General features: G+C 49.7%; 1 protein-coding gene across 1 annotated transcript; it reads right to left on the bottom strand.

Moving 5' to 3' along the window:
• Positions 1–16,409: 16,409 nt before the first annotated feature.
• LOC142258081 (uncharacterized) lies at positions 16,410–44,601 on the bottom strand. The gene is made up of 3 exons (XM_075330541.1): positions 44,534–44,601; positions 36,917–37,074; positions 16,410–29,577 (listed from the first exon to the last, which is right to left on the bottom strand). Exons 2-3 carry the CDS (start codon positions 37,052–37,054, stop codon positions 19,537–19,539), a joined length of 10,179 nt encoding a protein of 3,392 aa, XP_075186656.1. The 5' UTR covers positions 37,055–37,074; positions 44,534–44,601; the 3' UTR covers positions 16,410–19,536.
• Positions 44,602–71,763: the final 27,162 nt, after the last annotated feature.

Here is a 71,763-nt window from a genome sequence, read left to right on the forward strand (position 1 = left end):
TCAGTCATCAGGCCTTGTCCACAGGTTATTTAGTTCATGCAGCATTTGCTTGGACCTGTCCCGCCCACAGCCATGACTCATGAGTCATGGGTGCGGGATTGAAATAGACCAGGTGAGTGCTGCTAAGAGCAGTTCTACTATTCATATGTGAGGCCGTATGGCACATTTTATAAAAATATTTTAGTGTAGGACTGCCTCAAATGAGATTTGCCGTGACGTGGTGAGGCAGCTCAAGAAATTGCAATTTTTTGCAATCTAGTTTCCCCCTGGGGTGGACATCCCTTTGAGGAGAGCTTTCATCTCTTCTACATGCCTTTTCCCCTCTCTTTCACTTACTAACTCTTTTGCAGTAATCTTGTTGCTGGGTGCTGACTGAGAGGAACCCATCTTACAGGCGTGTAAAACCTAAGGCCAAGCGCGCCTCTTTTTGCAATCGCCATTGCCCCTTTTTCCTTCGACATGGGAAACCATCTACATTCACTGCATTATACAATTGTCCGGATTCATGAAACCAAAAAGGGTGTTTCTGCACACAAAAATTTCATCCAATAACCATCATGTTTTTAGAAAAAATATCAAATTTTATTCCATCATAATTGAAGTATAACATTATATTACTTTATTAATTGCTGGTATACACAGAGTTAAAAAACCCTACCCCATAAAAACAACCAATGAAAACAACTGGTGCATTGTGGAACAGGACATAATATCAAAAAATTCATGCATCATGCACTCAACCACAAACCCACATGGTCAGGTGAGGCTATACGGGCATGAATGTTTAATCTAAACACTTTTGCTTCTGGAAAAGTAGCAGAGTGTATCATGTATCCAGTATCACGTGTATGCCAGAGTACTGCACTTACCTTCGTGATGCGCGAAACGTGCACAGTGATAGCAAGTTCCACAGCCTGTTTGCCCTGCGGACACTTTATAGAGAGACGAAGCAGTCTCTACAATCAATAATCCTATTTCTCCTATACTGCAGAGCGGAGAGAAAATAGTTTTGCCACCACAACTGGGGCAAAAACCGTTAGATAGGCAGTGGCGGGGATATACCAAAGTCATGAACTGTATTAGAGGTTGGAACCAGAGTGACTGCAACACATTTCAGTACCTCTCCATTTCTGCTATGAGCGATAATTCAACTATCTTATTTCACAACAGGTAATCTCACCCTTCGTGTGTGGTTCATTTGGGAAATGTAGGCTGTGACGCCCCTGGACTATCAGGTCGTCACAGGGTACTGCATAATCTACCCTCCCGTGCAGTATCCACCTCCCTCTTGGTTATGGGTCCCTAACCAAATGGTGTTTCTTACATCAGCTAATCAAATCCTAGATATGTGGCGCCCTGGAAAAGCCAGGGGCCACAGAGCACAACACCCACACACCCCACACTCCCGGTCAGGCACACCGAAGTCAGACACAAACCCTTGTTGCCTTCCTCCAGGGGCTGGTGTACACATCAGGGGGTGGGCCAGGCAGTTTGCCCCGCCCACCGAGGAGTTCACAGTCCTGGAGGCGGGAAAAGTAAAGAGATCAGCTAGGGAAGTGAAAGTGGAAGGAAGGAAAGTGGCAGCTGAGCAGACTAAAGTTGGTCCGGGTGTGTGGCCCGGACGGATCAGCAAGGTTGGCAGATGGTGGTGACCGTCTGCAGGAGTGGCCTATCAGAGCTTACCGTAAAGACCACGGACCGGTACGCAAAGAGAAGCCAGCACCATCTGGCAGGGGCTTACGGACCCCGGCAAGGCTAGGAGTCGCCGTGAATTTGCCGAATTCGTTAGTGAAGGGAACCTCCTGGGTTTCCCAGCAGCCAAGTCCCGACAGAAGGCAACAGTCCAACCAAGAGAGGGAGACACCGCCACCGCCAAGGCAACCATTTCCCAGGGCCAGAGCCTGCGGGCAAAAGGGGCTCCTCCAGCCCATATCCAAGCTGGGGAGCGGGTTACCGGTGGGAACCCATTGGAACCATCTACCGTACATAGGTGCAGGGAAAGGCAGTCACCATCAACCTGCCGGGAGAAACAACACCGCAGCCGTCTGTGGGACCCGTCCATCCAGCCGTGTGTTTTACCGAGAACTGTGTCCTCATCATTGGCTGAGTGAGTACCACCGTGCCGTGCGGCACAGCGCTGCCCCCGCGACCCTGCACCTCACCAGGCCCTGTAACCCGCCTGTCATCCATCCCTACCCCCATCACCGGGCCCCGGGACAACCAACCCCCTACCCACAGAGGGGAGAACTAACAACAAAGCTGCTCCCTGTCACCGCTCCCAGGATCCCCTTCTAGAGCAGCAGTGGTGTCACCAATATCACCACAACCGTGGGTGGCGTCACGGACAATAATCAAATCCCCACCATCAAAATCCCCCTTTTCACTTATGGGCGATGAGCGCCGCTCGAGTCCCCGGGATCCGGCCCACCGCTCGAGCCACCACCGAGCAGCAGCTGCAGCAGCAGCGGCCGGACCCGAGCAGTGGGAGAGCGCAGCGTCCCCTTCTCCGCCCGCGACAACTTGGCGTCACGAACAGGATCCTACCGTTCTACCGACTGGTGGAAGTGCGCCTTGTGTGACCGCCGGAAGTGTCCGGCCGGAAAATTTGTGAAGCCGCCATCTTGGGCGCGAAGAATTCCCGCTCGAGCGTCTCCTCGAGTAGTGGAGGCGCGAAGGCCAAAACCCCGCCCCTGTAGAGGAGGAGCTGAAAAGAGACTAAGGGGGACTGATGGCGTCTGGCCACATGTAGCTTGCAGCTATACGAACAGGGACGCCGGGATCCCACGATCCGCTAACCCCTGCAAAGAATGTCCGCTCCACCCAGCTATGCGGAGGCTACCGAGCCAGTGCCCGGAACAGCAGCATGGCTGAGGGCCCGAACGGCAGGGATCTGCCGACACTACCGGAGGCAGATATGTAGGCTGATGGAGCAGTGGACCGCGGAGGTGGAGGAGGTAGCTGCGGTCGCCCGGGTGTACGGAATGGAAGCAATGATGGAGGAGCTGGTGAGTGACCCACGCCCCTGTGTCCCCGAGGGACCGGCCACTGCGGCTGAGGGACCCGGTCTACCCCTGGCCCCCATGTTGCCCCCGTCTTCCCCGCCCGTGCACCCCGCTGATGCTGGTCCATCTGGCGTACATCCCCTCGTAACAGTAGGTGGAAGAGTGGCGAGCCCGGAGACTGCGGCAGCTGGCGGCAACCCGCCTGGCGTAGGGTCAGATGATAGTGACTCCGGACCCGACACAGAGCCTGTTTCAGAGGAGGATGAAGGAGTCATCGCCCTGGATGGCATGGAGACCACTTACATTCCCCGGAGCGGAAATAGCGGATACTGGGCGGCCCTTCCTCGTCGCGCCTGTTATGCGCTGGAGGGGCTGGTGCCTGTGTTCTTCCACCCAGGGCCGGCGGAGGATGATGAAAGCGAGCAGTGAAGTCGGCGGTCCTCTGCCTAAAGTTGTCCCCCGTTGGGACCACCAGTGTTAAAATGTTTTGAAAATGAATGATAAGTGAAGGATCAACCGAAATGTCATCTGATTTGCTACCTGATTGTCAGCCTGCTTGGAACCGGTCGTTGCCGGCAACTGGTCCCCGTTGGGACCCCCTTTTCAAATAATGTGTAGAAACTACTACGAACAGGCCCGAGAACTAGCAGGGCAACCACAAACTTGTGGTCTGTAAATAAAAATGTGTTGTTGTGGCTTTTACCGTTACCGCCTCCGGAGAGGCAGATTGGAGGAAGGGCCCGCAGTGGAGCAGGCTGGGGCCCAGCCACCACCGGAACCGGTGGCGATCCTCTGGGGGTTTCAGGGGTTCCCCATGGACGTGGGTCCCCTGAAAAGGACGGAACCCGCTCGGGCAACTTGTGCTGGACTGGGGTCAAGGGGTGCTGCCTGTTTGCTTAGGGGCAACATCAGGGCCAGGTTGCTTGGGTGGAAGAGAGCGGAAGCCGTAACCGTAACGTCTAAGTAAGAGTACCTCCCGATGTGGGAAGATGTTATTTTAATTGTAATGTGTTACCGTTTTTCTATTTTTCAGTTGGTGAAAATAAAACCGGTGATGGACGGGCAGCCCGCGGGCGGTCTGCATTTAACTAAGGGGGAATGTGGCACCCTGGACAAGCCAGGGGCCACAAAGCACAAAACCCACACACCCCACACTCCCGGTCAGGCACACCGAAGTCAGACACAAAACCCTTGTTGCCTTCCTCCAGGGGCTGGTGTACACACCAGGGGGTGGGCAAGGTGGTTGGCCCCACCCACCGAGGAGTTCACAGTCCTGGAGGCGGGAAAAGTAGAGAGATCAGCTAGGAAAGTGGAAGGAAGGAAAGTGTCAGCTGAGCAGACTAAAGTTGGTCCGGGTGTGTGGCCCGGACGGATCAGCAAGGTTGGCAGACGGTGGTGACCGTCTGCAGGAGTGGCCTATCGGAGCTTACCGTAAAGACCGTGGACGGGCGGTGGCCCGGCGGTACCGGACCGGTACGCAAAGAGAAGCCAGCACCATCTGGCAGGGGCTTACAGACCCCGGCAAGGCTAGGAGTCGCCGTGAATTTGCCGAATTCGTTAGTGAAGGGAACCTCCTGGGTTTCCCAGCAGCCAAGTCCCGACAGAAGGCAACAGTCCAACAAAGAGAGGGAGACACCGCCACCGCCAAGGCAACCATTTCCCAGGGCCAGAGCCTGCGGGCAAAAGGGGCTCCTCCAGCCCATATCCAAGCTATGGAGCGGGTTACCGGTGGAAACCCATTGGAACCATCTACCCTACATAGGTGCAGGGAAAGGCAGTCACCATCAACCTGCCGGGAGAAACAACACCGCAGCCGTCTGTGGGACCCGTCCATCCAGCCGTGTGTTTTACCGAGAACTGTGTCCTCATCATTGGCTGAGTGAGTACCACCGTGCCGTGCGGCACAGCACTGCCCCCTGCACCTCACCAGGCCCTGTAACCCGCCTGTCATCCATCCCTACCCCCATTACCGGGCCCCGGGACAACCAACCCCCTACCCACGGAGGGGAGAACTAACAACAAAGCTGCTCCCTGTCACCACTTCCGGGATCCCCGTCTAGAGCAGCGGTGGTGTCACCAATATCACCACAACCGTGGGTGGCGTCACGGACAATAATCAAATCCCCACAATCAAAATCCCCCTTTTCACTCACGGGCGAGGAGCGCCGCTCGAGTCCCCGGGATCAGGCTGAGCAGGCAGTATCACACAGTGTACGATCACAGTGTGGAGCCATTTGCTGGTGACCACAAATGTCTGAAGTGTCACCAAGGACAGGTGCATAGTGCTTCCCACATAGCGCTCTGCACTCCCCAGTCCAGCAATGCTCTGCCGCATGCATGCTCACTTGCAATGTTCTGCCACATGCAAGCACACACACAATGCTATGCCACACGCACGCACGCAATGCTCTGCATGCACACCCACAATGCTCTGCATGCACACACGTATGCAATGTTCTGCATGCACGCACGCATGCAATGTTCTGCATGCACGCAATGTTCTGAATGCATGCACGCCCGCAACGGCTGCGGCAAGGACAGTGGGGGGGGAGGGTAGCAGCGGCAGCGCGGGGGTGTCATTGGAGACGGTAGCAGCGGCGGCGGGGGAGGGGCTCCAATACTCACGCAATGCTCTGCATGCATGCCTGCTGTGGCAACGAGAGCGGGGGGGGAGCGGGGGGTGTCATTTGAGACTGTAGCAGCTGCCGGGTGGGGGGAGGGTAGCGGCGGTGGTGCGGAGGGGTGTTATTGGAGACGGTAGCAGTGGCGGCGGGGGGAGAGGCGGCGGCGGGGGGAGGGGCGCTGTTACTCACATAGGCCGAACGGGTGACAGGGGGAAAGTGCAGCACACAGCATACACTGTGAGCTGCACAAATATGGCGCTGATCTCCTCCATCAAGGGGGCTTGTCCAGGTCACAGCAGGGAGCTGTCCTATATTAAGTATAGAGTCGGAGTCCAACTATCAGAGTGAATGCACAGGGGCTGCCATAAAGGAGGTGAGTAATGCGGGCGTCACACGGTACAATCTATCGTGCGATCGCACAAGCGATCGTACCCGCCCCCATCGTTTGTGCGTCATGGGCAAATCGCTGCCCATGTCGCACAAAGTCGTTAAACCGCCGTCACACGCACTTACCTGTTGAGCGACCTCGCTGTGGGCGGCGAACATCCTCTTCCTGAAGGGGGAGGGATGTTCGGCGTCACAGCGACGTCACACAGCCGCCGGCCAATAGAAGCGGAGGGGCGGAGATGAGCGGGACGTAAACATCCCGCCAACCTCCTTCCTTCCGCACAGTCGGCGAGTGCCGCGGGAAGCAGGTAAGCTGTGTTCATCCCGGGGTGTCGCACGGAGCGATGTGTGCTGCCCCGGGTACGATGAACAACCGGCGCCATGAAAAATAAACTATTTTTTAAAAATAAGCGACGTGTACACGACTCACGATTTGTGACCGATTCAGCGTTGCTCGGAGGTGTCACACGAAACGACATCACAAACGATGCCGGATGTGCGTCACAAAAACCGTGACCCCGATTATGCATGGCACGATAGATCGTCTCGTGTGACGCCTGCATAACTGTCATTAGTCACAGCAAATCCAATATGTCCGCCCCCTGTGCTTCAGTAACACTAGAATTAAATAAAAACTAAATAAGCAGTGATTTTAATTTTGTATTAAAAATACTTGATTTCATAATCACTATTATTAATACAAAAATAAAAACCGTGACACCTTCCCTTTAATTGTATGTTAAATATACAAAAGTGTACCCAATAGCTTACTTTTCCTTAAAGGGAACCTGTCACCAGTTTTTGGGCCTATAAGCAGGCGCACTATAATACTTTGAGCTGCCCTGAGCAGGGTAGATCAAAGTGCGCTTGCGCAGGGCCTCAATGCCGGCGCGTGTGTATGACGTAGACGCACCATGCACCGCGGCTCCAGAACAAGGAAGACCAAGATGGCCGAAAGGGGAGGCGCTGGTCCCGAAGAACGGCACCACCATCCAACTGTTGTGCACCGGAGCGACCTTCTAGGTGAGTATTATAAAGTGTTTTTTTATGTTCTACACAGCGGCCTGGGCTCTTATATACAGCATGTTAGAATGCTGTATACTGCATAAGAGCCCACTGGTGGTGGTCGCAGCTTATAGGCCCAAAAACTGGTGACAGGTTCCCTTTAAAGTTCGTACTTTATATTAACCTTTATAATAAAATTACTTAATTGCCCTCTTTAAAGTCTTATCTGAACCTTAGTGTTAAAAATTTGGCAAAACAGAATCCTAGGGTGATATGTAGATGGACCTCAACATTTTCCAGTCTCGATGCAGTTTCATCTCTGCCTAAACCCCTGGAAGGTCCTATAAGTCTGGGGCTCTCCAGTGACCTCCACCAAGAAACCTTTGTACTAATTGTGAATATGTATGCTAATGAAGTCATTAATATTTATATATAGTCCTGCTTTATTACCTCTGGGTGGTGGTCACAAAACCAGTTTGGTAAGAAGTGACTGGACTGGTTTCACACAAACTTGAGCCCTTCATCTTCAGAATTAGGGAAGAATTTCTTCTAGGAGAGTCCCTGCTGAGTGATGGTTGAAGTATTACTAAAAAGAGGCATATCGGATGCCTGTGTCCCCTAGCAGAGACATCCCAGACTTAGGGGTACTTTGCACGCTGCGACATCGCAAGCCGAAGCTGTGATGCCGAGCGCGATAGTCCCCGCCCCCGTCGCAGCTGCGATATCATTGTGATAGCTGCCGTAGCGAACATTATCGCTACGGCAGCTTCACATGGACTCACCCGGCCACCTCCTTCCTTCCGCATATCCTACGGAAGCCGCGGTGACGCCGGTAGGAGATGTTCCTCGCTCCTGCGACTTCACACACAGCGATGTGTGCTGCCACAGGAGCGAGGAACAACATCGGACCGTCGCGTCAGCGTAATTATGGATTACGCCGACGCTGCACCGATGATAAGATTACGACGCTTTTGCGCTCGTTAATCGTATCATCTAGCCTTTACACACTACGATGTCGCATGCGAAGCCGGATGTGCGTCACTTTCAATTTGACCCCACCGACATCGCAGCTGCGATGTCGTAGTGTGCAAAGCCCGCCTTAGAATTGTCATGTCCAACCAATTAGAGAAACAAGATATCTGTTCTGAAGATCAAGAAGGGATCGGTGATTGATGACCCCTCAACAAGTACAAAAATCCCAAGAAGAAAACACACAATAATGCTGGTCCTACAACATTTATGGCCGTACTGTCCCTCCAATCACCTCTGAGCCCATATAGAGGGTGTTGTCATCAATTGATAATAACACGATGTCCTGTGCAAGTCTCATGTGATATCTCTCTCAGATACTGTGGTATTTATGAGTTGCATCTCCTCTCTCCCAAGATCTTAGCACAAATCCTATAAGTGGGGTGTGGACCCTGGAGACGGAACTTCAGCGGCACTACTGCCTTCTGGTGGACAAGAAAGACATTGTTAGATGGGAGGGTCACAAAGTGAATGGATTTTATATATGCTTAAGTCTGCTTTACACGTTGCAATATATCTTACAATGTGTCGGCGGGGTCACGTCGTGACGCACATCCGGCATCGTAAGGTACATTGCAGTGTGTGACAGCTACGTGCGATTGCGATTGAACGGTAAACCGTTCATCGCACGCACGTCGTACATTCCTCATGAATTGTACGTCAGATTGTTCATCGTACCCGGGGTAGCGCACATCGCAGTGTGTGACACCCCGGGAACGATGAACAGATTTTACCTGCGTCCTGCGGCTCCCGGCCAGCAATGCGGAAGGAAGGAGGTGGGTGGGATGTTTACGTCCCGCTCAGCTCCGCCCCTCCGCTTCTATTGGCTGGCTGCCGCATGACGTCGATGTGACGCCGAACATCCCTCCCACTCCAGGAAGTGGACGTTCGCCGCCCACAGCGAGGTCATATTGACGGGTAAGTACGTGTGACGGGGGTTAATCGTATGTGCGGCACGTTCAACAAATTGAACGTGCCGCACATACGATGGGGGCGTTGCAAATCGCATACGATATCGTGTGCGAAATTGCAACGTGTAAAGCAGGCTTTACTCTCAGCAATCTGATATGAAAATCACAGCTGAAACCAGATAAAGTCTTTGTATTGTGTGTCTGTGTGTCCCACAATAAGAATACAGAACAGAAAGAGAAGAAAAGCACTATCTGAGGACTTAAAAAACAAAATTGTTGAGAAATATCAACAACTTCAAGGTTATAAGTCCATCTCTAGAGATCTTGATGTTCCTTTGTCCATGGTTCACAATATAAGAAGCGTACAACCCGTGGCACTGTAGCTAATCTACCTGGACATGGACAGCAGACAAAAAATGATGAAAGTTTGCAGAGGATAGACCGGATGTGGATAGGTAGCTCCAAATAAATTCAAGCTGTCCTGCAGACGCAGGGGGCATCAGTGTCAGCACAAACTAGCCATGCACATCTGAATGAAACGCTATATAGGAGACCCAGTAGGACTCCATTGCTGACACAGAGACATAAAAAGGCCAAAATGTAAGTAACAAAAATCACTCTGTGAAAACGTCTTGTGGACAGATGAGACTTAAATAAAGCTTTTCGATAAAGTGCATCATTCTGCTGTTTACCAAAAACAGAATGTGGCCTACAAAGAAAAGAACACAGGACTTACAGTCAAACATGGTGGAGGTTAGAGATGTTTGGGGTTGTTTGGCTGCCTCTCGCATTGGGTGCCTTGACTGTTTGAAAGACATCATGAAATTTGAAGATTACCAAAGGATTTTGCGTGGCAATATAGTGCCCAGAGTTGGAAAGCTGGGTATAGTCCAGGTCATGGGTCTTCCAGCAGGACAATGACCCCAAACTCTTCAAGAAGCCCCAGAAATGGATGGAAACAAAGCACTGGAGCATTCTGAAGTGGCAGCAATGAGTCCGGATCTAAATCCAATTGACGTCTGTGGAGAGATCTGAAAAATGGGAAGAGTAGAGTAGAGTAGAGTAGAATAGAGTAGAGCAGAGCAGAGCAGACGCTTTCAAAGACCTGGAGACATTTATAAAGAAGAGTCCAACATTCCAGGTGAGAGGAGTAAGCAGGTTGTGGATGGTTATAGTAAGCGAGTGATTATAGATATTTCTTCCAAAGGGCGTGCAACCAAATATGAAGTTGAGGGTGCTATTAATATTGTCCGGACCATTTTTGGAGTTTTGTGTAAAATTATGTCCAATTAGCTTTTTTTTTTCTTTTTCCTTTTTTTTTTAAGGTGTTCCAATACACACAAAGTAAATAAACATGTGTATAACAAAACGTGTAATTGTAATGATTTTCTGGGAGAAATACTTCATTTTCTCGAACAATTTCAAGTGTACCAACACTTCTAGCCATGACCGTATATTTGGTCGCTGCTATACATGTCTGGGCATTGCTGAATATTATATATACATACTATATATATATATGTTACGCCCTGGACTAGCCAGGTAGTCACATACATACCAACATACACACCCCCACCCTAGACAGTTACAACAGTCAACCAAAAACCCTTGTTGCCTCCCTTCAGGGTCTGATGTCCACACCAGGTGGGGCGGAGCCAGGCGGTTGGCCCCACCCACCGAGGAGTTCACAGGCCGGGAGGCGGGAAAAGCAGACAGTCTAGTTCGAGAGGTGAAAGTGAGAGGACAGTAACTGCAAGTGTCTGGGTCGGAGCCCAGGCACTGACAGCAAGGTTGGCAGACGGTGGTGGCCGTCTGCAGGAGGTAGTGGACCTCTGCAGAACCGTAGCACCGGGGTTGGGCGGTTGCCCGCCGGTACCGAACCGGGGAGCGGAGTGAAGCTAAGCACACAGGCAGGGCCATCGGACCCCGACCAGGCTTGGAGCCGCCGACACAAGTCAAATCCGAGTGTGACAGGAACCCCAGGGGTTTCCCAACAACCAAGACCCGACAGAAGGCAACAGTCCACACCGAGAGGATATACAGCCACCGCCACAGGCTAGAGATCCAAGGGCCAGCGCCTGCGCGCAAAACGGGCTCCTACGGCACCTATACGCCAAGGAGCGGACTACCGTAGCAACCACAGGAGTCAGAACATTCTAACAGGTGCAGGGAAAGACAGCCACCATCAGCCGTCCGGGGAGAGCACAACAACACTGCAGCCGGCTGCGGGACCCGTCCATCTGGCCGTTTGGTTTACCAGATACTCTGTCATTGACTGTCTGAGTGAGTACACCAGTGCCATCCGGCACCGCGCCGCTGTCCCTGCAACCCTGCACCCCCAGCCATCCAGCCTCCCCGTTACACCATCGTGCCCCGGGATCAACAACCCCTAACCACGGAGGGGACAACATCCTAGCTGCTCCCTACCATCTCTCCTGGGATCCCCGTCACCAGCAGCGGTGGTGCCATCATCACCACGTCCCGTGGGTGGCATCACAAACTCTCTCCCCAAACAAACCATCCCTTTTCACTCACGCCCGCCCGCGACATATATATATACAGTATATATATATATATATATATATATACTAGCTGTACTACCCGGCTTCGCCCGGGTTAATAACTGCTGTTAACAAAATAGAATGTATTAACAAAAATGTATTCTGCACACAAACACCACAAAACAAATAGATAGAAATGTAATTATAATGTCTGTCTCCCCCTCTGTATATATCTCTGTCTCTCTCTCTATCTCTTTGTCTGTCTCTCTCTTTCCCTGTCTGTCTCTGACTGTCTCTGTCTCTTTCTCCATCTGTCTCAATCTCTTTCCCTGTCTGTCTATCTATCTCTGTCACTTTCCCTGTTTGTCTCTTTCCCTGTCTGTCTCTTTCCCTCTCTTTCCCTGTCTCTTTCCCTCTTTCCCTCTGTCTCTTTCCCTGTGTCTGTCTCTTTGTCTGTCTCTTTACCTGTCTTTGTCTGTCTCTTACCCTGTCTGTCTCTTTACCTCTCTTTCCCTGTCTGTTTTCCTGTGTCTCTCTGTCTCTTTGTCTGTGTCTGTCTCTTTACCTGTCTGTGTCTGTCTCTTAACCCGTCTCTCTCTTTCCCTCTCTTTCCCTGTCTGTCTCTTCCGCTGTCAGCCTGTCTCTTTGTCTGTGTCTGTCTCTTTGTGTCTGTCTTTTTGTGTCTGTCTCTTTGTGTCTGTCTCTTACCCTGTCTATGTCTGTTTCTTACCCTGTCTGTGTCTGCCTCTTTCCCTGTCTGTGTCTGTCTCTTTCCCTGGCTGAATTGTGACACGCCAACATTCCATATAAGGGCGTGGCTGCACATTCTTCTGAAGTTCTGGCTGCACTGTGGCTCCGAGCTCCATTCGCTTTAATCGAGGCAGGTTTTTTGGCGAATAACTGTAAAGAGCGGGGTTAAAATTTCCCCTCAAAACGTAGCCTATGACGCTCTCGGGGACCAGAAGTGTGAGTGTGTAACGGGGTTATGTAAGGGGTGGGCAGACCCCTTACAAGTGTGCAAAATTTTGTGGCTGTAGCTGCGACGGTGCGGATGCCAATCCCGGACATACACACACACATTCAGCTTTATATATTAGATATACAATGAAAACAGAATGAAACAGGGGTTCCCTTGCCGGTTTCCCATGCTGGTACTAACCTGACTTCAAACTGGTCTGGCAGCACCTTTACAAATGTGAACGGTGCGTATCTGTACGTGATGTGAAATACTGTATATGAGAAAAAAAGGAACAGTCGCACACTGCAAAACCACAATAAATTCGACCTAATAAATATTTTTGGAGGGGGCTGCCAGGGGCTAAAGTGCAAATCCAGCAAAACAGAGCATCACTCCCTGTTACATGCAATATACAATGAAAACAGAATGAAAACAAGGGGTTCCCTTGCCGGTTTCCCATGCTGGTACTAACCTGACTTCACACTAGACTGGTAGCACGTATTACCCTGGCCGCTCCATTAGCCTCCTTTTTGTTCACCAGCTGATCTTGTAGGTTTTTAAAACCCAGAACAGATGCAGTTTAGCGTAGGACCCAGCAAAGGAGGTTGCCGTGAAGGGGCGCTGGGCTAGTATTACAATGGCCATTATAATATTCTAAATACCTCCAAAAATATTTATTAGGTAGAATTTAATGTGATTTTGCAGTGTGTGCCTGTTCCTTTTTTTTCCCATATATATATATATATATATAATTGCCTTATTCTGTCTGTCTGTCTGTCTGTCTTGCTCCAAAATTGTGTCACCGTGACAGTGTCATTACAGTGACAACTGTCGGATTGGCCGCTGGGCTCGGCCTGGCCCCGCCCCCTCCACGGATTGGCCGCTCGCCTCGGCCTGGCCCCGCATGGATTGGCCGCTCGCCCCGGCCCTCCGCACGCATCGCCCGCTCCAGCGTACACCGGCTCCCGGTACACATGTGTAGGGAGCCAGCATACGCTGACGCCTCGCCCGCTCGCCCCCGCCACAAGTTGGCACACTCGGCCCCGCCCCCGGCGGACATAACCTTGCGATGCTGGGATCGTGACGGAGCCGGTGTACGCTGGTAACCATGATACACATCGCGTAACTATAGGAAGCGCTTCCCTTAGTTACCCGATGTGTATCATGGTTACCAGCGTACACCGGCTCCCAATACACATGTGCAGGGAGCCGGCATACGCTGACGCCTCGCCCGCTCAGCCCCGCCCCCGGCACACGTTGCCACGCTCGGACCCGCCCCCGGGGGCCCCAGCATGGGGGAAGGAGCACGATGGGGGGTGTGCAGCATGGAGGATGGAGCACGATGGGGGTGTGCAGCATGGAGGATGGAGCACGTTGGGGGGTGTGTAGCATGGGAGATGTAGCACATGGGGGGTGCGCAGAATGGGGGATGGAGCACGATGGGGGGTGTGCAGCATGGGAGATGGAGCACGATGGGGGTGCGCAGCATGGGGGATGGAGCACGATGAGGGGTGCGCAGCATGGGGGATGGAGCACGATGAGGGGTGCGCAGCATGGGGGATGGAGCACAATGGGGGTGTGCAGCATGTCGGATGAAGCACGTTGGGGGGTGTGCAGGATGGGGGATGGAGCACGATGGGGGGTGCGCAGCATGGGGGATGGAGCACGATGGGGGGTGCGCAGCATGGGGGATGGAGCACAATGGGGGGTGCGCAGCATGTCGGATGGAGCACGATGGGGGGTGCACAGCATGGGGGATGGAGCACGATGGGGGGTGCGCAGCATGTCGGATGGAGCACGATGGGGGGTGTGCAGCATGGGGGATGGAGCACGATGGGGGGTGCGCAGCATGGGGGATGAAGTACAATAGGGTGTGCGCAGCATGGGGGATGGAGCACGATGGGGGGTGCGCAGCATGGGGGATGAAGCACGATGTGGGGTGCGCAGCACGGGGGATGAAGCACGATGGGGGGTGTGCAGCATGGGGGATGGAGCACGATGGGGGGTGCGCAGCATGTCGGATGGAGCATGATGGGGGTGCACAGCATGGGGGATGGAGCACGATGGGGGGTGCGCAGCATGGGGGATGGAGTACAATAGGGGGTGCGCAGCATGGGGGATGGAGCACGATGGGGGGTGTGCAGCATGGGGGATGAAGCACGATGGGGGTGCGCAGCATGGGGGATGGAGCATGATGGGGGGTGCGCAGCATGGGGGATGGAGCACGATGAGGGGTGCGCAGCATGGGGGATGGAGCACGATGAGGGGTGCACACCTCCCCCCAAAACACACACACACACCGCCACACGCACACCGCACAACACACCACACACACACTGGGAACCACAAACACCGCCCTACACAGACACCCACACACACACAGACAACACCGCACACACACAACACCCAACACACAAACACAGCGGCATACATAAATATACACACATACCGTGCAACACACACACTGCACAAAATATACCTCCCCCCAAAACACACACACGCACTCCACACCCACACAAACCGCGCAACACACACAGCACCACACACACAGAATGCTGCAGACACACAGCGCTCCACAAATAACGCAACACACACAACGCAACACACATACAACACCGCTCTCACATACCCCCACACCCAGAAAACACCCAGAACATGTACAGCGCCCTACACAAGCACTGGCAACTACACACAACAACATATATATATATAACAAAAATCATACATTAACTACACAATACGTCAATTCTAGAATACCCGACGCGTTAGAATCGGGCCACCTTCTAGTGTATATATATATATATATATATATATACTGTATATATATATATATATATATATATATATATATATACAGTATATATGTATATATGGGGTCGCGGGGTATCGCGACAGAGAGAGGCCTCCCCTCTTCCAGGGGTCAGACGGTGGCAGGGAGTGGGTGCACGCATGCCTTTGCTGGTTGGATCTGTTTTGCTTTCCAGTTATTTGTGGAGACTTTCCTTGCGCGGGCACTGCTAAAGTTAAGCAGTTCCTTTTGTCTTTCTTAGCTTTCGGTCCCAAGTTTCCTCGAGTGCTCTGATTTCTCCACTCCCCTCTGATTTAAGTACTTAGCCCTTTGCCTTAGTAGTTGGCAGTGATAGCTTGCGCTACTTAGTGGTCCTGGCATGGAGCTGTGAGCCGTGGAAAGAGAAATCGCTTTGAACTTGATTCTGGAGATTGCTGCTTGGAAGTTTGTTTGGTGTCTTCCTTTCATTATTTACCTTTTGATTTATTTCTTTTTTCTACCCCTTTTTTGCCCACCTGTTTAGGTTGCATGTTAAGTGAATGCAGTTTATTTTTCCCTTGTCTGTTGTTTATCCTTTTTGTCTATCTTAGAGCATGACTAATGTTCTTACTGCCCTGCTCACTAGACAGGGTCATGATTAGAGTAAGACAGGGATAGGCATGTGATCGCCGTACGGAGTGAAAGAACCCGACTAGGAATGTCAGGGACCTCAGGGTAGAACAGGGTGAGTGAAAGGGGTTACCCTTCCTGTGGTTCCCTAGAGTCAGATGTTCCCACCGAATCCTTATCGCCATGCAGCATTCAGCTTCTTGGTGGAGTGCGACAACCAGAGACTGTCCTGGAGTGGTACCTGGTGCCTATCGTCAGCAAAGTCCAACCTCACCATCAGAGGCTCTGGTGAAGACTAGCTGGGCACTTAGCCATGACCCTCCAGGTAAGCCTTTGTCAGGGTGTAGGGAGGCTACACCCCTTATCCCGAACCTATTAGCATGACATTTGATCGCTGCTATATATGTATGGGCACTACTGTATGGTATATGTGTGGTCACATGTATAGTGACTGTATTATTCCTATCAGCACTCTGTCCTAGGCCTCTTGTTCCTGGTACTCAGGACATCGGTGCCATGCACTGAAGATCAGTTTTATAGCAGTACTTCAAATTACCACATATACACAGTGGTGATGGACATAGGGACACAGTAACAGGAGAGATAATTCATCTTTATTGTATTCTTACACCATATAACATGACACATCATTATTAAATTACATGGCTATTATTCTTTCATTGTCAGGTTATTACAGGGTTAAACATGAGCAGTAATTAGTTCTATCATAGCATTACATGTAATAGGCAAATGTGTGACTTCACTAGAGCCGGTCAGTCCGGTATCCAACGACCACGCAATGTGAGGGACAGCTCCACCGCTATATACACCTAGAAGAGAAGCTGCCAATCATTACTGTGTGGGCGGAGTAAACTGGACTCACAGGCTTTCTCTGTAAATGGGGGGATGATGCAGGGACTCAGGCTTTTTCTGTCAGTAATGGAAGTTTTCAGGATTCACAGGCTTCTTCTAGCAGTCGGCAGAACGTGCAGGACTCACAGGCTTTCTCTATGAGTGGGTGGAGGAAGAAGGACTCACAGGCTTTATTTATGACTGGGTAGGGGATGCAGGACTCGCAAGCTTTGGGTGTGAGGGTAGCATGCAGGACTTACAAGCTTCCATTATGATTGGGCAGAGAGGTCAGGACTCCCAGGCATCATCTATGAGTGGACGGAGGGTGCAGGACTCCCAGGCATCATCTATGAGTGGACGGAGGGTGCAGGACTCCAAGGCTTTCTCTATGAGTGGGCGGAGGGTGCAGGACTCACAGGCATTATCTATGAGTGGACGGAGGGTGCAGGACTCCCAGGCATTATCTATGAGTGGGCAGAGAGTGCAAGACTCCAAGGCTTTCTCTATGAGTGGACGGAGAGTGCAGGAGTCACAGGCTTTCTCTATGAGTGGGTGGAGGGTGCAGAACACACAGGCATTATCTATGAGTGGACAGAGGGTGCAGGACTCCCAGGCATTATCTATGAGTGGGCGGAGGGTGCACGACTCACAGGCATTGTTTATGAGTGGACGGAGGGTGCAGGACTCCCAGGCATTATCTATGAGTGGGTGGAGGGTGCAGGATACACAGGCATTATCTATGAGTGGGCGGAAAGTGCAGAACTCCAAGGCATTATCTATAAGTGGACGGAGGGTGCAGGGCTCACAGGCATCATCTATGAGTGGGCGGAGAGTGCGGGATTCACAGGCATCATCTATGAGTGGGCGGAGAGTGCGGGATTCACAGGCATCATCTATTAGTGGGCGGAGAGTGCGGGATTCACAGGCTTTCTCTATGAGTGGACGGATGGTGCAGGAGTCACAGGCTTTCTCTATGAGTGGGTGGAGAGTGCAGGACTCACAGGTTTTCTCTATGAGTGGGTGGAGGGTGCAGGACTCACAGGCATCATCTATGAGTGGGCAGAGAGTGCAGGACTCACAGGCTTTCCCTATGAGTGGACGGAGGGTGCAGGACTCCCAGGCATCATCTATGAGTGGGCAGAGAGTGCAGGACGCACAGGCATTATCTATGAGTGGGCGGAGGGTGCAGGGCTCACAGATATAATCTATGAGTGGGCGAAGGGTGCAGGAGTCACAGGCATTATCTATAAGTGGATGGAGGGTGCAGGACTCACAGGCTTTCCCTATGAGTGGGCAGAGGGTGCAGGACTCACAGGCATCATCTATGAGTGGGCAAAGAGTACAGGACTCACAGGCATTATCTATGAGTGGGCAAAGGACTCACAGGCTTTCTCTATGAGTGGGTGGAGGGTGCAGGACTCCCAAGCATTATCTATGAGTGGGCAGAGAGTGCAGGACTCACAGGCATTATCTATGAGTTGGCGGAGGGTGCAGGACTCACAGGCTTTCTCTATGGGTGGGCAAAAGGTGCAGGACTCACAGGCATTATCTATGAGTGGGCGGAGGGTGCAGGACTCACAGGCATTATCTATGAGTGGGCGGAGGGTGCAGGACTCACAGGCTTTCTCTATGAGTAGGTGGAGGGTGCAGAACTCACAGGCTTTCTCTATGAGTGGGTGGAGGGTGCAGGACTCACAGGCTTTCTCTATGAGTGGGTGGAGGGTGCAGGACTCACAGGCTTTCTCTATGAGTGGACGGATGGTGCAGGAGTCACAGGCTTTCTCTATGAGTGGGTGGAGAGTGCAGGACTCACAGGTTTTCTCTATGAGTGGGTGGAGGGTGCAGGACTCACAGGCATCATCTATGAGTGGGCAGAGAGTGCAGGACTCACAGGCTTTCCCTATGAGTGGACGGAGGGTGCAGGACTCCCAGGCATCATCTATGAGTGGGCAGAGAGTGCAGGACGCACAGGCATTATCTATGAGTGGGCGGAGGGTGCAGGGCTCACAGATATAATCTATGAGTGGGCGAAGGGTGCAGGAGTCACAGGCATTATCTATAAGTGGATGGAGGGTGCAGGACTCACAGGCTTTCCCTATGAGTGGGCGGAGGGTGCAGGACTCACAGGCATCATCTATGAGTGGGCAAAGAGTACAGGACTCACAGGCATTATCTATGAGTGGGCAAAGGACTCACAGGCTTTCTCTATGAGTGGGTGGAGGGTGCAGGACTCCCAAGCATTATCTATGAGTGGGCAGAGAGTGCAGGACTCACAGGCATTATCTATGAGTTGGCGGAGGGTGCAGGACTCACAGGCTTTCTCTATGGGTGGGCAAAAGGTGCAGGACTCACAGGCATTATCTATGAGTGGGCGGAGGGTGCAGGACTCACAGGCATTATCTATGAGTGGGCGGAGGGTGCAGGACTCACAGGCTTTCTCTATGAGTAGGTGGAGGGTGCAGAACTCACAGGCTTTCTCTATGAGTGGGTGGAGGGTGCAGGACTCACAGGCTTTCTCTATGAGTGGGTGGAGGGTGCAGGACTCACAGGCTTTCTCTATGAGTGGGTGGAGGGTGCAGGACTCACAGGCTTTCTCTATGAGTGGGCGCAGGATTCAGGACTCACAGACATTATCTATGAGAAGATGGAGGATGAAGGACTCACAGGCATTATCTATGAATGTGCAGAGGGTGCAGGACTCACAGGCTGTGTGTGAGGGGGCACAAGCTTTCTCTATGAATGGGCGGATGATGCAGGTCTTACATTTTTTGGCTGTATGTCTGATTCTGAAAAGATTTCCATATAACAGCACCCCAGGTAATGAATGGAGATTTCGAGGTTGTGGCTAAATCATCTAGACTTGGAGCGGATTACTGCCATGGCCACTTGAATCCTTTCTGGGAAGAACCCTGCTTTTCCTTCTTCTGTGTAGAGTTGTCTTGTGCTGATGAGCTCAATCCAAAAGAAGCTGCTTCCTGGGGGAGATTCTCTGGTTTTGATGACGGTTCTAGGGGAAGGTCCGAGTGTGTTGCAGTAGTTTGGCCCATGCTGTGTTTCATGGGTAGTTGTGGAGATTGCTGAGAGAGCATATAGAGAGGATTCTGTGATACGGAGGAATTTTTGTTCTTTTGTTCCACTTTGTGAGTTTCACTGGTTGCAGTACCATGCAACACCAAATGCTGTTCTGTGTGCACTGGCCATATTGAGGGTATGTGCTGCTGTGTTTCTGGAGGAGTCTGCTGGGCGCTGGAGGCTGAAGCTAATCCATGCCACTGCCACTGATCAGTGTGCTTTTCTGACTTCTGATACATTTGACTGTGTAATTCACCTTTTATATCTTGCTCTCCTTGTAGGAGATTGTAAGACCAGACATGGTGAGGAGGTTGACCACCATGAGTGTGGTAGGTATCATGGATCTCAGTGTGTGAGATTTGACTTTGGGGAACATCGGAGGGGAGCCCAAGTCCTAGACTTGATGTTTGTTCAAAATATGAATAATACTTCTGAGTGTCCTGGTTGTCTGGAGCTGGACAAGATTTGTAGACAGTCTCACATGCACTCTGCATTGACTCCAGTTTCTCTGTTGGATGCTCCATTTTATAAGGATTTTCTTTCTGTTCAACGCCATGTTTTTGTGGTCCCCCCTGTTGTTGGGTTTCATCTTTCTTTGTGGTTTGTTCTGCCTTGGTTGGGTCTTGTTTCTGCTTTTGTTCTTGTTTCTGGATTTGATCTTTGTGGGTTGAATCTTGTTTCTGCGTAAGATCTTGGTTAATACTTGGGTCTTTTGGGGGGGTTGGTTCTGGTTTCTGGATTGTAACCTGTTTCTGTGTTGTGTCTTGTTTCTGGGTTGAGTCTTGTTTCTGGGTTGTGACTTGTTTCTGGGTGGGTTCTTGTTTCTGGATTGGGTCCTGCTTCTGTGCTGTATCTTTTTTCTGGGTTGATTCTTGTTTCTGTGTTGAGTCTTGCTGTTGCGTTGAATCTTGCTGCTGGGTTAGTTCTTGTTTCTGGGTTGAGTCTTGTTTGGGGGTTGAGTCTTGTTTGGGAGTTGAGTCTTGTTTCAGGAAAGAGTCTTGTTTCAGGAAAGAGTCTTGTTTGGGAGTTGAGTCTTGTTTGGGAGTTGAGTCTTGTTTGGGGGTTGAGTCTTGCTTGGGGGTTGAGTCTTGCTTGGGGGTTGAGTCTTGTTTTGGGGTTGAGTCTTGCTTCTGAGTTGAGTCTTGTTTGGGGATTGAGTCTTGTTTGGGGATTGAGTCTTGTTTGGGGGTTGAGTCTTGTTTCGGGGTTGGGTCTTGTTTGGGGGTTGAGTCTTGTTTGGGGGTTGAGTCTTGTTTGGGGGCTGAGTCTTGTTTGGGGATTGAATCTTGTTTGGGGGTTGAGTCTTGTTTCTGGGTTAAGTCTTCCTTCTGTGTTGGGTCTTGTGTCTGCATTGATTCTGATTTCTGGGTTGAGTCTTGTTTCTGGGTTGAGCATTTTTTCTGGGTTGACTCTGGCTTGAGGGTTGAGTTTTGTTTGGGGGTTGAGTCTTGTTTCTGGGTTGAGTCCTGTTTGGAGGTTGAGTCTTGTTTGGGGGTTGAGTCTTGCTTCTGAGTTGAGTCTTGTTTGGGGGTTGAGTCTTGTTTGGGGGTTGAGTCTTGTTTGGGGGTTGAGTCTTGTTTGGGGGGTGAGTCTTTGGGGGTTGAGTCTTGTTTCAGGGTTGAGTCTTGTTTAGGGGTTGAGTCTTGTATGGATGTTGAGTCTTGTTTGGGGGTTGAGTCTTGTTTGGGGGTTGAGTCTTGTTTCTGGGTGGGGTCTTGCTTGGGGATTGAGTCTTGTTTGGGGGTTGAGTCTTGGTTCTGGGTTGAGTCTTGTTTCTGGGTTGAGTCTTGTTTCTGGGTTGAGTCTTGTTTGGGGGTTGAGTCTTGTTTGGGGGTTGAGTCTTGTTTGGGGGTTGAGTCTTCTTTGGGGGTTGAGTCTTGTTTCTGGGTTGAGTCTTGCTTGGAGGTTGAGTCTTGTTTGGGGGTTGAGTCTTGTTTCTGCGTTGAGTCTTGTTTGGGAGTTGAGTCTTGTTTGGGGGTTAAGTCTTGTTTGGGGGTTGAGTCTTGTTTCTGGGTTGGGTCTTGTTTGGGAGTTGAGTCTTGTTTGGGGGTTGAGTCTTCTTTGGAAGTTGAGTCTTGGTCTTGTTTGGGGGCTGAGCCTTGTTTGGGGGTTGAGTCTTGTTTTGGGGTTGTGTCCTGTTTCTGGGTTGAGTCTTGTTTCTGTGTTGAGCATTGTTTCTGGGTTGAGTCCTGCTTGGGGGTTGAGTCTTGTTTAGGGGTTGAGTCTTGTTTGGGGGTTGAGTCTTGTTTGGGGGTTAAGTCTTGTTTGGGGGTTGAGTCTTGTTTCTGGGTTGAGTCTTGTTTCTGGGTTGAGTCTTGTTTGAAGGTTGTGTCTTGTTTAGGGGCTGAGTCTTGTTTGGGGGTTGAGTCTTGTTTGGGGGTTGAGTCTTGTTTGGGGGTTGAGTCTTGTTTGGGGGTTGAGTCTTGTTTCTTGGTTGAGTCTTGTTTCTTGGTTGAGTCTTGTTTGGGGGTTGAGTCTTGTTTGGGGCTTGAGTCTTGTTTGGGGGTTGAGTCTGGTTTGGGAGTTGAGTCTGGTTTGGAGGTTGAGTCTTCTTTGGAGGTTGAGTCTTGGTCTTGTTTGGGGGCTGAGCCTTGTTTGGGGGTTGAGTCTTGTTTTGGGGTTGTGTCTTGTTTCTGGGTTGAGTCTTGTTTCTGTGTTGAGCATTGTTTCTGGGTTGAGTCCTGCTTGGGGGTTAAGTCTTGTTTAGGGGTTGAGTCTTGTTTGGGGGTTGAGTCTTGTTTGGGGGTTGAGTCTTGTTTGAAGGTTGTGTCTTGTTTAGGGGTTGAGTCTTGTTTGGGGGTTGAGTCTTGTTTGGGGGTTGAGTCTTGTTTGGGGGTTGAGTCTTGTTTGGAGGTTGTGTCTTGTTTGGGAGTTGAGTCTTGTTTCTGGGTTGGGTCTTGTTTGGGGGTTGAGTCTTGTTTCTGGGTTGAGACTTGCTTGGTGGTTGAGTTTTGTTTGGGGGTTGAGTCTTGTTTGGGGGTTATGTTTTGTATGGGGGTTGAGTCTTGTTTCTGGGTTGGGTCTTGTTTGGGGGTTGAGTCTTGTTTGGGGGCTGAGTCTTGTTTGGGAATTGAATCTTGTTTGGGGGTTGAGTCTTGTTTCTGGGTTAAGTCTTCCTTCTGTGTTGAGTCTTGTTTCTGCATTGATTCTGAATTCTGGGTTGAGTCTTGTTTCTGGGTTGAGCATTGTTTCTGTGTTGACTCTTGCTTGAGGGTTGAGTCTTGTTTGGGGGTTGAGTCTGGTTTCTGGGTTGAGTCTTGTTTGGGGGTTGAGTCTTGTTTGGGGGTTGAGTCTTGTTTGGGGATTGAGCCTTGTTTGGGGGTTGAGTCTTGCTTGGGCGTTGAGTCTTGTTTCTGAGTTGAGTCTTGTTTGGGGGTTGAGTCTTGTTTGGGAGTTGCGTCTTGTTTCTGGGTTGCGTCTTGTTTGGGGGTTGAGTCTTGTTTGGGGATTGAGTTTTGTTTAGGGGTTGAGTCTTGTTTGGGGATTGCGTCTTGTTTTTTGGTTGGGTCTTGTTTGGGGGTTGAGTCTTCTTTGGGGGTTGAGTCTTCTTTGAAGGTTGAGTCTTGGTCTTGTTTTGGGGTTGAGCCTTGTTTGGGGGTTGAGTCTTGTTTTGGGGTTGTGTCTTCTTTCTGGGTTGAGTCTTGTTTCTGTGTTGAGCATTGTTTCTGGGTTGAGTCCTGCTTGGGGGTTGAGTCTTGTTTAGGGGTTGAGTCCTGCTTGGGGGATGAGTCTTGTTTAGGGGTTGAGTCTTGTTTGGGAGTGGAGTCTTGTTTGGAGGTTGAGTCTTGTTTGGGGGTTGAGTCTTGTTTGGGGGTTGAGTCTTGTTTGGGGGTTGAGTCTTGTTTGGGGATTGAGTCTTGCTTCTGGGTTGAGTCTTGTTTGGGGGTTGAGTCTTGGTCTTGTTTGGGCGCTGAGCCTTGTTTGGGGGTTGAGTCTTGTTTTGGGGTTGCGTCTTGTTTCTGGGTTGAGTCTTGTTTCTGTGTTGAGTCTTGTTTCTGGGTTGAGTCTTGTTTCTGTGTTGAGTCTTGTTTCTGGGTTGAGTCCTGCTTGGGGGTTGAGTCTTGTTTAGGGGTTAAGTCTTGTTTAGGGGTTGAGTCCTGTTTGGGAGTGAAGTCTTGTTTGGGGGTTAAGTCTTGTTTGGGGGTTGAGTCTTGTTTCTGGGTTGGGTCCTGTTTGGGAGTTGAGTCTTGTTTGGGAGTTGAGTCTTCTTTGGCGGTTGAGTCTTGGTCTTGTTTGGGGGCTGAGCCTTGTTTGGGGGTTGAGTCTTGTTTTGGGGTTGTGTCTTGTTTCTGGGTTGAGTCTTGTTTCTGTGTTGAGCATTGTTTCTGGGTTGAGTCCTGCTTGGTGGTTGAGTCTTCTTTAGGGGTTGAGTCCTGCTTGGGGGTTGAGTCTTGTTTAGGGGTTGAGTCTTGTTTGGGAGTGGAGTCTTGTTTGGGGGTTGAGTCTTGTTTGGGGGTTGAGTCTTGTTTGGGGGTTGAGTCTTGTTTGGGGGTTGAGTCTTGTTTCTGGGTTGAGTCTTGTTTCTGGGTTGAGTCTTGTTTCTGGGTTGAGTCTTGTTTCTGGGTTGAGTCTTGTTTCTGGGTTGAGTCTTGTTTGGGGGTTGTGTTTTGTTTGAAGGTTGTGTCTTGTTTAGGGGTTGAGTCCTGCTTGGGGGTTGAGTCGTGTTTAGGGCTTGAGTCCTGCTTGGGGGTTGAGTCCTGCTTAGGGGTTGAGTCTTGTTTAGGGGTTGAGTCCTGTTTGGGAGTGAAGTCTTGTTTGGGGCTTAAGTCTTGTTTGGGGGTTGAGTCTTGTTTCTGGGTTAGGTCTTGTTTGGGAGTTGAGTCTTCTTTGGGGGTTGAGTCTTGGTCTTGTTTGGGGGCTGAGCCTGGTTTGGGGGTTGAGTCTTGTTTTGGGGTTGTGTCTTGTTTCTGGGTTGAGTCTTGTTTCTGTGTTGAGCATTGTTTCTGGGTTGAGTCCTGCTTGGTAGTTGAGTCTTGTTTAGGGGTTGAGTCCTGCTTGGGGGGTGAGTCTTGTTTAGGGGTTGAGTCTTGTTTGGCAGTGGAGTCTTGTTTGGGGGTTGAGTCTTGTTTGGGGGTTGAGTCTTGTTTGGGGGTTGAGTCTTGTTTGGTGGTTGAGTCTTGTTTGGGGGTTGAGTCTTGTTTCTGGGTTGGGTCTTGTTTGGGGGTTGAGTCTTGTTTCTGGGTTGGGTCTTGTTTGGGGGTTGAGTCTTGTTTCTGGGTTGGGTCTTGTTTGGGGGTTGAGTCTTGTTTCTGGGTTGGGTCTTGCTTGGAGGTTGAGTCTTGTTTGGGAGTTGAGTCTTGTTTGGGGGTTAAGTTTTGTTTGGGGTTTATATCTTGTTTCTGGGTTGGGTCTTGTTTGGGGGTTGAGTCTTGTTTGGGGGCTGAGTCTTGTTTGGGGGTTGAGTCTTGTTTCTGAGTTGAGTCTTGTTTGGGGGTTGAGTCTTGTTTGGGAGTTGAGTCTTGTTTCTGGGTTGCGTCTTGTTTGGGGGTTGAGTCTTGTTTAGGGGTTGAGTCTTGTTTAGGGGTTGAGTCTTGTTTAGGGGCTGAGTCTTGTTTGGGGGCTGAGTCTTGTTTGGGGGCTGAGTCTTGTTTGGAGGCTGAGTCTTGTTTGGGGGTTGAGTCTTGTTTGGGGGTTGAGTCTTGTTTGGAGGTTGAGTCTGGTTTAGAGGTTGAGTCTTGTTTGGGGGTTGAGTCTTGTTTGGGGGTTGAGTCTTGTTTGGGAGTTGAGTCTTGTTTGGGAGTTGAGTCTTGTTTCTGGGTTGCATCTTGTTTGGGAGTTGAGTCTTGTTTAGGGGTTGAGTCTTGTTTAAAGGTTGAGTCTTGTTTGGGGGTCGAGTCTTGTTTGGGAGTTGAGTCTTGTTTCTGGGTTGCGTCTTGTTTGGGGGTTGACTTTTGTTTGGGGATTGAGTCTTGTTTAGGGGTTGAGTCTTGTTTAGGGGTTGAGTCTTGTTTACGGGTTGAGTCTTGTTTGGGGGTTGAATCCTGTGTGGGGGTTGAATCTTGTGTGGGGGTTGAGTCTTGCTTTGGGGTTGAGTCTTGTTTGGGGGTTGTGTCTTTTTTCTGGGTTGAGTCTTGTTTGGGGGTTGAGTCTTGTTTGGGAGTTGATTCTTGTTTCTGGGTTGAGTCTTGTTTCTGGGTTGAGTCTTGTTTCTGGGTTGAGTCTTGTTTCTGGGTTGAGTCTTGTTTCTGGGTTGAGTCTTGTTTCTGGGTTGAGTCTTGTTTAAGGGTTAAGTCTTGTTTAAGGGTTGAGTCTTGTTTGGGGGTTGAGTCTTGTTTCTGGTTTGAGTCTTGTTTGGGAGTTGAGTCTTGTTTTGGGGTTGTATCTTGTTTCTGAGTTGAATCTTGTTTGGGGGTTGAGTCTAGTTTGGGGGTTGAGTCTTGTTTGGGGGTTGGGTCTTGTTTGGGGGTCGAGTCTTGTTTGGGAGTTGAGTCTTGTTTCTGGGTTGAGTCTTGTTTAGGGGTTGAGTCTTGTTTAAGGGTTAAGTCTTGTTTAAGGGTTGAGTCTTGTTTGGGGGTTGTGTCTTGTTTCTGAGTTGAGTCTTGTTTGGGGGCTGAGTCTTGTTTGGGGGTTGAGTCTTGTTTAGGGGTTGAGTCTTGTTTGGGGGTTGAGTCTTGTTTAGGGGTTGAGTCTTGTTTGGGGGTTGAGTCTTGTTTGGGGGTTGAGTCTTGTTTGGGAGTTGAGTCTTGTTTTGGGGTTGTGTATTTTTTCTGGTATGAGTCTTGTTTCTGAGTTGAGCATTGGTTCTGGGTTGAGTCTTGCTTTGGGGTTGAGTCTTGTTTGGGGGTTGACTCTTGTTTGGGGGTTGACTCTTGTTTGGGGGTTGAGTCTTGTTTGGGAGTTGAGTCTTGTTTGGGAGTTGAGTCTTGTTTCTGGGTTGAGTCTTGTTTAGGGGTTGAGTCTTGTTTAAGGGTTAAGTCTTGTTTAAGGGTTGAGTCTTGTTTGGGGGTTGAGTCTTGTTTCTGGTTTGAGTCTTGTTTGGGAGTTGAGTCTTGTTTTGGGGTTGTATCTTGTTTCTGAGTTGAATCTTGTTTGGGGGTTGAGTCTTGTTTGGGGGTTGAGTCTTGTTTGGGAGTTGAGTCTTGTTTAGGGGTTGGGTCTTGTTTGGGGGTTGAGTCTTGTTTGGGAGTTGAGTCTTGTTTCTGGGTTGAGTCTTGTTTCTGGGTTGAGTCTTGTTTAGGGGTTGAGTCTTGTTTAGGGGTTGAGTCTTGTTTAAGGGTTAAGTCTTGTTTAAGGGTTGAGTCTTGTTTGGGGGTTGTGTCTTGTTTCTGAGTTGAGTCTTGTTTGGGGGTTGAGTCTTGTTTCTGGTTTGAGTCTTGTTTGGGAGTTGAGTCTTGTTTTGGGGTTGTATCTTGTTTCTGGGTTGAGTCTTGTTTGGGGGTTGAGTCTTGTTTGGGGGTTGAGTCTTGTTTGGGGGTTGAGTCTTGTTTCTGAGTTGAGTCTTGTTTGGGGATTGAGTCTTGTTTGGGGGTTGAGTCTTGTTTAAGAGTTGAGTATTGTTTGGGGGTTGAGTCTTGTTTCTGGTTTGAGTCTTGCTTGGGAGTTGAGTCTTGTTTTGGGGTTGTATCTTGTTTCTGGGTTGAGTCTTGTTTGGGGGTTGAGTCTTGTTTGGGGGTTGAGTCTTGTTTCTGAGTTGAGTCTTGTTTTGGGGTTGTATCTTGTTTCTGAGTTGAATCTTGTTTGGGGGTTGAGTCTTTGGGGGTTGAGTCTTGTTTGGGAGTTGAGTCTTGTTTGGGAGTTGAGTCTTGTTTGGGAGTTGAGTCTTGTTTCTGGGTTGAGTCTTCTTTGGGGGTTGAGTCTTGTTTGGGGGTTGAGTCTTGTTTCTGAGTTGAGTCTTGTTTGTGGGTTGAGTCTTGTTTCTGAGTTGAGTCTTGTTTGGGGGTTGGGTCTAGTTTGGGGGTTGAGTCTTGTTTGGGGGTTGAGTCTTGTTTCTGGGTTGAGTCTTGTTTAGGGGTTGAGTCTTGTTTAGGGGTTGAGTCTTGTTTAAGGGTTGAGTCTTGTTTGGGGGTTGCGTCTTGTTTGGGGGTTGCGTCTTGTTTGGGGGTTGAGTCTTGTTTGGGGGTTGAGTCTTGTTTGGGGGTTGAGTCTTGTTTGGGGGTTGAGTCTTGTTTGGGAGTTGAGTCTAGTTTTGGGGTTGAGTCTTGTTTGGGGGTTGTGTCTTGTTTTTGAGTTGAGTCTTGTTTTGGGGTTCTGTATTTTTTCTGATATGAGTCTTGTTTCTGAGTTGAGCATTGGTTCTGGGTTGAGTCTTGCTTTGGGGTTGAGTCTTGTTTGAGGGTTGACTCTTGTTTGGGGATTGAGTCTTGTTTGGGAGTTGAGTCTTGTTTCTGAGTTGAGTCTTGTTTGGGGGTTGAGTCTTGTTTCTGAGTTGAGTCTTGTTTGGGGGTTGAGTCTTGTTTGAGAGTGGAGTCTTGTTTCTGAGTTGAGTCTTGTTTTGGGGTTGTATCTTGTTTGGGTGTTGAGTCTTGTTTGGGGGTTGAGTCTTGTTTGGGGGTTGAGTCTTGTTTGGGAGTTGAGTCTTGTTTCTGAGTTGAGTCTTGTTTTGGGGTTGTATCTTGTTTGGGGGTTGAGTCTTCTTTTGGGGTTGAGTCTTGTTTGGGGGTTGAGTCTTGTTTGGGGGTTGAGTCTTGTTTGGGAGTTGAGTCTTGTTTTGGGGTTGAGTCTTGTTTGGGGGTTGTATTTTGTTTTTGAGTTGAGTCTTGTTTTGGGGTTATGTCTTTTTTCTGGTATGAGTCTTGTTTCTGAGTTGAGCATTGATTCTGGATTGAGTCTTGCTTTGGGGTTGAGTCTTGTTTAGGGGTTGAGTCTTGTTTAGGGATTGAGTCTTGTTTGGGGGTTGAGTCTTGTTTGGGGGTTGAGTCTTGCTTGGAGGTTGAGTCTTGCTTGGGGGTTGAGTCTTGTTTTTCAGTTGTGTCTTGTTTGGGAGTTGCGTCTTGTTTCTGGGTTGCGTCTTGTTTGGGGGTTGAGTCTTGTTTGGGGATTGAGTCTTGTTTAGGGATTGAGTCTTGTTTAGGGGTTGAGTCTTGTTTGGGGGCTGAGCCTTGCTCTGGGGTTGATTCTTGTTTGGGGGTTGAGTCTTGTTTGGGGGTTGAGTCTTGTTTGGGGTTTGAGTCTTGTTTGGGGGCTGAGTCTTGTTTGGGGGCTGAGTCTTGTCCTGGGATTAAGTCTTGTTTGGGGGTTGAGTTTTGTTTCTGGGTTGAGTCTTGTTTGGACGTTGAGTCTTGTTTGGGGTTCACTTCTAACTTCTGGGTTGGATCTTTCTTCTGGGTTAGTTCTTGTTTCTGATTTGAATCTTGTTTTTGGGTCAGTTCTGGTTTCTGAGTTGAGTCTTCCTTTTGGGTTAAGTCCTCTTTCTGGGTGGATTTTGGTGTTACGGTTTGGTCTTTTTTCAGGGATGTATCTTGTTTCTGGATTGTTTCCTGTTTCTGTGTTGTGTCTTGTATCTGGGTTGAGTCTTGTTTCTCCCTTGTGTCTTGTTTATGTGTTGAGTCTTTTTTGTGAGTTGTGTCTTGTTTCAGAGTTGAGTCCTTGGTTTGTATTTGATCCTGTTTCTGGCTCGGATCACTTTTCTTAGTTGTATCTTCTTTATGGGTTGACTCTGGTGTCTGTGTTTGATCTGATTTTGGGGTGGAGTCTATTGTTTTTGGGGACATCAATGATTGTGATGACAAGACATTTTGGGATGCGCATATCCGACAACCTTTCATGGACCTTAGAGCTTGAAAATAAGCAAGAGCAACTTTTGCTATAAGTTCAAGAAATTCTTTAAAATCCACCCCACCATCGTTGTTTTGATCAAGTGCATGAAGTATTGCTTCAATAGTGTGTGGATCATCTGAATCCTGAAAAGGCACAAATAACCAAATTATAGATAGAAGCAATTTGACAAATGTAAACTGCATATTATCAAATTCATAGATAGATAGATAAATAGATAGATAGATAGATAATAGATGGATAGATAGATAGATAGATAGAGGGATAGATAGATAGATAGAGGGATAGATAGAGGGATAGATAGATAGATAGATAGATAGATAGATAGATAGATAGATAGATAATAGATGGATAGATAGAGGGATACATAGATAGATAGAGGGATAGATGGATGGATAGATAGATAGATAGAGGGATAGATAGATAGATAGATGGATAGATAGATAGAGGGTTAGATGGATGGATAGATAGATGGAGGGATAGATGGATGGATAGATAGATAGAGGGATAGATAGAGGGATAGATGGATATATAGATAGAGGGATAGATAGATAGATAGATAGATAGATAGATAGATAGATAGATAGATAGATAGATAGATAGATAGATAGATAGATAGATAGATAGATAGATAGATAGATAGATAGGTAGATGGATGGATGGATAGATAGATAGATAGATAGATAGATAGATAGATAGATAGACAGATAGATAGAGGGATAGATAGATAGGGGGATAGATAGATAGATAGATAGATAGAGGGATAGATAGATAGATAGATAGATAGATAGATAGATAGATAGATAGATGGATAGATAGATAGATAGATAGATAGATAGACAGATAGATAGAGGGATAGATAGATAGGGGGATAGATAGATAGATAGATAGGGGGATAGATAGATAGATAGATAGATAGATAGATAGATAGGGGGATAGGGGGATAGATAGATAGATAGATAGATAGATAGATAGATAGATAGATAGATAGATAGAGGGATAGATACAGATGTTGAAATAAGAATTGAACGTGTCACCAATTTTCTTAAGTAAATATATCTCTAAAGGTGCTATTGACATGAATTTTTCACCAGATGTCGGTAACAACCTGTCCAATCCACACAGGCAAAGAAATCAAACCATAGATGTCTATAAATTAGTTAATGAGAAATGACACAGGGAAAAAGTATTAAACACGTTACTGAAATTTATTTAATACTTTTTACAAAAGACTTTGTTGGTGATGAAGCCAGAAGACTCCTTTTGTATTAGAGACACTAGTCACCTGCATTGCTCATGTGAATTTTGACCCATTCATCCACACAAACACTTTTCACATCCTGCAGGTCCCGGCTTCTTCTATGATCTCTGAGCTTTAGTTTCTTCCACACATTTTCTATTGGACTCAGCTCCGGTGATCGGCTCGACCATTCTAGCGGATTTATTTTCTATCTCTGAAACCAGTTGAGAGTTTCCTTGGCCGTGTGTTTGGGATCATGGACTTCCTGAAATGACCTCCTTCATTTCATCTTCATCATCCTGTTACACAGCAGCAGATTTTTATCAGGAATGTCTCTGTACATTTGTCCATTAATCCTTCCTTCAATTATATGAAGTTTGCCAATGCTGAATGCTGAAAAACAGCCCCACTCCATGATGTTCCCACCTCCAAACTTCACTGTTGTTGGTGTTTTTGGGGTGATTTACCTTTTGGCCTCCAAACATGATGTGTATTACGGCATCCATAGAGCTCAATTTTGGTCTCATCTGACCAGACGGTATTCTCCAGTATTTCACAGACTGTTGAATGTTATTCAGCAAACTTTAAATGTGCTTGAACCTGCTTTTTGTTCAGTTATGGAGTTTGCATGGTGAGCCTGCATACAGGAGCGTGCATACAGGCAGGGCCGTATTTAACATTAGGCACCCGTGGTCCCGTGCCTGGGGCGGCAGGATGCGGGGCAGCGGCACCTTCTAGCAGTAAAAAAAAATAAAAACATTTTTTTTTTTTATTTTTACATATGCATTAAATCAGCTGTATTTTCGGAGGAGGGAGGGGGGAGAGGTGCACCTCCATTTATTTGTATCCGCATCAATTAAGACGCAAATGCAGACAAACTGCGGCGGCCGGGCATAGAGAGCTGATTGACCCCGGAACTGCCGGCGTCTGCACTTCCGGGGTCACAGGCGCGCCAATCAGCTCCTTCCTCTGTGCTGCGTCCAATGCTGTGTGGATTTCACATGCAGAGCTCACAGCAGGAAGCCGCAGAGGATGCCGCGATGGAAGCCGGTGTCAGAAGAGGATACTCACGTGAGCCAGGAAGATGACAGCGGGCCCTGGAGCAGGTAAGTGCTCGCAGAGCTGAAGATTCATAAGGAGCGTGGGGGTGTCTCTAATGCAGACTGGAGATCTGCGCATGTGGTGGGGGGAGAGAGGCTGATATTGGGGGAGACTTGGGGGAAGAGAAGCTGATACTGGGGGAGGCTTGGAGGAGAGAGTCTGATGCTGGGGGAGGCTGATCCTGGGGGAGGCTAGGAGGGGGGGGCGGCTGATGCTGGGGGAGGCTGGGAGGGGGAGGCTGATGCTGGGGGAGGCTGACGCTGGGGGAGGCTGGGAGGAGGGAGGTGGAGGCTGATGCTGGGGGAGGCTGGGAGGAGGGAGGCTGATGCTGGGGGAGGCTGATGCTGGGGGAGGCTGGGAGGGTGGAGGCTGATGCTGGGGGAGGCTGGGAGGAGGGAGGCTGATGCTGAGGGAGGCTGATGCTGGGGGAGGCTGGGAGGAAAGAGGCTGATGTTGGGGGAGGCTGATGCTGGGGGAGGCTGGGAAGAGGGAGGCTGATGCTGGGGGAGGCTGGGAGGAGGGAGGCTGATGCTGGGGGAGGCTGGGAGAAGGGAGGCTGATGCTGAGGGAGGCTGATGCTGGGGGAGGCTGGGAGGAGAGAGGCTGATGCTGGGGGAGGCTGGGAGGAGAGAGGCTGGGAGGAGAGAGGCTGATGCTGGGAGAGGCTGGGAGGAGAGAGGCTGATGCTGGGGGAGGCTGGGAGGAGAGAGGCTGATGCTGGGGGAGGCTGGGAGGAGGGAGGCTGATTCTGAGGGAGGCTGATGCTGGGGGAGGCTGGGAGGAAAGAGGCTGATGCTGGGAGAGGCTGATGCTGGGGGAGGCTGGGAAGAGGGAGGCTGATGCTGGGGGAGGCTAGGAGGAGGGAGGCTGATGCTGGGGGAGGCTGGGAGGAGGGAGGCTGATGCTGAGGGGCTGATGCTGAGGGAGGCTGATGCTGGGGGAGGCTGGGAGGAAAGAGGCTGATGCTGGGGGAGGCTGGGAGGAGAGAGGCTGGGAGGAGAGAGGCTGATGCTGGGAGAGGCTGGGAGGAGAGAGGCTGATGCTGGGGGAGGCTGGGAGGAAAGAGGCTGATGCTGAGGGAGGCTTGGAGGAAAGAGGCTGATACTGGGGGAGGCTGGGAGGAGGGAGGCTGATGCTAAGTGAGGCTGATGCTGGGGGAGGCTGGGAGGAGAGAGGCTGATGCTGGGGGAGGCTGGGAGGAGGGAAGCTGATGCTAAGGGAGGCTGATGCTGCGGGAGGCTGGGAGGAGAGAGGCTGATGCTGGGGGAGGCTGATGCTGGGAGAGGCTGGCAGGAGAGAGGCTGATGCTGGGGGAGGCTGGGAGGAGAGAGGCTGATGATGGGGGAGGCTGGGAGGAGAGAGGCTGATGCTGGGGGAGGCTGATGCTGGGGGAGGCTGGGAGGGGAAAGCTGATGCTGAGGGAGGCTGGGAGGAAGGAGGCTGATGCTGGGGGAGGCTGATGCTGGTGGAGGCTGGGAGGGGGGAGGCTGATGCTGGCGGAGGCTGGGAGGAGGGAGGCTGATGCTGGGGGAGGCTGGAAAGAGGGAGGCTGATGCTGGGGGAGGCTGGGAGGAGGGAGGCTGATGCTGGGGGAGGCTGGGAGAAGGGAGGCTGATGCTGAGGGAGGCTGATGCTGGGGGAGGCTGGGAGGAGAGAGGCTGATGCTGGGGGAGGCTGGGAGGAGAGAGGCTGATGCTGGGAGAGGCTGGGAGGAGAGAGGCTGATGCTGGGAGAGGCTGGGAGGAAAGAGGCTGATGCTGGGGAAGGCTGGGAGGAGGGAGGCTGATGCTAAGGGAGGCTGATGCTGGGGGAGGCTGGGAGGAGAGAGGCTGATGCTGGGGGAGGCTGGGAGGCTGATGCTAAGGGAGGCTGATGCTGGGGGAGGCTGGGAGGAGAGAGGCTGATGCTGGGGGAGGCTGATGCTGGGAGAGGCTGGGAGGAGAGAGGCTGATGCTGGGGTAGGCTGGGAGGAGAGAGGCTGATGCTGGGGGAGGCTAGGAGGGGGGAGGCTGATGCTGGGGGAGGCTGGGAGGAGGGAGGCTGAGGCTGGGGGAGGCTGGGAGGAGGGAGGCTGATGCTGAGGGAGGCTGATGCTGGGGGAGGCTGGGAGGAGAGAGGTTGATGCTGGGGGAGGCTGATGCTGGGGAGGCTGGGAGGGGGAAGCTGATGCTGAGGGAGGCTGGGAGGAGAGAGGCTGATGCTGGGGGAGGCTTGGAGAAGAGAGGCTGATGCTGGGGGAGGCTGATGCTGGGGGAGGCTGGGAGGACAGAGGCTGATGCTGGGGGAGGCTGATGCTGGGAGAGGCTGGGAGGGGGGAGGCTGATGCTGGGGGAGCCTGGGAGGGGGGAGGCTGGGAGGAGAGAGGCTGATGCTGGGGGAGGCTGGGAGAAGAGAGGCTGATGCTGGGGGCAGAGAGGCTGATGCTGGGGGCAGAGAGGCTGATGCTGGGGGAAGCTGAGGGAGAGAGGCTGATGCTGGGGGAAGCTGGGGGAGAGAGGCTGGTGCTGGGGAAAGCTGGGGGAGAGAGGCTGAAACTGGGGGAGGCTGGGGGGGAGAGAGGCTGATGCTGGGGGACGCTGGGGGGAGAGAGGTTGATGCTGGGGGGGCTGGGGAAGAGAGGCTGATGCTGGGGGAGAGGCTGCTGCTGAAGGCGGGGGAGAGAGGCTGCTGCTGGGGGAATGGGAGAGAAGGGCCAATGCTAGAGACAGAGGACAAGGGTTGAGGGATAGTGCAATGACAAAATCGATGGGGGGAGTGTAAGGACTCAGAATGAGAGGGGGGCAGCATTGGGAGCTCATTATGGAGAAGGGGCAGCATGTGTGGGCTGAGTATGGAGTGGAGCAATGTAGGGGAGTCAATATCAAGAGTGGGGTAGTGTGTGTGTGTGGGGGGGTGTCTCAGCATAAGCGTTAGTGTGGTGGTCTTAGTATGATGAATGGGGAAGCATGGAGGTGTCATTATGGAAAAGAGGAAGGCAGCATTAGGAGCTCATGGAGAGGGGCAGCATGCATGGGACATTGTGAGGAGGGGGCAGCATGCATGGGACATTGTGAGGAGGGGGCAGCATGCATGGGACATTGTGAGGAGGGGGCAGCATGCATGGGAAACTGTGAGGAGGGGGCAGCATGCATGGGACATTGTGAGGAGGAGGCAGGATGCATGGGACATTGTGAGGAGGGAGCAGCATGCATGGGACATTGTGAGGAGGGAGCAGCATGCATGTGAAACTGTGAGGAGGGGGCAGCATGCATGGGACATTGTGAGGAGGGGGCAGCATGCATGGGACATTGTGAGGAGGGGGCAGCATGCATGGGACATTGTGAGGAGGGGGCAGCATGCATGGGACATTGTGAGGAGGAGGCAGCATGCATGTGAAACTGTGAGGAGGGGGCAGCATGCATGGGACATTGTGAGGAGGGGGCAGCATGCATGGGACATTGTGAGGAGGGGGCAGCATGCATGGGACATTGTGAGGAGGGGGCAGCATGCATGGGACATTGTGAGGAGGGAGCAGCATGCATGGGACACTGTGGGGAGGGGGAAGCATGCATGGGACATTGTGAGGAGGGGGCAGCATGCATGGGACATTGTGAGGAGGGGGCAGCATGCATGGGACATTGTGAGGAGGGGGCAGCATGCATGGGACATTGTGAGGAGGGGGCAGCATGCATGGGACATTGTGAGGAGGGGGCAACATGATGTGAGGTCAATGTGCAGATCATATTTCATAATTGAGGAAGGTGTGGTGGGTATAATTTATAAGGGAGGGCAGTGTGTAGTTTATTAGGGGCAGTATGACAGTCACAGTATATAAGTGGGGACGGTGTGGTGGGAATATGTTATACTCATGCTATGTTTTGATGTGCCTGTGGTGTCCCCATTGGGGGGGGGTTAGTGCCCTTCATTTCTCATTGATACTTTTTCAAGTGTTTTACAGAGTAGATCTGCCTTAAACAGATGTCGTGTGCGAAAACTCATAGTGTTACGTTGTCACTAAGGGGCGCGACCACTTAAAGTGCCTAGGGCAGCACGAAGGCAAAATACAGCCCTGCATACAGGACATGGAAGAGAAGTGTATTACTTATGATTGTTACAAAGAAAACAATATCTCCTTATTCCAGGTCTTTCGATAGCTCTCCACAGCTTTCTTTGGTTCTTGGATAATTCTCTTCACTCCTTGTCTGAAATCTTGTGGGGAGCATCTGGTCATGACCGGTTTATGGTGAAATTATGTTGTTTCCACTTCCGGATTATGGCCCCAACAGTAATCACTGGAATCTTTAGTAGTTTATAAATTCTTCTGTAACCAATGCCATCAGTATGATGGTCTTGAGACAGCTCACTGGTGTTACCCATCATGAGATGTTTCTTGTGTGGCACCTTGTTAATGAGACGCCTTTTTATCGGCTACCAGTTGAACCAACTGATATTATTTTTCACTGAGTGGCAGGATTGCTCTCTAATTACTATAAGATTTCAGCTGGTGTCATGATTTTTATTGGGCTTTTTGTCCCTCTCTTTGTGCATGTGTTCAATACTTTTTCTCTTTATTATACATAACCTAATTCATGGACATCAATGGTTTGTTTTATTTGCCTGTGTGGATTGTATGGGACGTTACCGACTTCTGGTGAGAATTTAATGTCAATAGCAGGTATTGAAATATATTTACTTAGAAAAGTGGTGACGTTTTTTAATACTAATTTCACCTGGTATATATGTTTAAGAATACTAATGGAGCTGGGAACAAGATTGAGTAGATTATTAAGAGAAACGTATGCCCTAAAAATAGAAAATGGAATGTTTTGGTGTCAATGTTTCATTAAAATCACCCACGTTCCCGAAGTAACAGATATGTATGAAAGGTTGAACAGTTACACCCTATGTCAGCTACACCCAACACAACCTGGAGACACCCAACGAGCTCCTCATCTCAGGGTGAAACTCACAACAACAATTAACCATTGAGGTGAGTACAAGGTGATGGGAGAAAGTGCTCATCAGCCGGTGAAGAAGAAGAGGTCATACGTGAGAGCCCATCACCAAAACATCTAAATGGCTGACAATGACAGCTGCTCGGCAATACAAACTGTTGCTTGAAAATAATGCTAGTGGGTTCTCACCTCAATCACATCTGCAAACTGTGTCTGGACCAGGTTCTGGAATTGTGTAATGTCCAGCTTATCACAGGGGGCGCTGTTACTGCTGTAAGTGTGGAAGGTGTCGATGATCCTGCGGATGGCAGTCAGGAGGTTGGCCATGGCTGCTGGATGGACGGGCACTGGAAGAGGAAGAATGTTGTTAGGGTAAATGCTAATGTGCAGGTCAGATATGTACAGTAATGGACAGGTTGGCCTTGACAGTGCAACGGATTAGATCTCCTTGTCCTCATTCTTAGCATAGAAGGGATTATTGTGGCACAAGTTTAAGGTTAATTATTGACCTGACCTCAAATGAATTCAAATTATCATTAATGATGATGGAAGAGCTACCTGCCACGTCTAACGCACCACCCACCTATTCATGAAGGGTGTAACAGGACTACACCGAGAAGTAAGAGCCAATTCGAGCTCTTGTGTAGCTACAGGGGCCAATTATATAATGTTAGCAATTATGGAACATTAATATTACAGTTTCTGATACTGAAAGAAAACTCCCAGCTGCACGACACATGCAATATATATAGAAATTATAAGGCACGGTATACAACACACATGGCTGATACACAGGTGATAAGATACAGTATACAGCAAGGGGTAAATTATCTATTCGTTTCCCTCACAGTTTGTCAAAAATATTTTGAGCTCTGTAATGCAAAAACAGATATCCTGGTGACTGCAAACTATCTGCCTAGATACTTAAATTGTATAAACATTCTAAAAATTATCCTCTCTCGAGGGCCAATGCCAGCCTTGCTGTTTTTTATGGACATGCAGTGACTACAGAAGATGTGGCATTTTCACATGTTGGGGTGCAAACATTTGGGAGTGTCTGCACCTTCCTGAACAAAAAAGAAATAGCTTTTTCACAAGCTATCCAAAAATTATCCATTTAATTAAAGAGACAAAACAGGTGTATTGTTTTGAACATGAATAATTAATGGAGTCTCAAATAAGAGTAAAAAAATAATCCTTTTTTGGGATCCACATCATGTTTATTAATCACAAAATGACTGCTCAATTACTCAATTGCCAAGGCTTTTTATCAAGACCTCCAAAAAGTATCCCCTTTTCTCTGGAGACAAAATAGGTGTAATGTTTTGAACATGAAGAATTTATGGCTTCTCAAATAGAAGTAAAAAAAAATCCCTTTTTTGGGATCATCGTCAGGTTTATTAATAACCAAATGATGACTCAATTCCTTAATTGCAAAGACTTTTTATCAAGACCTCCAAAAATTATCCCCTTTTTTCTGGAGACAAAACAGGTGTATTGTTTTGAACGCGAAGAATTTATGGCTTCTCAGATAGAAGTAAAAAAAATCCCTTTTTTGGGATCAGCTTCAGGTTTATTAATAACCAAATGATGACTCAATTCATCAACTGCCAAGACTTTTTATCAAGACCTCCAAAAATTATCCTCTTTTTTTCTGGAGACAAAACAGGTGTATTGTTTTGATTTTGAAGAAGTTATTTTTAATCAACTAAGAGTGAAAAATGATCTCATGTTCCCACGACTTTTCCACCACAGAATCAACATCTGCTGTGTCATCCCTAATTCAGCTGACAGATGCCTCTCTATGTGAAATGGCCAGTTCTCCGTGCCCCCCAGCCTGATTACTACGCCAATATTTGTCCTGGCTCAGAGTGCTACTACCACTGAACGTGTCCCTACCACGTTGCATCGACACACAACTTGGCATTACAAGCGTTTTCTTCATCTCCTCCAACAGCAAGTCTGACAACAAAAAAGCTGATTGTTAATCCCTTCAAAAGAATCAACTGTAAAGAGTTTATCTGGTGCAATATGTTTCTTAACCCCCAGGATGCTGTCTGGGCAGATCAGAAACCGATATTATAGACAGATTGGAAATTGAACTTTCTATGTTATGGTGGCAGAGGAGGTGGACTGGGCAGAACAATGCCTCTAGTTGATAGTGTCGCTGTCAGAGGCTACATTATCCTGCTACAATACAATTCTCCTCATTGGGCTTGAAAAGAATCAGAGCTTTGAAAAAAAGTTTTGTTATTCTGTCGCCATTTTCCGAGACCTGTAACGTTTTCATTTTTTGGTCAATGTAGCCTTGTGAGGGTTTATATTTTGTGGGACAAGATGATGGTTTTTTGGAGTAGATCTGATGTTCTGATCACTCGTTACAGCACTTTTTATGGTATTGGGGAGTCCCAAAAAATATGATGATGATGTTTTTGAATTACTGTAATAATTATTAAATCCAAGCGTTATGTTAAACAAAATAGTTAATGACATTTACCACATGTTACTTTACATCAGCGCAATTTTTTAAGCAAAGATTCAAAGTTCATCGGTTCATCAAAGTTCTCATTTCTCCAACAAAATTTACAAAACCATTTTTAGGGACCACATCAAATTTCAAGTGACTTTGAGAAGCCTAAGTGACTGAAAATACCCAAAAGTGACCCCATTCTAAAAACTGCACCCCTCACACTGCTCAAAACCACATCCAGGAAGTTTATTAACCCTTCATGTGCCTCACAGGAATGAATGCAAATTGGAATGAAAAAAAAATTGTTACCTAAAAGTGTTGTTTAGCCCCAATTTATTCACTTTTACAAGAAATAGCACAACAAAATGGACTCCAAAATTTGTTAACCAGTTTCTTCTGAGCACGCTGATACCCCACATGTGGTCAAAAAGTTCTGTTTGGACAAATGGGAAGACCCAGAACAGAAGGAGCAATATTTGAATTTTGGAACACAAATTTGGCTGAAATAGATTGCGGGCACCATGTTGCATTGGCCGGGCCCCTAAGGTACCTAAACTACAGAACCACCCCACAAGTGACCCCATTTTGGAACCTAGACCCCTCAAGGTTCTTATTTAGGAGTATAATGAGCATTTTGAACCCACAAGTACTTCGCAGAATTTGAGACCATTAGGTTGTCATATTGAACATTTTCACTTTTTTCACAAATATGTTGCTTTATCACTGAATTTCGCCCTTTTACAAGACATAACACCAAAAAGAGGACCCCACAGTTTGTATCCCACTTTCTTATGAGTGTGGCAATACCTCACATGTAGTCAGAAACCTCTGTTTGGAGAAATGGGAGGGCTCAGAACGGAAGGAGCAATATTTGAATTTTGGAACACAAATTTGGCTGAAATAAATTGCGGGCACCATGTTGCATTTGCAGAGCTCCTAAGGGACCTAAACAGCAGAGACACCCACAAGTGACCCCATTTTGGAACCTAGACCCCTCAAGGATTTTATCTATGGGTATAGTGAGCATGTTGAACCCACAGGTACTTCAAAGAATTTGAAAACATTACGTCATCATATTGAACATTTTCATTTTTTTCACAAAAATGTTGCTTTATCAGGAAAAAGTTACCTCCAAAAATTGGACCCCACGATTTTTTATGCATTTTCTTATGAGTGCAGCAATACCTCACATGTAGTCAGAAACCTTTGTTTGGACAAATAGGAGAGCCGGAACAGAAGGAGCAATATTTGAATTTTGGAAAGCAAATTTTCAGGCACCATGTTGCATTAGCAGAACCCCTAAGGTGCCTAAACAGTAGAAACCCCCACTAGTGACCCCATTATTGAACCTAGACCCCTCAAGGATTTTATACAGGGGTATAGTGAGCATTTAGAACCCACAGGCACTTCACAGAATTTGAGAACATTAGGTCATCATATTGAACATTTTCATTTTTTTTCACACAAATGTTGCTTTATCACCAAATTTTTCAATTATACAAAAGCTACCATCAAACATTGGTCCTCACAATTTATTATCCATTTTGTTATGAGCGCGGTGATACCCTACATGTAATCAAAAAGTTCTGTTTGGATAAACGGGAGGGGTCAGAACAGACGGAGCAATATTTGAATTTTGGAATATAAATTTGGTTGAAATAGATTGCGGGCACCATTTCGCATTTTCAGAGCTCCTAAGGTACCTAAACAGCAGAAACCCCCCACAAGTAATCCCATTTTGGAAACTAGACCCCTCAAAGATTTTATCTAGGGGTATAGTGAGCATTTTGAACTCACAGGTACTTCGCAGAATTTGAGAACATTAGGTCATTATATTGAACATTTTCCCTTTTTTTCACAAATATGCTGCTTTATTACTAAATTTTGCCCTTTTACAATAGGTAACGCCAAAAAGTGGACCCCAGAGGTTGTAACTCACTTTCTTATTAGTGCGGCAATACTTCGCTTGTAGTAAAAAGTTCTATTTGGACAAATGGCCGGGCTCAGAACAGAAGGAGCAATATTTGAATATTAGAAAGAAAATTTGACTGAAATAGATTGCGGGCACCATGTTGCATTAGCAGAGCCCCTAAGGTACATAAACAGCAGAAAACCACCTCAAGTGACCCCATTTTGGAAACTAGACTCATCAAGCAATTTATTCAGGGTTGTGTTGAGCATATTGAACCCAGAGGTTCTTCACAGATCTTTTTAAAACGTGGATATGAAAATAATGATTACTTTTTTCCCTCTAAAATGTTATTTGACCCAAGAGTTGTAATTTTGACAATGGATAATAGGAGAAACTGGACCCCATAATTTGTTATGAAATTTTTCCCGAACACAGTGATACCCTATACATGGTCAAAAACTAAGGTTTGGGCACATGGCAGGGCTCAGAAAGTGAACAGCACAATTTGATTTATGGAACACAAATATGGACAGCCTGTTACATTTGCAGAGCCCTTGAGGTGCCAAAAGTGTAGAAACCCCCACATGTGACCTCATTTGGCAAACTAAACCCTATAATTAATTTATCTATTGGTGTGGTATGTTTAACCCACAAATTACAGGGAATGTTATTATATTGGGCAGGGAAAACAAAAATCATAGGGTTTTTCAGCTAAATGTTTACTTTAGCCTCAAAATTTAAATTCACACAAAAGGGTAACAGGAGAAAATGGACAGGACAGTTTGTTATGCAATTTTTACTGAATGTGGCAGTACCCCATATGTGGCTGTACATGGCGGAATCGGATGCAAAGGAGAGCAACTTTTTATTTAGAATGCAGACTCCTTATAGATTGAAAGCTCCATTATCAGAGCCCCTGAGGTGCCTGATCAGCAGAATCCCCACAAGTGACCCCATACTGGAAACATCACTGTGTAAGGAATTCATCTAGGGGTGCAGTGATTATTTATAACCCACAGGGCCTCACAGAATTTTATAACATTAGGATGTGGAAATATAACCTTTTAATGATAATTTTTTTTTTATTAGCTGCAAACTGTCAGTTACACAAGGCTTAAAAGGTGAAAATGGAGCTCACAATTTATTGCACAATTTCTCCCAAATGCAGTGAGGCCCTATATGTCATCAGAAACTATTGTTTGGCCATACGGCCGGGTTGAGCTGGAAGGAGGTCCTTTTGGCTTTTAGAGCACAGATTTTCCTACAGTAGTTTATGAGCGACATGTGCGAAGCCCTTGAGGTGCCAGAACAGGAGAAACCCCAACAGTGACCCCATTGTAGAAACTGCACCACTCAAATAATTTATCTACGGCTGCAGTGACTAACTTGTAGCATCCACGCCATGCTCTTATCCTGGAGAACTACAAATATGTCAGTTTCGTGCCCATACATATATAGTAGCTCCCCCCATACATTGTGCCCCCAAATATAGTAGGTCCTCCATATATTGTGCCCCCATATATTGTAATGCCCCATACACTTTTTTTGGGATTTACACGTAAACCCTGATGTCACTGCAGAGAGCGCAGGATAAATGTCCGCCGTGGCTTATTCTGATTTTTGGGAGGCAGAATGAAGGAATGGTTCTTTATTTTTGCGTGTCTCACCATGCGGTGATAGTGATAGGACAGATTTATTCCGCGGGTCGGTGCGATTACAGGTTTATATTTTTTTATGTTCTGCTTCTATCACACAGTAAAAATGCTTTTTATATAATACTTTATGTGTCGCCATGTTCTTAGAGTTGTAACTTTTTATATTTTTTTGGCAAACTGGCCAGTATGGGGCTTATTTTTTGCCTGATCAGTTGGAGAAATTTTTGCAACCATTTTGGCGTTTTCATTTCTATCATTTTCACCCCGCAAACAATTAGCCCTCACACGGCACGATTGACCGAAAAATAAAAAAAATTACAGGTCTTGGAAAATGAGAATTTAATTATTTTTTTTATTACTACTAAAATAATAATAAAAAACTTGACATGTTTGATATCGCCGTAATGGTAGTGATTAGGAAAATCGTATGGCCAGGTCATTTTTAGCCCACAATGTACGCCGTGAAAAGAATCCCAAAAAAATGTCTGTCAGAATTGCAATTTTTTTTTGCGCAATTTTAACGCACTAGTATGAAGTAAATCTCAGGTCTAAGTTTCCGGATTATGAAGTTTTCTACTTTTTAAAAAGCAAAGAAATTAAAACAAACTGGCACCATGTGAAAAAGAAATGCTGCTTATATGGTGCTGCTGTTATATGACAGATGCCGCTGCAGCATTGGAGCGTTTGGATTCCTATTCACAGACTGAGACTATCAATCCCATTCTCATATTAAGGCAGATATGACTGAAACAGGGGAAGATGCAGTATTTACAGCTGGTAAGGGGAAGATAAGAGAAAGTATACATCAGATATGGCTCATTGGTAACAAGATACAGTATACAGCAGATATGACTGACACAGGTGTAATAAGGAACAGAATTCAGCAGATATTGCTTATACAGAGGTAATAAGATATAGTATACAGTGGATATGGGTGATACAAAGGTAATAAGACACAGTATACAACAGATATGGCTGACACGGGGGTGATAAGGTTCAATATGTAGCGGATAAGGCTGATACAGAGGTAATAAGATACAGTATACAGCAGATATGGCTGATATAGAAAAAATAAGATTGAGTATTCATCAAATCTGGCTGATACAAAGGTAAAAAGATATAGTATACATCAGATATGTCTGATACAGAGGTAATAAGACAGCGTACAGCAGATATGGCTGATACAAAGGTAAAAAGATATAGTATACATCATATATGTATGATACAGAGGTAATAAGATACAGTAAACAGCAGATATGGCTGATACAAAGGTAATAAGATACAGTATACAGCAGATATGGCTGATACAAAGGTAATAAGATACAGCGTACAGCAGATATGGCTGATATAGTTAATAATTTAAAATTTCCTGCAGATTTGACTGATATAAGAGTAATAAGATATAATACACAGCATATACTGTATATCTTACACATGGGTAGTAGGATACAGTATACAGTAGAAATGTTATGGCTGAGATATATGCAGCAGATAGGGCTGTGACAGGGGTGATATGTGCAGCTGCTGACAGGGGTTATATGAGGTGATCTGCTATTCTAGTTATTGTGGCTAATTTGCAATACCAGTCCCAGCCATGTACCAGAGTGGCGCTGTTTGTGAACATAAATTATAGGCATCTTTCCAATCTCAGACACAGACAAAATGTGACACGGCTGATAGGAAAGCTTTGTCCGCTGATATGAGCTGCATGTTGGGCAGTGAGGACGGTGACCATAGTGGGCACTTGGTGACGTCGGCACCTGAGTTACCTGTTCAGATGAGCTGCAGACCTCTGCGCAGTGTCTGGCTGGAGCAGGAGAAGCAGAGAAGGTGATAGCTGAGCAGGTAGGGTGTCTTTATATCATACACATTGGAGGACACCGGTGACACCCTCCACACCCAGTGTGGACCTCACTACAAGCCAGGACTCCAGGTATTCCTGCCTGACAGAGCGGGGTTACACCCTCCCTGAATAATTCTGCAGTAACTCACAGTACAGACAATGAAGAACCTCCATCACCTGCCACAGCCTAATCCACAGAGAAGAATAAGGAGCGGTGTGTCACTGGCCTCTACCAATGATCAGACGCTGGACGGTACGAGGACTCCATAACCCGAGACCTCCGACACAACGCGCTGCAGCAGCTGCACAACCGGAAGATGGACATCGGCATCAACTGCAAAAAGAAGAACACGAGAACTAATATTAGCCTTTCCATGTCCTGAATTTTCTGCATCAAACTTTCATTATACACATAAGTTAACGATATATCACGATTCCTCGGCTCTATGTTCAGGGCGAGCTGGGGTCAGTCATCCAACCTGGGGCAGGAGTGTGCTGAGCGGTCAGTGTTATGAGTCACAGCTGTCACGAGTGTGTCGCGCCCTGCTGAAACCTCAGGGGGATCTGTGATCAAAAGGTCGTAGCGTTCAGTTGATCGCAGATCCATTTTAAGACCCACTCATCACTTATCCTGAGTAGGACGATATTTAATTGCATTTGGTGCTGAAGGGGTTAAGGTTTCTTTTCTATCCTGGTGAGATTGACGTGTAACTGTTAATCTCAGCTGCAGCCACTCCCTTCTGCTATATAAACCCACCTCACTCTCTCCTATGCCGGCTGTAGTTCATTCTATGCTGACTTGTGAAGGGGTTGTCTCTGAAGAAAGCTGTGGTCCAGCAGCAATCGGTGGAGACGAAATGGATTTTCTGTTGTTATTTCTGTTTCCCTTGTTTGTCTCCTTTCCTTGTGTTGTCTTTTTATTAGTAGCAAGACTAGTGTCTTGCTGGCCTGCGTACTAGTCAGGGCAGTTCCAGAGTCACACAGGGCCTAGGCGCGTGATCGCTTATAAGGGGATGTCCCATCTAGGGACATTATGAGGCTTAGGGATCAGTCACACAGGAGTTAGGTGGTGAACCCTCTCCCTAGTGTCAGGGCCTACCTTTACATTTTGCCAGGCGTACCCCTCCTCTTGCTCTGCACGCTGGGTGTGCCCTCTCTTCATTGTGACATCGGCTCAGTCGTTCAGTCTCATTCCAGGAGGTGCTGAGTTCCCGTAATTATCCACCTTTTTAGTTTTTTTTCCCAGAGAACTGCCAGTCTTAGGCTATATGCGCACGCTGCGCTTTTTGTCGTGTTTTTCTGTGCTTTTTTTTGTCAACAAGTTCTGACATTCGACTTCCCAGCAAAGTCTATGAGAAGTAGCATTTGCTGTACACACGTTGCAGTTTATTTGTCAGCAGTTTTTTTGACAAAATTTTGTGGCAGCTCAGGAACTTAGTTCCAGAATGACAAAATCAATGCTGGAGTGATTTTGTGGTGTCGGTTTCGCTCTCTCCAAGCGCTTCATGCTCACCGATCACCGGCACGGCTGTCACACTGCTCCCTTTGTTCTTCGCGAGCCAGCTGGTCATTAGTCTCAAACATATTCACTGCTAACCCCACTCACCGGCATCTGTGATTGGTTGCAGTCAGACGCGCCCCCACGCTGAGTGACAGCTGTCTGACTGCAACCAATCACAGCCGGTGGGCGAGTCCACAGTATATCGTACAGTAAAATAAATAAATATATAACTTCAAATAACAGCATGCAGTACCTCCCAATTTTGATACCCAGCCAAGATAAAGCCTCACAGCTGAGGGCTGGGGAGACCCACTTTATTGGGAGCCCCCCAGCCTAAAAATATCAGCCAGCAGCCGTCCGGAATTGCTGCATCCATTAGATGTGACAGTCCCAGGACTTTACCCAGCTCTTTCCGATTACCCTGGTGCAGTGGCAATCGGGGTAATAAGGAGTTAATTCGAGCCCATAGCTGCCAGTAAGTCCTAGATTAGGTAAGGCAGGCATCTATGAGACACCCCCCATTAATAATCTGTAAATGAAATTAATAAATACAAATATCCCAAAAATCCTTTATTTAAAATAAAAAAAAAACAAAACCCCTCTTTCCTCACTTTAATAACCCCCCAAACACCCCTCCAGGTCCGACGTAATCCACATGAGGTCCCATGACTCTTCCAGCACTGCTACATCTGACGCTCACAGTGAGCGCCATAGAACAAGACTGCCCGCTGGGAGCTACACACAGCAACTGAATTGAGTCATGCTATCAGCGGTGACAGCACTCAGGTTAGCCGCAGCCACAGCTGGAGTCCTCCACCTGTGACAGCAAATCTCCCGAGTGACTGAAGTGAGCCGCATGATCAGCGGTGCCGTCACTCAGGTGATTTCAGGTCACAGCTGGAGTCCTCCACCTGTGACCGCAAATCAGGCCGTGACTGAAGTAAGCCGCAGGTGGAGGACTCACCTGAATGACGGCACCGCTGATCACGCGCCTCACTTCAGTAGCGGCCTGAGCCTCACAGCGGTGAAGTAGCTTTTGATTATGTGTCACCCAGAGCCATGGAGTACTTGATCCCGGGCGGTGTACTACTGGGGGGATGTCACTTAGTGGCCATTACCCGCTTCCGTGACCCTGGGAACGCTTTTTGAAAGGGGTATATTTACAGGGGAAATTAAATTTACAGGGGAAATTAAATTTATCACGTGACGCCACTTACGGGTTGCAGCTATATAGATGGAGCCGCCGCTGCACAGTTCTCACTACTGTGGCTGGTGTTGGTGGCAGCCTGGATGTTAGGCCCCCCGCAAGCAGGGCCAGTCCCCAGAGGATAAGTGATTTTGATGGGTGCAGAAAGAAGATAGGCCACACAAGGGGTTGCAGTATAACTGTTGCCTTTACTCACAGTCTGTTGCAAACTAGTCACTCGAAGAAGGCTGGTCTTGACCGCTGGTCCCCATAGTCCCAGCGCCGGTTTAGTGACCTGGTGGCTTCTTTCCCCTGCACCTGTGTTTGGTTGGTGGGTCCCCGTGGCTTGGAGCGTGAACCCTGTGGGGTCGGAGTCTCTGGTCCTGTTCCCCAGTTCTCCCGTTGCTACTGTGTCCCGAACTTCACGGTCAGTGAGGTCCTTGATGGTCCCCTCACTGGTCATATTTTATCAAGTCTGCCTGGAGCGTTTGCCTGACCTGGGATTCTGTACCCAGTCGGTGCTATGGTTCCGGGAGTACTCCACCGTACTCCACCAGCAACCACACGCCAGGGCCCCCAGGTCACCGTCACACTTCTGTCAGTCCTTCCACTCTCTCTCTCTGTTCTGTTCTGACTCTGACTGTCCACTGTCTGTTCCTCCCACCTGGTGGTCTAGTGGACTGGATCTGCTCCACCTCTAGGTGGCCAATCATTAGGTCCAACGCTAGTCTGGCACCAGTCTTTGGGGAATTTGGGGAAAAACAGGGATTAACTGGAATGTTTTTGTTATTACCGGCACTGGTCTTCTCGGTCCCTGGGGGGTAGGCCCTGCATCCTGGTTGGGATGCAGTAGCTTGTAGCTCCCTGAAGGCTTCAGGGGTGCTACAATTACTGGCTTGAGGAGGGACACATGGAAAGAGTTAGGCACATATAGCGAGGCCAGGAGCTTCAGATTGTAGGTGTAAAACCGTTATTGACATCTCCACACTGTCCTGTACCTCTCTCCCGGTGGGGACGCCAGCACATTCACTCTTCCGGTGCTCCTTGGTGGTTGCTTCTTCCCCGGTCACTACTGCTGGCTCCCATTACCTACACACACTACAGAGGTCTACTACCGTGTTTCCCCGAAAGTAGGACCCCCCCGAAAGTAAGGCAGGGTGGGGGTTTCGGGGGGGTCCGCCAATGTAGGGCACCCCCCGATTGTAAGGCAGGGTAGCGGGGGGGCCGGGGAATGTAAGGCCGCATATGGGTGGGGGTCCCTGGGGAAAGTACAGGAACTTACCGCTGCCGCTGTTCCCTCGCTCCATCCAGGCCTTCTCCAGTCTCGTGCCACCTGTGGTCCGCCTCCGGTGAATGGCCCCCGCAAGGCTGCCTGCTGGCCATCAGCTCGAGCTGTGATTGGCCAGTCAGCCGGCTCGCAGCTGATTGGCCCTCAGCTCGAGCTGTGATTGGCCGGTCAGCCGGCTCGCAGCTGATTGGCCCTCAGCTCGAGCTGCGATTGGCCGGTCAGCCGGCTCGCAGCTGATTGGCCCTCAGCTCGAGCTGCGATTGGCCAGTCAGCCGGCTCGCAGCTGATTGGCCGAAATCAGCCGCGACGTCACCGCCTGCAGGCTCGCTCCGATTTCGGTAAGTTCCGAAACTCTGTGTGTGTGTGTGTGTGTGTGTGTGTGTGTACACGTACGGTATGTGTATGGGTGCCGTATGGGGCTGTGTGTACGTACGGTATGTGTATGGGTGCCGTATGGGGCTGTGTGTACGTACGGTATGTGTATGGGTGCCGTATGGGGCTGTGTGTACGTACGGTATGTGTATGGGTGCCGTATGGGGCTGTGTGTGTGTGTGTGTGTGTACGTGTACGTACGGTATGTGTATGGGTGCCGTATGGGGCTGTATGTGTCAGTGTACGGTACCGGTACGATATGTGTGTGGGTGCCGTGTGGGGCTGTACCGGTACCGTATGTGTCAGTGTGTGTGGTGGCAGAGTGGGGGGCAGAACCACTGTATGGGGAGGCTGCAGGGGGGAGGATGGGGTGGATGCCAGATCTCAAACAATGGGGAGGCTGCAGGGGGGAGGATGGGGTGGATGCCAGATCTCAAACAATGGGGAGGCTGCAGGGGGGAGGATGGGGTGGATGCCAGATCTCAAACAATGGGGAGGCTGCAGGGGGGAGGAAGGGGTGGATGCCAGATCTCAAACAATGGGGAGGCTGCAGGGGGGAGGATGGGGTGGATGCCAGATCTCAAACAATGGGGAGGCTGCAGGGGGGAGGAAGGGGTGGATGCCAGATCTCAAACAATGGGGAGGCTGCAGGGGGGAGGAAGGGGTGGATGCCAGATCTCAAACAATGGGGAGGCTGCAGGGGGGAGGATTGTCATTTTTTTTTCCAATGTAAGGCCTCCCCCGAAAGTAAGGCAGGGTGGGACTTTTGGGGGTAAAATTAATGTAAGACAGGGCCTTACTTTCGGGGAAACACGGTAGGAGCATGTGCTCGCACCCTTTCTTAAGTGGCCTGCGTGCCCTAACCCAGAAGTGTCTCTCAGCCTTTGGCTGAGACTCACTAAGTAATGCATCTTCCCCCTATGGGAGGTACCTGGGCAATGGGAGGTGCCTGGACAATGTGGTCTATCAGTTAGAGACACATTACAAGTTGTCAGGTCCCTTGTGCTGATGCTGCTATATTGTTGTGTGCTTTATTGTCCGTCTGTGTTCCAGTACCTGACGTATCCGTTGCTGCACCTATCCGAACCAGCTGTATCTGCCGTTTCTGCTGCTCTGCATATCTGTACCAGCTGTATCTGCCATAACTGCTGCTGCATCTATACATACCAGCCATGCCTGCCACATAAGCCGTCCAGGCTGTATCTATGTGACGCCCTGGACTAGCCAGGTAGTCACAGACAGGCCCTTGCACAAACACCCGTCCCCCTAAAAAGGTAACCGCAGCCAACCTAAAAACCTTGGTCACCCCTCTCGGGTCTTGACGTTCACACCAGGGGGCGGAGCCAGGCGGTTGGCCATGCCCACCGAGGAGTTCGGATAGCCCGAGGTGGGAAAGACAGGTGAGATGAGTTTTGGAGATGAAAGAGAGAGGAGTAAACATCTGACAGGGGTCTGGGTCGTAGCCTGGACACCCTTTGGCCAAGAGGCAGACGGCCTGCAGGAGGCGGGAAGACGGCCTGGTGGAACCGTAAGGGACCGGGACAGGGCAGTGGCCTGCCGGTACCGAACCGGGGAACCGACTGGAAACTGGAGCACAGAGGGGGGTACTCAGACCCTGAAAAGAGGTCCCAAATCTACCGGACTAAGTTAATTCACTGATTGAGGTCTGGACTTGAGGTCCTTTCCCAACCAAGTCCCGACTGAAGACAACAGCCCAACGAGGGGGATAGAAAGCCACCACTCAGGCAGAGAGATCCCACGGGCCAGCGTCTACGGGCAAACGGGCTCTTCCGACACACACACAGCCGGGAAGCGGACTCCCGTCGCTGAAGCGCAGGCAGTCCACAGCTACAAATCAAGGTGCAGGAGAAAGGCGGGGACCACCAAACCGGGTGGGGGACCAGACACAGCCGGCTGCGGGCACCGACCACCATCTTTTTGGTTTACCAGAGACTCCGGTGTATCTGTCAGAGTGAGTACAACTGTGCCCTAGGGCCGCGCACCGCCCCGCACCACACCAATCCATCTGCACTCTCACAACCGGTCCCCGGGACCATCAACCCCTTACCCACGGAGGGGTCAACTCCTGGCTGCGCAACACCGTCCCCGGGGGCCTAGTAAACTGCAGCAGTGGTGTCTTCATTCACCACAACCCGTGGGTGGCGTCACAAACTTAATCCAAACCACGGCCCCGGCCGTAAACCAACCTAACAACCCTCTACGTAGAGCCAGCATCCTTTCAGAGCGACGTGACCCCGGGTCCGGAGGCGCTCAAGCCACTCACCGACGAGCCTGGATCCGAGCGGCTCGGCTATAGCCGAGTGCGGGGCGGTGCATCTACCTTATCTGATACTGTCAGTATCCATAGCCCTGTGTCCAACAGTTGCAGCACCGAGTCTCCCTGAGTTGCACCTTGTGGCTACCAGCAGCCCAGTCAATCTTTACCATCAGAGGCTCTGGTGAATCCACCTAAATCAAGCCCATCAGTTGTACCATGTGCTGTGGCCCAGTGGGACCATTCTAGCTCACACCTGCAAGCAATACAGTAAGAGATAGTGCTGGTTTGACTCGCCCACCCCAGGGCTATGGGACACCCGGTGCCGGGCCGGACTAGTCCGGTGGTAGTCAGTGGTGGCTGGGCCCGGCTCCGTGGCCCTGGTGGGTGTCAGTAGAATATGTGGCTGATGACTTTAAGTTTGTGTTCGTGACGCCACCTGTGGTATGCGGCTATTAAGCCGCCGCTGCTGTGTAAGGCCTCCGGGGTGATGAAGTGGCAGCAATGGTGGTACTGCTCCCCACAGGTGGAGCGGTGCCCCGGGACACAGTTGGTGCTTGTGGAAGTCTATGGTGTTGTGTGACTAACACGGTGCAGGGCCGACAAGCAATGAAAGAAACAGGCACAAACAGTAGTCTCTTTACCTTCTCCTCTTTTACTCGGCAGAAGTTCAGTCCAGGGAGACCGTCACAGATGGTAAAGATGGTCCGGCCGGCCTGGAAGTGCCTGGGGTGATCTTTGGCCAGTTGAGTATGAGGCCTACTCCCTAATCTTTCTTTGCTGTTTTAGGACACTGCACTTTGGATTAGCAATTGCCCTCTTGCTGCTGGGACTGGTGGTTCGTCCCTTTTTCTGTGTGGTAGACTGCGCAGGCCCTCTCTGGTGCTTCTCTGCTGGAGTCCACACCGGGCCCTTGGGATGCAGCTGTACCTTCAGATTGCTTCTGGGCCAGGGGGCTTGCAGCTCTCCTGCCCTCCGGATTCAGCTACCAGGGATGGATTTTATACCCTGGCAACCACAGACTCCGATGTCCGAGTCTCTTCTGTGCCTCTCTGCACCTCTTGCTTCACTGGGCCAAGCTATCCCAGCTCTAGGCCCCAGTTCTACAAGGCAGCACTACTCTCCGTCTGTCCTCTTTCACTCCTGTCTACAGACTAACCACTACTTCCTCCCTCCAGCCAGACTTAAGGAATGCTCCCTGAAGTTCCAGGTTCAGAGCTCCCCCTGCTGGCCGGAGGGAGAACTGCGTTGGGTGTTAAACTTACTGGCCAATAGATCTCCCAATTACCTCCAGGCTCAGCATTAACCCTTTGGGAGGGCAATACTGTTGTGGCGACCAGGTCCTGGGGCGCCACACTCCCCCTTAGTTAAATTCAGTACTCCCGGACTGTAGAAACAAACATGACATTGTTAGAACATTTCATCCCATTATGGGAGGCGCATTACTTGAACGTTACAAACTTAAACATTACTATAAGAGTCCAGTGTGGCTCCCTTCCGGGTGTCCATTACACTGCTCCATGGGGGACCCGCCGCGATAAAACCCCCAACGTAGGCTCTGGGCGTGCGTCAGAGCATTGATGACCCCACTCTATGCACGCCGGACGGGTTTTTCTTCAGGGGTGCTGAGCACACTGGTGCTAACTATGTACAACTAGGTGTTGGCCACCCATAGTCCAGTGGCCCAATTGTCCATTTTCTCAATAATAAAAAAAAAAAACATTTTGTACACGACATTACAGACATTTCACATAACTATTTACATTCTAATAAGTACTCTTTCTTTTTCCCTTATACAGTTGACTCTCTATACCTTGGAGGGGGTTGTCCCCGAGTGCTGCGTTGAGACCTGCGTAGCTCTGGTGTTTGTCCCTGACTACTTGGTGTGTCTTCTACCTCAGCACTACACGTAGGCCTAACCCCGATAGGTAAGCGTGATGATTGCCTATGTGGTCTAAGAGTCGCCAAGGGTATGACAGGTTCACCACTGACAGGGGGTTGATTCTCCTGTTCCACTGTTGGCGTGTCATCTCGTGTTGGAGCGGACAGTTCTTTAGGTGGATCTGGAACCTCTTCTGTTTCTGGCTCGACCAACTGCGGAAACGTCAAAACTGGTACCACTATGGCATTGTTTATTCGGGTCCAAGTTTTGGGGAATTTTCCAAGGATTGTTTGGATCACCTCCCCCTCTTTTTCTTGACTTTGGGGACTTCCTTGTACTTCTTCCACTTCTCTTTGGATTCTGCACCGTTCAGGGTATGCTTTCAGGCGGTCTCGAGAAACTGCTTAATAGGTCTTGCCTTCATCCTTGCTTATCAGGCATACCTTACTATTGTCAAAGTTGGAGGGAATAATAGTGTAGGGTTCATTCTCCCACTGATCATCCAATTTATGCGTCCTCCGCTTCCTCTTGAGGACCTGTTCTCCAGGTGCTAAGGGAGTTGCTGGGGCTGTTTGATTGTAATGCTGCTCTTGTCTCGTTCTAGCTTGAGACAGGCTCCTCTCTACGCATTCCTGGACCTTGCGGTACTGCTGCTGCCGCTCTGTATTCCAATCCTCTACTTCCTGAACCACCTCAGGTGACACAGTCCCCATCTCCAAGTCTACAGGTAACTTGCCAGGTCTGGCTCGCATCAGATAAGCAGGGCTGCAGTTGGTCGAATTTACTGGGATATGGTTGTACAGGTCTACCAGATCTGGCAACTTCTCTGGCCATTGGTTTCTTTCTTCCAGAGGTAGAGTCTTCAGCATATCAATAACCACATGGTTCATCTTCTCGCACAATCCATTGGTTTGGGGGTGGTACGGTGTTGTTCGGATTTTCTTACAGCCATACATGTTACAGAACTCTTGGAACACTTCGGCCTCGAATGCAGGACCTTGATCAGTCAGTACCCTTTCCGGATAACCGTGAGGCCGACAAACGTATGCCTGGAATGCTCTAGCTGCTGTTCTGGCTGTCTGGTCCTTCACAGGCACTACTACCAGGAAACGAGAGTAATGGTCCACAATGGTGAGGGCGTACACATAGCCTGACCGGCTTGGTGTTAACTTCACGTGGTCCAGGGCCACCAACTCCAGGGGCTGCTTCGTGACAATTGGCTGTAGGGGAGACCTCTGGCTGGCATCATCCTTCCGCCTCAGGTTACACGGACCACAGTCTCGGCACCACTTCTCGATCATTTTTCTCATGTGCACCCAGTAGAACCGATCGCGGAGTAGGGTCTCCAACTTCTTCCACCCGAAGTGTCCTGCGTTATTATGATAAGCTGCTAGGACCATTGGAGCATCCCTCTGCGGAACCACTATCTGCCAGACAAGTTCATTCGTTCGCCAGTTGACATATCTCTTGCAGAGCTTGCCTTGGTAGGTGAACAGTCGTCCCCTCTCTTTCCACAGCTGCTGGGCTTCTTCTGGAGCGTCTGGGCCAAGATGGGTCTCAGCTTGTGCTAGCTTTTCCTTGACCAATCGCACGGCCGGGTCACCGTTCTGTGTCTCTTCCCAATTATGGTGAAGTAATGGGTTGACCGAGACCTCGTGCTGGCTCGAGCGCTTCACTCCTACAGCATGCTCACACTGGGAAACACCTTGGTGATGGAAAGCCGGTAACACTATCTCTTCGAGTTCATCCAGGTCTTCTCCAGACTCGGGTAAGTGAGGCATTCTGGACAGCGCATCAGCATTGTTATTCTTCTTGCCAGCCCGGTACTTGATGGTAAAGTCGAAGTTAGACAGCCGGGCCATCCATCGCTGTTCCAACGCACCTAACTTGGCTGTTGCCAGATGTGTCAACGGATTGTTGTCCGTGAAGATGGTGAACTTGGCCGATGCCAGATAGTGCTTGAAGCGTTCAGTCACCGCCCAAACAATAGCGAGGAACTCCAGCTTGAAGGAACTGTAGTTTTCTGGATTCCTTTCTGTGGGACGAAGCTTCCTACTGGCATAAGCTATTACCTTCTCTCTGCCTCCCTGCACCTGGGACAGAACTGCTCCCAGTCCCACGTTGCTGGCGTCTGTATACAGTACAAACGGCTGGCTGTAGTCAGGGTAGGCCAGAATTTCTTCTCCCGTGAGAGCCCCTTTCAGCCGGACAAAGGATGTTTCTAGTTGGCTGCTCCATTCAAATGGAGGGCTCTGCTTCTTAGCCTGCTTTGGCTGGCCCACCAGGAGATCTTGAAGGGGCGCTGCTATCTTGGTGAAACCATCAATGAACCTTCGGTAGTAGCCCACCAGCCCAAGGAACTGCCGCACCTCCTTTACCGTGGTGGGTCTTGGCCAGTCCTTGATTACGGTGACTTTCTCCGGATCAGGTGCCACACCTTCTGCGCTGACCACATGACCCAGGTACTGTACCTTTGGCTTCAAGAGGTGACATTTGGACGGCTTTATCTTCAGGCCATATTTCGACAAGGACTCAAACACTTCTGCTAAGTGCCTCAGGTGGTCTTCATAAGTCTTGGAGTAGACTATGACGTCATCCAGGTACAACAGCACGGTTTCAAAGTTGTGGTGGCCCAAGCAGCACTCCATCAACCTTTGCAACGTCCCTGGGGCGTTGCAGAGCCCGAATGGCATACAGTTGAACTCACAGAGGCCCATTGGTGTCGTGAATGCAGTCTTCTCCCTGTCCGCCTCTGCCACGGGAACCTGCCAATACCCACTGGTGAGATCCAAGGTGGAGAAATAGTTAGCTGACTTTAAGGCTGTTAGTGACTCCTCTATTCTGGGCAGTGGATAAGCATCTTTATGTGTAATGCGGTTAATTTGTCTGTAATCTACACACATTCTCATTGTACCATCTTTTTTCTTTACGAGCACTAGTGGAGCTGCCCAGGGGCTACAACTATCTCTGATAACCCCAGCCTCCTTCATTTCCCGTAACATTTCTTTGGCACGCTGATACTGTGCGGGGGGTACAGGGCGGTATCTCTCTTTAAGGGGATGATGATCACCCACGGGGATTTGATGTTTAACCCCTTTCACCTGCCCAAAATCTAGGGGGTGTTTGCTGAAGACCCGCTCATACTCCTGCACCACCCGGTAAACCCCATGTTTTTGGTGTGAGGGGGTGGAGTCGGTGCCCACATGTAATTTTTGGCACCAGTCTTCCAGCTGCCCCTTGGAGCCATTGTCTTCCGCCTGGTCAGACGGGATCAAGGGTTCCACTGCTTTGATGGTATTGTTGCTGACAGTGTACAGTTTTGCTACAGTAGCGTACCGGGGCAATTTGGCCTCCTCCTCCCCACAATTCAGGACACGGAAGGGGAACTCTTCCCTTGCGGACGTCTGCTACCCCTCTGGCTACCAGGACTCCAGGCCTACTGTCTGAATACACCGGTTCTTCCAAGGCATGGTAATCCTGACCCTTGAGGCCTATTGCTGCCCAACACCATATCAACATTTCACTTCTTGGGGGTATTGCAATGGGGAGGGGGTCACTTACCCTCACACTGCCAATTTCTCCTCCGGCCAGCTCTACCTGCTGCCTCCTCATCAGGGCTCTGATCTCCCTCTGTAGGGCACGCTGCTGCCGGGAGCTGGCAGTTTCAGACGCCTGTTGCAACAGAATTATCACTTCGGCAATACAATTTTCTATCACATTTGTACCAATGGTTAGCAGTGGGTCAGATTCTTTGCGATCAATATCTACAATTATCATCCCCTGACATGGCAATTCTACCCGCCCCACTTTAATGGTTACTTCTTTGTACCCAATTTAAGGTAAGGGCTGACCATTACTGGCCACAATTGTTAAATCATCATCTGGGCCATGGTCAATGTCTGAATCAGCCCAATATCTTTTGTACAGTTTGTAGGGGATGGTTGTTACCTGGGACCCCGTATCCAGGAGGGCATTCAAAGGGATCCCATCTAGCACAATAGGAAGGACCGGTCGTCCTCCCACATACTTGCTGCGGCTGGGGTTTGAGCCGGGCTTCCTTACACGTGGGGGTTGGCTCCTGGCCCCAGGCTCGGCCCATTTAAAGGACAGCGTCGTGCAATGTGGCCCGCCTGGCTGCAGCGGCGGCAGATCGGTTGTCCCGTTGAATCATACCGGTCTGTGTCTCTGCCTCGGGTCGGCGGAATCCTCCTCTGTCGCATCCATGGGACGTCATCTGGGCTGGAGGCCAACTCGATTCTTGCAGGCGATGGGGTCACTTGTAGAGACTGCACGGTCTTGGCAAGGGCAGCTACAGTCTTGGTCAGCTCCTGGACCTGCTGTCTGAGCTCTGCAGTGGGATCCTTATCCAGGGACTGCGCCTCAGCCCCTGCAGCAGCTCGTGTTGCAGGCACCACCCCGGGGTACGTGATAGCAAGAGGCCGGAGGGGTACCGGGTCATTCGGTGTAGATTCTCTCAGTACCCGGATGGCCTGGTCCTTAAACTTTGCAAAGTCCAGAGCAGGGTTCTGCAGGACCATGATACGCAGCTGGGTCCTGTGGGCATCTGACCGGAGCCCCTCTATGAACTGCTCAGTTAGGAGTTTGTCTTCTTCACGTACACTCTCTGGGTCCACCTGTTTAACTGCTTTCAGGGCCTCCTGCAAGTTTAAGGCATAGTCCCTTATGCTGTCTGTGGCCCGCTGCTTGCACCCAAAGAATCTCATCTTTATCTCTGCTGCGGTGCGGGTGTCAAAAGTACTCTTTAGCTTGGCCAATATCTGGGTTACTGTCCCTTTATCTGTATCAGGCCAGGACTTCACTTCACGCTGGGCTGCGCCGGCTAGCTGTCCCATTAATATGCCCACCTTCTGGCTCTCAGTCAGAGGATACACCCGGAACAAGCTGTGCAGGCTTTCTCTGAAGTCGCTCAAGGTATGGGACTCCCCGGAGTACTGCGGCAGCCATTCTGCTCCCGGGATGTACGGCATTGTGATCGGCATTACCGGCGCGACCGCGGGGGCTGGGGCGACGGCGACTGGGATTGCTTCGGCCGGTGCTGCGGCGCCTCGGGCGATGGCAGCCACCTGCTCTCCCTCTGAGTCGGACATCTTCCTCCCCCTTAGTGAACCTTACCAGGCTCCGTTCACTTTTCAAATTTCCTTCTGGGTCGCGCGGGGTTAACAGCGCTCTGCTCTGATGGCGCGCTCCCTTCGCGCTCTTTGTCAGGCACGCCCCCCTTCTTCCTGCGCTCGGCGAGGCTAATGGCGGCGGCAGTTTGCAGACAGTACACAGTCTTTTAAGCACAATTCCTGCAGGCGCACAGTACCCGGTGGGACCGGGCACGAAATCCTGTTTGTGACGCCAAAATTGACTCGCCCACCCCAGGGCTATGGGACACCCGGTGCCGGGCCGGACTAGTCCGGTGGTAGTCAGTGGTGGCTGGGCCCGGCTCCGTGGCCCTGGTGGGTGTCAGTAGAATATGTGGCTGATGACTTTAAGTTTGTGTTCGTGACGCCACCTGTGGTATGCGGCTATTAAGCCGCCGCTGCTGTGTAAGGCCTCCGGGGTGATGAAGTGGCAGCAATGGTGGTACTGCTCCCCACAGGTGGAGCGGTGCCCCGAGACACAGTTGGTGCTTGTGGAAGTTTATGGTGTTGTGTGACTAACACGGTGCAGGGCCGACAAGCAATGAAAGAAACAGGCACAAACAGTAGTCTCTTTACCTTCTCCTCTTTTACTCGGCAGAAGTTTAGTCCAGGGAGACCGTCACAGATGGTAAAGATGGTCCGGCCGGCCTGGAAGTGCCTGGGGTGATCTTTGGCCAGTTGAGTATGAGGCCTACTCCCTAATCTTTCTTTGCTGTTTTAGGACACTGCACTTTGGGTTAGCAATTGCCCTCTTGCTGCTGGGACTGGTGGTTCGTCCCTTTTTCTGTGTGGTAGACTGCGCAGGCCCTCTCTGGTGCTTCTCTGCTGTAGTCCACACCGGGCCCTTGGGATGCAGCTGTACCTTCAGATTGCTTCTGGGCCAGGGGGCTTGCAGCTCTCCTGCCCTCCGGATTCAGCTACCAGGGATGGATTTTATACCCTGGCAACCACAGACTCCGATGTCCGAGTCTCTTCTGTGCCTCTCTGCACCTCTTGCTTCACTGGGCCAAGCTATCCCAGCTCTAGGCCCCAGTTCTACAAGGCAGCACTACTCTCCATCTGTCCTCTTTCACTCCTGTCTACAGACTAACCACTACTTCCTCCCTCCAGCCAGACTTAAGGAATGCTCCCTGAAGTTCCAGGTTCAGAGCTCCCCCTGCTGGCCGGAGGGAGAACTGCGTTGGGTGTTAAACTTACTGGCCAATAGATCTCCCAATTACCTCCAGGCTCAGCATTAACCCTTTGGGAGGGCAATACTGTTGTGGCGACCAGGTCCTGGGGCGCCACAGGTTTGCTTCATGACCTCAAAGGGACCAATAAAGCAAGGACTCAGCTTGTAAGAAGGCACCTTGAGACGGATGTATTTCAAGGAGAGCTACACTTTATCCTGTAGATGAAAGGATGGTGGATCCAAGCATCTTCTCTTCATTCGTTTGGATGACTCTTCAAGTTTGGCTTTGGGGTCCTCCCAGATCATGGAAAAGTCTTTAGCAAAAGTATCGGCCACAGAGATGCCCAAAGTGGTAGACACTGGAAGAGGAACAATGGGCTGTTTTCCATAAACAATGAAGAACAGAGAATTGAAGTCTCGCTTACATGGATGAAGCATCTACTTCTAAAAAGAATTGCTTCTCAACCTCAGATCTATGAAGCACAGAGGCAGAAGGGAAGTACTGTTTCAGTGAGATAAACGCGTCTTCAACTTCCGGAGTCCGGATCCTCGGATTCGTGCCCTTATGGCTCATTGCAGAAGCTTGGTTGGTCAGAGACGAGAAATGAGGGATAAACCGCCGATAATAGTTGGCAAATCCTAAGAACCGTTGGATTGCCTTAACACCAGGAGACCGAGGCCACTTGAGAATTGAAACACCTTTTCCGGATTCATCCTGAATCCCTTGTGAGAAATTATATACTCTAAGGCGGGCTTTGCACGTTGCGACATCGCAAGCCGATGCTGCGAAGTCGCACGCAATAGTCCCCGCCCCTGTCGCAGGTACGATATCTTGTGATAGCTGGCGTAGCGATAATTATCGCTACGCCAGCTTCACATGCACTCACCTGACCTGCGACCGTCGCTCTGGCCGGCGACCTGCCTCCTTCGAAAGGGGGCGGGTTGTGCGGCGTCACAGCGATGTCACACGGCAGGCGGCCAATGGCGGCGGAGGGGCGGAGATGAGCAGGATGTAAACATCCCGCCCACCTCCTTCCTTCCGTATAGCTACTGGCCGCAGGTAAGGAGATGTTCCTCGCTCCTGCGGCTTCACACACAGCGATGTGTGCTGCCGCAGGAACGAGGAACTACATCGTACCTGTCGCGGCACCGGCATTATGGAAATGTCGGAGCCTGCACCGATGATACGATAACAACGCTTTTGCACTCGTTCATCGTATCATCTACGATTTACACACTACGACATCGCAAGTGACGCCGGATGTGCATCACCTTCGATTTGACCCCACCGACATCGCACCTGCGATGTCGTAGTGTGTAAAGCCGCCCTTAGAAGGGAAGAGAGGTCTGTTAGGCGGGCTTTACACGCTGCGACATCGCTAGCAATTGCTAGCGATGTCGAGCGCGATAGCACCCGCCCCCGTCGCACATGCAATATGTGGTGATTGCTGCCGTAGCGAACATTATCGCTACGGCAGCGTGACACGCACATACCTGGTCGGCGACGTCGCTATGACCACCGAACAATCCCTCCTTCAAGGGGGAGGTGCGTTCGGCGTCACAGCGACGTCACCGCTTCGTCACTAAGCGGCCGGCCAATAGAAGCGGAGGGGCAGAGATGAGCGGGACATACAGTTAGGTCCAGAAATATTTGGACAGTGACACAATTTTGGCGAGTTGGGCTCTGCATGCCACCACATTGGATTTGAAATTAAATCTCGACAACAGAATTCAAGTGCAGATTGTAACGTTTAATTTGAAGGTTTGAACAAAAATATCTGATAGAAATTGTAGGAATTGTACACATTTCTTTACAAACACTCCACATTTTAGGAGGTCAAAAGTAATTGGACAAATAAACCAAACCCAAACAAAATATTTTTATTTTCAATATTTTGTTGCGAATCCTTTGGAGGCAATCACTGCCTTAAGTCTGGAACCCATGGACATCACCAAACGCTGGGTTTCCTCCTTCTTAATGCTTTGCCAGGCCTTTACAGCCGCAGCCTTCAGGTCTTGCTTGTTTGTGGGTCTTTCCGTCTTAAGTCTGGATTTGAGCAAGTGAAATGCATGCTCAATTGGGTTAAGATCTGGTGATTGACTTGGCCATTGCAGAATGTTCCACTTTTTTGCACTCATGAACTCCTGGGTAGCTTTGGCTGTATGCTTGGGGTCATTGTCCATCTGTACTATGAAGCGCCGTCCGATCAACTTTGCGGCATTTGGCTGAATCTGGGCTGAAAGTATATCCCGGTACACTTCAGAATTCATCCGGCTACTCTTGTCTGCTGTTATGTCATCAATAAACACAAGTGACCCAGTGCCATTGAAAGCCATGCATGCCCATGCCATCACGTTGCCTCCACCATGTTTTACAGAGGATGTGGTGTGCCTTGGATCATGTGCCGTTCCCTTTCTTCTCCAAACTTTTTTCTTCCCATCATTCTGGTTCAGGTTGATCTTTGTCTCATCTGTCCATAGAATACTTTTCCAGAACTGAGCTGGCTTCATGAGGTGTTTTTCAGCAAATGTAACTCTGGCCTGTCTATTTTTGGAATTGATGAATGGTTTGCATCTAGATGTGAACCCTTTGTATTTACTTTCATGGAGTCTTCTCTTTACTGGTGACTTAGAGACAGATACACCTACTTCACTGAGAGTGTTCTGGACTTCAGTTGATGTTGTGAACGGGTTCTTCTTCACCAAAGAAAGTATGCGGCGATCATCCACCACTGTTGTCATCCGTGGACGCCCAGGCCTTTTTGAGTTCCCAAGCTCAGCAGTCAACTCCTTTTTTCTCAGAATGTACCCGACTGTTGATTTTGCTACTCCAAGCATGTCTGCTATCTCTCTGATGGATTTTTTCTTTTTTTTTCAGCCTCAGGATGTTCTGCTTCACCTCAATTGAGAGTTCCTTAGACCGCATGTTGTCTGGTCACAGCAACAGCTTCCAAATGCAAAACCACACACCTGTAATCAACCCCAGACCTTTTAACTACTTCATTGATTACAGGTTAACGAGAGAGACGCCTTTAGAGTTAATTGCAGCCCTTAGAGTCCCTTGTCCAATTACTTTTTGTCCCTTGAAAAAGAGGAGGCTATGCATTACAGAGCTATGATTCCTAAACCCTTTCTCCGATTTGGATGTGAAAACTCTCATATTGCAGCTGGGAGTGTGCACTTTCATCCCATATTATATATATAATTGTATTTCTGAACATGTTTTTGTAAACAGCTAAAATAACAAAACTTGTGTCACTGTCCAAATATTTCTGGACCTAACTGTAACATTCCGCCCACCTTCTCCCTTCTGCATTGGTGGTGGACGCAGGTAAGGAGATGTTTGTCGTTCCTGCGGTTTCACACACAGCGATGTGTGGTGCTGCAGGAACGACAAACAACATCGTACCGGCAGCAGCAGCGATATGAAAAGGAGCGACGTGTCACCAATCAACGATTTTTGACGTTTTTGCGATCGCTGATCGTCGCTCCTAGGATTTACACGCTGCGATGTCGGTAACGGCGCCGGATGTGCATCACTAACGACGATATATCATTACCGATGTCGCAACGTGTAAAGTCCGCCTTAGGATCATAGAATGGTAGAGTTGGAAGGGACCTCCAGGGTCATCTGGTCCAACCTCCTGCTCACAGCAGGATTTACTAAATCATCCCAGATAGATGTCTGTCCAGTCTCTTTTTGAAGACTTCAATTGAAGAGGAACTCTCTACCTCTTGTGAGAGCCTGTTCCACTTGTTGATCACCCTCACTGTCAAAATGTTTTTTTCTAATATCTAATCTGAGTCTGCTCCCAATCAGGTTCATCCCATTGCTTCTAATTTTTCCTTGTGCAAATGAGAATAGGGCTGATCCCTCTACAGTGTGACATCCCTTGAGATATTTGTAGACCGCTATTAAGCCTCCTCTCAGTCTTCTTTTTTGAAAGCTAAACATTTCCAAATCCTGTAACCATTCTTCATAGGACATGGTTTGTAGACCGGTCACCAGTCTGTCGCTCTTCTCTGATCTTGCTCCAGGTTGTTGATGTCTTTTTTATAATGTGGGGCCCAGAACTGGATATAGTGTTCTAGTTGAGGTCTGACCACAGAGGAGTCGAAGGGGATAATGACATCACATGATCTAGACTGTATGCTTCTCTTAATACATCCCAGAATTGTGTTTGTCTTTTTTGCTGCTGCATCACACTGGTGACTCCTGTGCAGCCTGTGTTCTATTAGTATACTTCCTAAGTCTTTTTCACACATGCTGTTGCTTAGTCCTAATTCTCCCATTCTGTATATTTTTTTTATTTTTATTGTCCAGACTTTGCCTTTCCCCGTTAAAAACAGGGGCGTAACTACCGCGGTCGCAGAGGTCGCGACTACGACCGGGCCCGGCAGCTTAGGGGCCCGCGGCTGCCCGGCAGCTCAGCAGAGAGAGAGCTCCTTTCTGTGAGGGGAGCTGCGCTGATCTAGGGCAGACCACGCAGCCGCTATATAACCCGGTGCGGCCGCCGCTAACATCCGGCCCCTCCTGCCCGGTGTCAGCGGCGGCATCGGGCCCCCCTCTCCCGTCATCGCGCACAGGAACAATGAAGCGTGGAGTGGCCAGTGCAGCTCCACGCTCTATCATTCTACCCCTGTGCCTGCGCGGTGACGTCACTCCTGTGCATCGGCTGTGCTCAAAGCACAGAGCGCAGGACGGGAGGACGCCGACGGCAGCAGCAGGGGAATGGAGGAGAGCTGGGAACGGAGGAGAGTTGAGGACGGAGAAGAGCTGAGGACGGAGGAGCGCTGGAACGAGGAGAAATGTAAGAAGAACTTGTTGTTTGTTTTTTTTTTGTTTAGTTTTTTTTTTTTTATTAAATCAGTGTGTATACGGTGGCCAGATGCCATGGGGGACTGCATTATACATGGAGCATGGGGGGGGACTGCATTATACATGGAGCATGGGGCAGCTTGCATTATACATGGAGCATGGGGGCAGCTTGCATTATACATGGACCATGGAGCAGCTTGTATTATACATGGAACATGGGGGGGCAGCCTGCATTATACATGGAGCACGGAGGCAGCTTGCATTATACATGGAGCATGGGGGCAGCCTGCATTATACATGGAGCATGGGGGCAGCCTGCATTATACATGGAGCATGGGGGCAGCTTGCATTATACATGGAGCATGGGGGCAGCTTGCATTATACATGGAGCATGGGGGCAGCTTGCATTATACATGGAGCATGGGGGCAGCCTGCATTATACATGGAGCATGGGGGCAGCCTGCATTATACATGGAGCATGGGGGCAGCTTGTATTATACATGGAGCATGGGGGCAGCCTGCATTATACATGGAGCATGGGGGCAGTGTTACGGGGGGGCTGTCTGATAATAACCGAAAGGAGTATCAGACAGTCAGGGTCCACCGTGCAAAGACTCTGCTGCAGACTATGGCAGAGTGCAATACCTCTGTTAACTCACAGAAGGATATAATAAGTAAGTAAAGCAATTCCTCCCTTACTTGGAGGGTGTGTGGAATGATCTCTGTTAATAATCACAGAGACAACGGCAATGTGTGCGAAATGGCACCTACCTAGGTCCGCTCTTCTAGTGGTGCAAAAGAGACGAACAGCAGCGTAAGCCGCACAAAGCTCCTACCTGCGTTCGCTCCACTAGTGTGCGAGGACACGAACCACTAGATATGGCACCTGCCTAGGTCCGCTCTTCTAGTGGTGCAAAAGAGACGAACAGCAGCGTAAGCCGCACAAAGCTCCTACCTCTGTTCGCTCCCCTAGTGTGCGAGGATACGAACAACTGCCAGACGCAGTATAAGGAACGTTACCCTAGCGGCAACGTCCACCTACGAGTAGAATCACAAGGCCCAGCCAGACCATGTGCCTCAGGCACCTGCCTATGTCCGCTCCCCTAAGAGGTAAGGATACGGACAGCAGCCGAAGCTGTAAGGTATAAGAACGCTACCCTGCCGGTAGCGCTCACCTAGCATAGACAGAGGAATGCCTAGAGGAACGCGCACAGAGCGTCTACTCATATGCATGAACCAAGAGGACTGAGCACCATGCGGCGTGTGTCAGGGTCTTATATAGACTCTGTGCCTCATCCAAGATGGAGGACACCAGGGCCAATCCGCTGCCAGAACGACAGGAGTGACGTCATGCTGGCCTATCACCGAGCAAGACGTCACAAGCACATGACCAGCGACCAATCGGCATAGAAGGTGTCAGAGACATGTGACCTCGTGTCAGCGATGATGTCACCCGCACATGTGCAATGGCTCCAAGATTGGACTTAGTCTCCGGCGCTCGCACATGTGCAGTAGCAAGAAATCTGGACTTAGTCTCCAGCGCTCGCACATGTGCAGTAGCAAGAAATCTGGACTTAGTCTCCAGCGCTCGCACATGTGCAGTAGCAAGAAATCTGGACATAGTCTCCAGTGCTCGCAGCAACCGTAACAGGCAGCTTGTATTATACATGGAGCATGGGGGCAGCTTGCATTATACATGGACCATGGGGCAGCTTGTATTATACATGGAGCATGGGGGCAGCTTGCATTATACATGGAGCATGGAGGCAGCTTGTATTATACATGGAGCATGGGGGCAGCTTGCATTATACATGGAGCATGGGGGCAGCTTGTATTATACATGGAGCATGGGGGCAGCCTGCATTATACATGGAGCATGGGGGCAGCTTGCATTATACATGGAGCATGGGGGCAGCCTGCATTATACATGGAGCATGGGGGCAGCTTGCATTATACATGGAGCATGGGGGTAGCCTGCATTATACATGGAGCATGGGGGCAGGTTGTATTATACATGGAGCATGGAGGCAGCTTGCATTATACATGGAGCATGGGGGCAGCTTGCATTATACATGGAGCATGGGGGCAGCCTGCATTATACATGGAGCATGGGGGCAGCTTGTATTATACATGGAGCATGAGGGTAGCCTGCATTATACATGGAGCATGGGGGCAGGTTGTATTATACATGGAGCATGGAGGCAGCTTGCATTATACATGGAGCATGGGGGCAGCCTGCATTATACATGGAGCATGGAGGCAGCTTGTATTATACATGGAGCATGGGGGCAGCTTGTATTATACATGGAGCATGGGGGCAGCCTGCATTATACATGGAGCATGGGGGCAGCTTGTATTATACATGGAGCACGGAGGCAGCTTGCATTATACATGGAGCATGGGGGCAGCTTGCATTATACATGGAGCATGGAGGCAGCTTGCATTATACATGGAGCATGGGGGCAGCTTGCATTATACATGGAGCATGGGGGCAGCTTGTATTATACATGGAGCATGGGGGCAGCTTGTATTATACATGGAGCATGGGGGCAGCTTGCATTATACATGGAGCATGGAGGCAGCTTGCATTATACATGGAGCATGGGGGCAGCTTGCATTATACATGGAGCATGGGGGCAGCCTGCATTATACATGGAGCATGGGGGCAGCTTGCATTATACATGGAGCATGGGGGCAGCTCGTATTATACATGGAGCATGGGGGCAGCCTGCATTATACATGGAGCATGGGGGCAGCTTGTATTATACATGGAGCATGGGGGCAGCCTGCATTATACATAGAGCATGGGGGCAGGTTGTATTATACATGGAGCATGGAGGCAGCTTGCATTATACATGGAGCATGGGGGCAGCCTGCATTATACATGGAGCATGGGGGCAGCCTGCATTATACATGGAGCATGGGGGCAGCCTGCATTATACATGGAGCATGGGGGCAGCCTGCATTATACATGGAGCATGGGGGCAGCCTGCATTATACATGGAGCATGGGGGCAGCTTGCATTATACATAGAGCATGGGGGCAGCTTGTATTATACATGGAGCATGGGGGCAGCCTGCATTATACATGGAGCATGGGGGCAGCCTGCATTATACATTGAGCATGGAGGCAGCTTGTATTATACATGGAGCATGGGGGCAGCTTGTATTATACATGGAGCATGGGGGCAGCCTGCATTATACATGGAGCATGGGGGCAGCCTGCATTATACATAGAGCATGGGGGCAGCTTGCATTTTACATGGAGCATGGGGGAAGCCTGCATTATACATGGAGCATGGAGGCAGCCTGCATTATACATGGAGCATGGGGGCAGCTTGCATTATACATGGAGCATGGGGGCAGCCTGCATTATACATAGAGCATGGGGGCAGCTTGCATTTTACATGGAGCATGGGGGCAGCCTGCATTATACATGGAGCATGGAGGCAGCTTGTATTATACATGGAGCATGGGGGCAGCCTGCATTATACATGGAGCATGGGGGCAGATTGTATTATACATGGAGCATGGGGGGGCAGCCTGCATTATACATGGAGCATGGGGGCAGCTTGTATTATAAATGGAGCATGGGGGCAGCCTGCATTATACATGGAGCATGGGGGAAGCCTGCATTATACATGGAGCATGGGGGGGCAGCCTGCATTATACATGGAGCATGGGGGCAGCTTGCATTATACATGGAGCATGGGGGTAGCCTGCATTATACATGGAGCATGGGGGCAGGTTGTATTATACATGGAGCATGGAGGCAGCTTGCATTATACATGGAGCATGGGGGCAGCTTGCATTATACATGGAGCATGGGGGCAGCCTGCATTATACATGGAGCATGGGGGCAGCTTGTATTATACATGGAGCATGAGGGTAGCCTGCATTATACATGGAGCATGGGGGCAGGTTGTATTATACATGGAGCATGGAGGCAGCTTGCATTATACATGGAGCATGGGGGCAGCCTGCATTATACATGGAGCATGGAGGCAGCTTGTATTATACATGGAGCATGGGGGCAGCTTGTATTATACATGGAGCATGGGGGCAGCCTGCATTATACATGGAGCATGGGGGCAGCTTGTATTATACATGGAGCACGGAGGCAGCTTGCATTATACATGGAGCATGGGGGCAGCCTGCATTATACATGGAGCATGGAGGCAGCTTGTATTATACATGGAGCATGGGGGCAGCTTGTATTATACATGGAGCATGGGGGCAGCCTGCATTATACATGGAGCATGGGGGCAGCCTGCATTATACATAGAGCATGGGGGCAGCTTGTATTATACATGGAGCATGGGGGCAGCCTGCATTATACATGGAGCATGGGGGCAGCTTGCATTATACATGGAGCATGGGGGCAGCCTGCATTATACATAGAGCATGGGGGCAGCTTGTATTATACATGGAGCATGGGGGCAGCTTGTATTATACATGGAGCATGGAGGCAGCTTGTATTATACATGGAGCATGGGGGCAGCTTGCATTATACATGGAGCATGGGGGCAGATTGTATTATACATGGAGCATGGGGGGGCAGCCTGCATTATACATGGAGCATGGGGGCAGCTTGTATTATAAATGGAGCATGGGGGCAGCCTGCATTATACATGGAGCATGGGGGAAGCCTGCATTATACATGGAGCATGGGGGGGCAGCCTGCATTATACATGGAGCATGGGGGCAGCTTGTATTATACATGGAGCATGGGGGCAGCTTGTATTATACATGGAGCATGGGGGCAGCTTGTATTATACATGGAGCATGGGGGCAGCTTGTATTATACATGGAGCATGGGGGCAGCTTGCATTATACATGGAGCATGGGGGCAGCTTGTATTATACATGGAGCATGGGGGCAGCTTGTATTATACATGGAGCATGGGGGCAGCCTGCATTATACATGGAGCATGATGGCAGCCTGCATTATACATGGAGCATGGGGGGGCAGCCTGCATTATACATGGAGCATGGGGGGGGCAGCCTGCATTATACATGGAGCATGGGGGCAGCCTGCATTATACATGGAGCATGGGGGGCAGCCTGCATTATACATGGAGCATGGGGGCAGCCTGCATTATACATGGAGCATGGGGGGGCAGCCTGCATTATACATGGAGCATGGGGGGGGGGCAGCCTGCATTATACATGGAGCATGGGGGCAGCCTGCATTATACATGGAGCATGGGGGGGAAGCCTGCATTATACTTGGAGCATATGGGCAGTCTGCATTATACATGGAGCATGGGGGCAGCCTGCATTATACATGGAGCATGGGGGGGCAGCCTGCATTATACTTGGAGCATATGGGCAGTCTGCATTATACATGGAGCATGGGGGCAGCCTGCATTATACATGGAGCATGGGGGCAGCTTGCATTATACATGGAGCGTGGGGGCAGCCTGCATTATACACGGAGTATGGGGGGGCTGTCTGCATTATACATGGAGCATGGGGGGCTGCTTGCATTATACATGGAGCATGGGGGGGCAGATTGCATTATACATAGAGCATGGGGGGCTGCATTATACATGGAGCATAGGGGGGCAACCTGCATTATATATGGAGCATGGGGGGGCTGCCTGCATTATATATGGAGCGTGGGGGGCTGCCTGCATTATACATGGAGCATGGGCTGGCTGCATTATACATGGAGCATGGGCTGGCTGCATTATACATGGAGCATGGGCTGACTGCATTATACATGGATCATGGGCTGGCTGCATTATGCATGGAGCAAGGGGGGCTGCCTGCATTATACATGGAGCATGGGGGGGGGCTGCCTGCATTATACATGGAGCATGGAGGCAGCTTGTATTATACATGGAGCATGGGGGCAGCCTGCATTATACATGGAGCATGGGGGCAGATTGTATTATACATGGAGCATGGGGGGGCAGCCTGCATTATACATGGAGCATGGGGGCAGCCTGCATTATACATGGAGCATGGGGGAAGCCTGCATTATACATGGAGCATGGGGGGGGCAGCCTGCATTATACATGGAGCATGGGGGCAGCTTGTATTATACATGGAGCATGGGGGCAGCTTGTATTATACATGGAGCATGGGGGCAGCTTGTATTATACATGGAGCATGGGGGCAGCTTGTATTATACATGGAGCATGGGGGCAGCTTGCATTATACATGGAGCATGGGGGCAGCTTGTATTATACATGGAGCATGGGGGCAGCTTGTATTATACATGGAGCATGGGGGCAGCCTGCATTATACATGGAGCATGATGGCAGCCTGCATTATACATGGAGCATGGGGGGGCAGCCTGCATTATACATGGAGCATGGGGGGGGCAGCCTGCATTATACATGGAGCATGGGGGCAGCCTGCATTATACATGGAGCATGGGGGGCAGCCTGCATTATACATGGAGCATGGGGGCAGCCTGCATTATACATGGAGCATGGGGGGGCAGCCTGCATTATACATGGAGCATGGGGGGGGGCAGCCTGCATTATACATGGAGCATGGGGGCAGCCTGCATTATACATGGAGCATGGGGGGGCAGCCTGCATTATACATGGAGCATGGGGGCAGCCTGCATTATACATGGAGCATGGGGGGGCAGCCTGCATTATACTTGGAGCATATGGGCAGTCTGCATTATACATGGAGCATGGGGGCAGCCTGCATTATACATGGAGCATGGGGGCAGCTTGCATTATACATGGAGCATGGTAGGCTGGCTGCATTATACATGGAGCATGGGGGGCTGCTTGCATTATGCATGGAGCATGGGGGTCTGCCTGCATTATATATGGAGCATGGAGCACTGCATTATACATGGAGCATGGGCTGGCTGCATTATACATGGAGCATGGGCTGGCTGCATTATACATGGAGGACTGGCTGCATTATACATGGAGCATGGGCTGGCTGCATTATACATGGAGGACTGGCTACATTATACATTTCAGATCATAGGAAACCTGGGTGCTGAGGGTAAGAGCCAAGTGTCAGCATCATTATCCTGTACCCCCAGTGTCATTATCCTGTACCCTAAGTGTCGGTGTATGTGGAAGGGGGGCCCCGGTCCAAATTTTGCACCAGGGCCCATCAAACTCTAGTTACGCCACTGGTTAGAAATAATTCTGTTGGTTACTGCCCACTGTTCCAGTTTGCTTAGATCTTTTTGAATCCTCCCTCTTCTCTAGTATTAGCTAACCCTCCTAGGTTTGTGTCATCAGCAAATTTAATCAGTTTACTCTCAATACCGTCATCTAAATAATTGATAAAGATGTTGAACAACACAGGTCCCAGGACAGAGCCCTGTGGTACCCACTTGAGATAGTCTTCCAACTAGATGTGCAGCCATTTATGACCACTCTTTGGGTCCGATCACTGAGCCACTGACCTAACCGTAGCCTTGTCCAATCCATACTTTGTCATTTTTCAATAAGGATTGTATGAGATACTTTGTCAAATGCTTTTCTTAAGTCAAGATATACTATATCTACTGTACTTCCCTGATCCACCCA

The sequence above is a fragment of the Anomaloglossus baeobatrachus genome, chromosome 12 (genome assembly GCF_048569485.1).
Source record: "Anomaloglossus baeobatrachus isolate aAnoBae1 chromosome 12, aAnoBae1.hap1, whole genome shotgun sequence".
Taxonomy (NCBI): Eukaryota; Metazoa; Chordata; class Amphibia; order Anura; family Aromobatidae; genus Anomaloglossus; species Anomaloglossus baeobatrachus.

What these genes read in the sequence shown, in the direction of transcription:
- LOC142258081 (XM_075330541.1), bottom strand. Translation starts at nt 37,054, where the DNA reads ATGGCCAACCTCCTGACTGCCATCCGCAGGATCATCGACACCTTCCAC. An exon ending in AGTTTGCAGATGTGATTGAG is followed by an intron (nt 29,578 to 36,916) that starts GTGAGAACCCAC and finishes GTGCCTTTTCAG; the next exon opens with GATTCAGATGATCCACACAC.